The 60948-nt window shown below is 40.8% G+C and overlaps 6 protein-coding genes across 11 annotated transcripts; 2 read left to right on the top strand and 4 right to left on the bottom strand.

Moving 5' to 3' along the window:
* Positions 1–2162: 2162 nt before the first annotated feature.
* On the bottom strand, positions 2163–19782 carry maco1b (macoilin 1b). Its single transcript, XM_085342667.1, has 11 exons — positions 19509–19782; positions 17223–17364; positions 13889–14015; positions 12473–12596; positions 11445–11623; positions 7716–8259; positions 6617–6775; positions 5887–6069; positions 5671–5791; positions 4078–4252; positions 2163–3990 (listed from the first exon to the last, which is right to left on the bottom strand). Exons 1-11 carry the CDS (start codon positions 19586–19588, stop codon positions 3788–3790), a joined length of 2037 nt encoding a protein of 678 aa, XP_085198793.1. The 5' UTR covers positions 19589–19782; the 3' UTR covers positions 2163–3787.
* Positions 19783–20565: 783 nt separating this feature from the next.
* Positions 20566–25139, top strand: rhd (Rh blood group, D antigen). The gene is made up of 10 exons (XM_085342552.1): positions 20566–20731; positions 21399–21585; positions 21667–21817; positions 21908–22055; positions 22146–22318; positions 23655–23792; positions 23881–24008; positions 24106–24185; positions 24270–24343; positions 24480–25139. The coding sequence occupies exons 1-10, from the start codon at positions 20587–20589 to the stop codon at positions 24504–24506; spliced, it is 1251 nt and encodes a 416-aa protein (XP_085198678.1). The 5' UTR covers positions 20566–20586; the 3' UTR covers positions 24507–25139.
* Positions 25140–25299: 160 nt separating this feature from the next.
* tmem50a (transmembrane protein 50A) lies at positions 25300–31398 on the bottom strand. The gene is made up of 7 exons (XM_085342553.1): positions 31330–31398; positions 29806–29911; positions 29596–29708; positions 26439–26506; positions 26160–26252; positions 25500–25560; positions 25300–25419 (listed from the first exon to the last, which is right to left on the bottom strand). The coding sequence occupies exons 2-7, from the start codon at positions 29905–29907 to the stop codon at positions 25374–25376; spliced, it is 483 nt and encodes a 160-aa protein (XP_085198679.1). The 5' UTR covers positions 29908–29911; positions 31330–31398; the 3' UTR covers positions 25300–25373.
* A 2377-nt stretch (positions 31399–33775) lies between these two features.
* mgst3b (microsomal glutathione S-transferase 3b) lies at positions 33776–36928 on the bottom strand. Its single transcript, XM_085342592.1, has 4 exons — positions 36700–36928; positions 36496–36618; positions 34632–34704; positions 33776–34165 (listed from the first exon to the last, which is right to left on the bottom strand). Exons 1-4 carry the CDS (start codon positions 36823–36825, stop codon positions 34065–34067), a joined length of 423 nt encoding a protein of 140 aa, XP_085198718.1. The 5' UTR covers positions 36826–36928; the 3' UTR covers positions 33776–34064.
* A 5298-nt stretch (positions 36929–42226) lies between these two features.
* rsrp1 (arginine/serine-rich protein 1) lies at positions 42227–48510 on the top strand. Of its 5 annotated transcripts, none has more exons than XM_085342545.1 (5): positions 42227–42428; positions 44933–45524; positions 45614–45771; positions 46823–46897; positions 46992–48510. In XM_085342545.1, exons 2-5 carry the CDS (start codon positions 44954–44956, stop codon positions 47133–47135), a joined length of 948 nt encoding a protein of 315 aa, XP_085198671.1. In that variant the 5' UTR covers positions 42227–42428; positions 44933–44953; the 3' UTR covers positions 47136–48510. The 5 variants fall into 5 exon arrangements, 3 of the variants coding, with proteins under 3 accessions (XP_085198671.1, XP_085198672.1, XP_085198673.1); XM_085342546.1 differs by having other exon boundaries at positions 44913–45524; XR_014904926.1 differs by lacking the exon at positions 46992–48510 and having other exon boundaries at positions 45614–46175; positions 46396–46890.
* Positions 48511–49028: 518 nt separating this feature from the next.
* On the bottom strand, positions 49029–57510 carry syf2 (SYF2 pre-mRNA-splicing factor). 2 transcript variants are annotated; one of them, XM_085342550.1, is made up of 7 exons: positions 57479–57510; positions 57086–57184; positions 55768–55893; positions 55239–55356; positions 53209–53299; positions 51421–51519; positions 49029–49378 (listed from the first exon to the last, which is right to left on the bottom strand). In XM_085342550.1, exons 1-7 carry the CDS (start codon positions 57494–57496, stop codon positions 49213–49215), a joined length of 717 nt encoding a protein of 238 aa, XP_085198676.1. In that variant the 5' UTR covers positions 57497–57510; the 3' UTR covers positions 49029–49212. The 2 variants fall into 2 exon arrangements, with proteins under 2 accessions (XP_085198676.1, XP_085198675.1); XM_085342549.1 differs by having other exon boundaries at positions 57086–57187; positions 57479–57503.
* Between the last annotated feature and the right edge of the window lie 3438 nt (positions 57511–60948).

Here is a 60948-nt window from a genome sequence, read left to right as displayed (position 1 = left end):
GTAACTCAAGAGAAGCTTTATCTGCATTTTATCTTATTTATGCCTCCTTCCCTTCAAACGGGAGGATTAACTGTAGATTTCAGATGCTTAATGGCACTGTGGGCAATTTCTAATGATCATAATTTGCCAGTTCCACGTTTGACCCTGTTAAACAGGAAGTGGAAGAGCATGGAGCAGATGGGTTTAAAAACAGATTTATTACCAATCTAAGCACAGTTAGTCTCAATGCACGGGTTGATCAAACATATCTCAGGAAGCTTGGCACGTGACACTTCCTGAGAGGGCGTCTGTTTGAAATTAGGGGTGCTTGACATTGACAGCGGGAATCTTAACCCCCACAAACCTCAGGAAGTGTCATTCCTGATCTGAATGAACTTCCAGGGCCAAAGGTCAGGAAAGCAAAGGCATCCCTCACGTGTCCATATTTAGGTAGAGAAACGACTCATCCAGTCCTGCAAGAAATGATCATTTTAATGACCAGCTTTTCCCTCTTTTTGTGGCCAAAGAATGTCCATCTCAAATTATTACCATAAATAAGCATAAATAATAATAACCAACTCTTTTATCAGAATAAAATGTGATTTATGGTCTTAAAAAGAGGGGAATATAATGATTATTTGCAGAGTGAATGAGCAGAACTCGTGTGGAGAGAAGTGATCACTGATCAGACTGACACTGCCTTCTAGTGGTAAAAGGGAGATGGTGCATTTGGGCAAACTCCAAAATAACAAAGGGGCCACAGCAAGTTTTTACACTGTTTCTGATCTCTCAGCCTTCCGTTTTCTGTTTATTAAATCAAACGCTGCCGTGTTGGTTTGAGATCATGTAACTGAAGAATTTGCCGTTCCTTTCCTTTGAGAAACTCGGGTTGCTTTGGCTCATCACCCGTTCACACTGGCAGACATACATGTGCATGAGCAGCTTTTCTCCTTTTTCATATAACTCTGGTACAAGTTCATCTTTGTTTCATCCCTCCAAATGTTCTTGTTCTGAACTGTTTAGGATTTTCTTTTCCTGGCAAAGTTTAATCTGTTCTTCGTGTTTGTCAGTGTAACCAGTGGTTTGCACTTTTGTTTTTTCCCCCATTCATGAAGGTATCTTTTGACTGTCCACTTTGACAATGATGCAACTACAACATGTTTGTCTTTACCAAGGAAAGAATTCTGTGATCACGCACTTTAGTTTTCTTCTTCTTTCTTTCGTCTTCCCATATGGAAAAGAAAAAGTAAAAACTTACATGATTTACTCATGAAAGTGGCCACTTTCTCATTACTTTCATATATTCTTTTAGTAAGTATCCAAAACATACAAGTTTCATTATATAATTTTTCAAGGTATCTTATATCTGTTTTCACTCTTGTATGCTTTTCATACAAGTTTCGCACAAGACAGATACAAACTTTATAAGATTTATATATATATCTTTTCCATATGGGTTATCTGAGTTGGTCAGTGCATTCAGACTCTTAAATTGGTCCTTTCTGTAGTTCTTCCTCTCATGTTGGCCTCTCTCACTTGCGCTGATCTCTTTGGATGTCATAGTGAGAATTCAAGTGACCTGGAATCGACTCCCGATCATTTTATCTGCTTAATTTGTCATGAAATGACAAAACTGAACTCCCCTCTCTGTCAGACCCCCGTCAGTCTAATGCCTGATCCTCTGAAAAATGGGGGACTGTATATAATGTCTGTGATTCCTGAACAGTTTATGCAAAACTTTAATTAAACCCCTTAAAGCTGAAGTTTGCACTTAAATCACATCTTGATTGTTTGGTTTAAAATCCACTGTGGTGATGTAACAGAGGCAAAACTACAAAAAAAAAAAAAAAGCTCCAAATATTTTTTGTGCAGATTGCTGTGAGTTCGACTAAGAGGGTGAAAGTGTACACCTTTAAAAAGCTGCATGGACCCTCAGAGAGATTTTTTTTTTTTTTTTTTTAAACCAATACGCAAACTGATGAAACTGAGGCAAAGTGCGCCTGAAGAGCACACAGCAGCTTCGAGGTTTAATATTTTAAACATCGAGAGATCGAGCCGAGGGAAACTGACATCAAAGCTGTCAGGTTGGTTTTACCTCTGCAAACACGTTAAATTAACAACACCAAGAAGAGAGAAGTCAGTTTGCAAGAAAAAAAAAGTTTATTTCTTGTAAACCTCACAGAGCGAGAGCGCAGCCAAGGTCAGACCTGGAGGAGGGGTAGAGAGGGAGGGTGGGGGGTAACCGAACTGTGACTTTGGGCAAAGAAAACAAAAACAAAATCTATTCTTTCCACATTCAGCTGAACAAACAACCAACTAAAATGTAAATTTGTCACAACATTTTCCAAGAAGCCAATGACAGCAATCTGAGCGAGTGAGAAAAGAAAGAAAAAACAAGCGTCTCCATACACAGTAAGGTGAAAACCACACGCACAACAATGACGGTGAAACCACATCAGACTCGAGAACTTCCTTCTCTCCCTGCGGGAAAACTGCGAGAAGAGTAGAAACAGGAGGAAAAGAAAAAGCAGCCACTCGCCAGATGCTGCAAATACGGTGACATTCACGAACTTCTAGTCCCTTACTGTCAACTATACACCTTCCTCTACTACACCACAGGTCACCACTGCCCATAGACTCCTTAACAGAAACCGCTGTTAAAGTGTTAGCCAATGCATTCACAGTACATTCTTCAACACAGGAATTCCAGTCTTGGCACACAAACCAAAGTGGAAGTTAATTAAATTAACTCAACTCCTTTTTTTACTTTTTTTTTTTTTTTTTTTACATTGCACAGTCCATCTTTACAGTTTTCCCTTTCAAACAGCAACGTGTGCTTTCCACAGTGAGAAAAGAAAAGAGGGGGGCAGCAGCTAAACCAAAGCATTTGGGGGTTCGTCTGTCAGAGTGACTCGAATATGTTGCTGTGAAACATATCTGATTGATTTTATTACAAGGCTGCCGTCCAGAGAGCACAACGATCAACAAATCTGTGTTTTTAGTCCCACTAAACTGATCTCTTCCAGCTTAGCCAGATGCTTCAACGCATTCGGAAGGTTCGGGCAGCATCTCATTAAACTCATGTCCTCAAGGCACTGTGATCATGAATCGTGATGCAGGATTATGCAGAGCAGTGGAAAGCAGACTTGTTTCTGCAACCGGAATGAAGAGGGAAAACCAAACTGCTGTCACTTTTTACCCCCTTTCAAACAAAAAACAAATCCAGTTTAGACAGCTTAAAAACTGTTTACCGCCAGCACATCCCCAACGCAGCTTAGAGCAGGGTCAATTTGGTGTCCAAATTGTTTTTTCTTTTTAAATAAAAGAGGTCGAGTTGGTGTCATGAGTGCATTACATTCCTCTGATGCTATCTCGGGAGAACAGCTGTTAAAATTAATTTGGATTACAAGTCAGGCTGTAGAATCAAGGAGGGCTCCGTTTTCCAGTTTGTGGAGGGAATGATAAACCCAAAAAGAAAAGAAAAATACAGCAACTGCTCCCCGGAGGTGAGGAGTGAGAGCGATCCTCGATTCTGTGAGGTTTCACTAGACACTTAAAAGAAAAACTGGGGCTTCCTAGCTGATGTGGGATTTTCAAGTTTGTTTGTTTTTTAAGTTTTCTTTTGTTTTAACTACAACAAATACAGTCACACAATACAACATCCTTCTGACCTGGCAAGGAGAGAACCAAACCAAAAAAACCCCAAACAAAAACAAACAAAAAAACCCTCAGGTTCTCAGCCACGAGGTTGCGGGCCTGCAGGAGCAGTAAAAAGGACAGGAAGATGGATGGCGAGGTGGAGGGGGGTTCACTTTTTGAGAGGCTGGTAAACGGAGGCGTTGGGGTCCAGGCTGGAGGGATTGGTGTCCATAAACTTTGAGGAGTAGTGGGGGGCCACGGGGGTCATGCTGCTGGTGTCGGCTGTGTAGGAGATGCTGGGCATGACGGCCATCACTTCTGCTATCTTCTGCTTCAGGTCTTTGATCTCCTGGTCCTTCTGCAGGATCTGACCTGAAAACAGATTTTAACAAGTCAGCCTGAGACATTTAAAACAAAAACAAAAAAGAACAACTCTGAGGACTGTGAACTTTTGTGAACCTTGTGCGATCTCCAGCTGCCTCTTGGCGTCCCCGAGTGCAGAGAAGAGGTCCAGTTTGATCCTGGTCTCTGCACTCAGGCTGTTCTCCAGGTGCTGGGTCTTGTCCTGCATGGCTGACAGCGCTGACATCAGCACCTCTGTGTCTTTTTCGTTTTCTTTATATTTATGAAGCTCCTAAAAGATGGACAGGGAAACAGTGGGGGTCAGGAGGGGAGTGTGTTTGCAGAAAGGGTCAGCAGTTTGGAGGTTTTTCACACCTGATATTCCAGCAGCTTTTTTTGTGGGACAACTGAAAAGATCCAACAAGTCACTTTGTTATGTTAATTCCAACACAGCTCAATGGATGTTTGCGAGGAGGCACACTTAGGCTACGTCCACACTAGCCCGGGTAGATTTGAAAACTGTGTTTTCGTCTGAAAATGCTCCACGTTTTCACACAGTTGCGCGTCCACATTGAAACGGGTGAAAATGCTTACGTTCCAGTACTGCGCATGCGTGAAACACAAGAAGATTCGACCTGCCTCATTTCTGTCTGCCGTTTATTTACTTTCCGGCTCTTTGAAACGTCGTGGCAAAATGTTGAGGAAAAGCACAGAGTTTTTTTAAATGGACTAATAATGAGGTGGAGTTGTTGCTGCGAGTAACACAAAAGTACAAAGTTGCAAAAGCGAGACAGAGTTGAAGAATTTGAAGAAAAGCTATCTGAAGCATGTACAGACTGATATTAGTCTTTAATAGGGCTGTCAAAATTGAGAGCAAACAAAACAACTGCTGTATAATGCCCTCCGCTATCTTAGTTTCATTGGTCACATGGCTGCATCATATGACTAACATGCGTCATCGTTTTAGAAAGTCTGCGTTTTCACTGTCCACACTGCAATGTGAAAGCACCGTTTTCAAATGCATGCGTTTTCAGGAGCGCTTTGAAAACGCTGCGTTTTCCATCAGCGAAAACACAGTCTCAGTGTGGATGGGAGGCCAAAACGATAACGCATATATGTGGACTTTATTATAACTTTATTATAGATTTAACAGACCAGGCTAGTATTTCTGCTGCAGTCTTTTATCACCCTGACACTCAGAAACATCTAAAACTTTATAATTTCATCCTGCACAAAATGTCTTGATGCATTCTCAATCATCCAGTAAAGTAAATCTCCAAAAGTTGATTCTGTTCATCTGGACGTAGCGTTTTGTGGGAGAAACGTTTAGTCACTCATCTAAGTGACGTCTTCAGTCTAGGCTGACTGCAGTTTTCCCCAACCTTATAAACAGTACATTTGCATAATGACTGAAACCAGCCCACTGAAGGAACAATGAGATGAGTGACGAAACGTTTCTCCCACAAAACGCTACGTCCAGATGAACAGAATCAACTTTTGGAGATTCTGCACAAAGTGCTTCATCATGACAGACGTTACATTTTGCTTCCTCACTTCCACTTTCCTGTCGCACTTTTCAATGATGGCTGCTACCAGACCCAAAGCAGAAGTGGCCGTGCACACAAGACTGTAAAAAGAAGCATGTGAAAAGACCCAAGCCTCTGATGGACTCATACGTCAAACCAAACAGTGAATTTCTCAAACCTGTACCTGCACTTTTAACTCAAGCTCTCGGATCTGGTCCTCCTTTAGCTTGATGTCCATTGTTAATTTCTTGCACTCCGTTTCTAATTCGGTGATCCGCCGCCGTAGCGTGTCTGTGCACTCCCCTCTGAGAGCAATGGGAAACACAAAGAATGGTGAATGACCCTCGAGGCCCACAGCAAACCACAAGTAACAGAGCTGGTGAGCCAGATGTGTACACACCTGGATGCTGCTGCTAGTGCTACTGCTCTGGCTGCTGTGGCCTCCTCTAACTTCTTTCTCTTCTTCTCCTCTGAGAGCTGCTTCTCGGCGGCAGCTCGGGCCTCCTGCTCCACTTTGAGCCTCTTCTCCAGTTGGCCCACTGTCTGTTTGTCCTTCTGCTTTGCCTGCACAGCATTATGGAGCCTACAGGAGCACAAAAGCCACAGAGCAGCTTGTTAGCACAACAGGAAGTGAGACCCTAAGGTAAATGGTAAATGGACTGGTTCTTATATAGTGCTTTTCTACACTTCTGAGCACTCAAAGCGCTTTACACAACTTGTGCATTCACCCATTAATAAAAGCGCATTTTCTTAGTGCTTTCTAACTAACATTCACACACACATTCATACTCCGATGGATGCATCGGAGAGCAATTTGGGGTTCGTATCTTGCCCAAAGATATTTGGCATGCAGACTGGGGGAAGCCAGGAACCACCAGCCTTCCGATCAGTAGATGAGCTGCTCTACTGCCTGAGCTACAGCCACCCAGGACGTCTGGAAGGCAAACCTCAGAGGCAACCCTACCAAACATTTACTGTAGATTTTTAGGGGACTTTTATTTTTATTATTATTTTATTAGACAAAACCTAAAGTTCTCGATGCAAACCCCCACCGCGCTCCTTCACCCAGTTGTTTTCTTTATGTTTGTTTGTTTTTAACTCTCCTCCACGATGGCAGCAGCACCACTCACTTGTTCTGCAGCAGTTCGTTCTCCTGCCGCAGTTGGCCCAGCTCGGTGCGTATCGAGCGCTCGGCGCTGCCCAGTGAGCCGATCTGGCTGCGCAGGTCCTGCTCCACCTGCCGGCTGGCCTGTAGGTCCGCCTTCAGCTTCTTGACATCCTGCTCCAGTCTGTCCCGGGCAGGAGCATGACAAGAGGTGAGAAACACACAGAGGTCACGAGAAGGAAACACAACAAAAATCAAAGTTTGAGAAGCACAGCAACATTTAAATTCAGGTGCAGTTAAAGCCACAGCAATAATAAAATCAAGATGATTGAGGAAAAAAAAAACATTTGAGAAACCCTGCCCTCTATCTGTGGCTTTTATTTTTCTCATTCCTTTACACAAGGGAACTTCTCTCTAAAACCTCTGACTCTCCTCCTAAGTGAATGAAGAAGGCGGGTTTCTTTTAGTCAGTGGGAAGAATAAAACGAGGGTCAGATGTCTGATGAGGAGAAAAGAACAGGACAGTTCAACAAACGTGCAACGTTTTGAAAAGTGGCCTTAACTCGTAATCATCGTGAATAAAATTTTTGCCATTTTCAAACTATTTTACATGAAACCATGGATCACAGGGAGATGTGTTAATATCAGCAAACCAGTAAAAAATCATTTTAAAAATTATACAAAACAAGCAAAAAATAAATAAATAAATAAAATATAGTCAGGTCCGTGAATAACTGGTAAAATAAAGTTTTCTTCTGTACACCATCTCAGTGAATGCTAAATGAAAAAAGCAGGAAGTTACTGCATATGTACACAAATGTTAATAATCTGTAAACAGTTAATTTGATGCTTTTGTTAAATCCCTTAAATTAAAGTTCGAGCTCGGCACTTCGATCCCAGTTCTGCCTCTGGAGATAAAAATCAGTTAGTTGCTAAACTTTTTACGAGACAACCTTCCCTGATTAATGTTCTGGAGGCTAAAACTGAACTCGGCTGAAATAAACCTCATAAGCCGCTTTCCCTCAGTGTCGGGCGAAATCCTTAAAAGAAGCTTCACTCCTGATATCGCTGATGAGGTCAGAACGGTGCATTTATGAATATAAACCATGTCTGTGTCTTCTTACCGAACCAGTGCTTCCGGCTTGCTGAGCTGGTTGTTGGGGATGCAGTTGTCGGTGGGGTCCCTGTGGGAGCTGCCCGACGTTCCTTTCATCAGTAGCTTGTGCTTCTTCTCGTTCTTCCCCGCAAACGACGACGTGGGCGTGGGGACGCTGCCGTTGGTGGTGCTGTGGCCGCGGGGCGAGGAGTTAAGCGCCGCAGTGTTGCTGCTGGCATTTTTGCAATTTTTGGAGGACGACGATGAGGAAGAAGAAGAGGAGGAGGAATTGTTGTCCTCTTTAAGGAGCAGGTTCTCTGTACTGCCCAGCTCTGTGTTCAGTCTCTTGTTATTCATATGGTTCTCCATATACTCCATCTCCTGGAGTTTAGAGTCCACTGATGATGGCAGGATGCTGTTATGCTGTTTTTTAGCTTCCCCTCGTCCCTCTTTCCCTTTTTCTCTATATTCTAGCTCCGGCAGTTGTGCCAATGTCTTTTTATTGACTGGGGCGCCATTCTGTGACACTGGAGGTGTGTCCACTTCAGATATACCTTTAGCTGCCGTCGCCGCTGTGGGAGCACAGAAACACAGCAATGTTTATGTGAATATTCATGTGTATTAGAGGTGTGATGGTACGTAAATCACAACACGTTAACCCTCAGGGGTCAAGGGTAGAAATACTTTTGATTTTATCTTCATATTTAACCTATAAACCCATTTACCTTGCTGTGTGAGAGACTTTGGACTATTTCGACAGACTGTATTAACACAATGGACCGAAAATGGCACAAAAAACGAAATTTTTTTTTTTTTTTTTTACTGTGAAAACCACAAACATGTTTAGTGAACTAAACCTGACTTTAAATGCAAATATACAATGTAAACTTCAAATATATGTACAAACCTGGCTAACGGTTAGCTAAAGTTAACTACAACAATTTACATTCAAATTCAGTCAGTTCTTTCAACTACTTACAAAACAATCAGGTAAGGCTGTTCGACATAACGATATATATCGGATGACGATATGAAAACGTCTGTCATTTCCTAGTTTGCCTCGTGGTGTAGCAAAATAAACTGTTTACAGCATCGTTTTGATGGTCACTGTAGAATTTCTTAAACTTCTATCTTTGTCTTATATTTAAAATAACCACACTACGGACGGACAAGCGACTGTTTTTATGCGTTGTCGTTAGCAACAACGACGGTAAAACCATCGCTTGGCTCCGCCATCCGCTTGTTTATTTTCCACATAAATTTTTCAAAATAAAGCTGAAGATTCTGTTGAGATTTTTCAAAATAAACTGAATCACGTGAAATAGTATGTAGAGTATTTACGGGCGAGAAGCTAAAAAGAGCCGTCAGGTGCTAGAAAATAAACCCTAGAGCGGGCTTTTCCCCGCAGCAGCACGCCGTGTAAAAATGCTCACAAAGAAAGTTGCGGCAGTTTCAAATTATTTAACACTCAATTCCAGGTACACAACGCCCAGCTGAAAACACTTCACGTAAGTCGACTTGCCCGAGATTCACAGAATTTACAGAAAATATTTTATATAAAGTAAAATGTTTGTGATATATATCGTTGTCAGGACGATAAATGTCTTATATCGGGATATGAGATTTTGGTCATATCGCACAGCTCTAAAAATCAGGCGTCGCAATAAGATTCCACACATATTATTTGCACTACTCCCAAAATAATAGTTCCTGTCCACGACAAGATAGAGGGGGACATTGCAAGCCTGACACCTCCAGGGTGTATCTACTCCTGATGTCCACCTGGAGACAGCGTTTACATTTCAATCTGTCTCCAGTGGCTTTCTGGCCAGAGTCTGTGACATTCAGCAGCAGCCGCATTGTTTTGACACACAAAACAAATTTAAAAAAAAAAAAAAAAAAAGTCCACATTACACACCGACTACACACTGCAAACAATTAAATGTCACTAAACTCTCAAATCTCAAAACTCGTCTCCCTTTCACCACTATCATTCCCACAATTTTCCCCTCTTCCTCAGCAACCACATGGTGGTGTTGGCATGTAATTTTCTGATTGGTTGATGCATTTTTCACCAATAGTAAAGAGGCTATCCTTAGAAAACTGTTATACAGTTTCTTCCTGCACCAAATGAGACAGTTTTCAGGAAAAAGCTGAGTTTAAATTATTTATCGTAAGTCTGGTTTATTGGCCTATCAACAAAATGTAAAAACTGGTACATAGTTTGAAGTCTGCACTTTCAACACGTGTTTAAACAGAGTCTCAGTGAGGCTGGGTCTTGTTGATACATAATCTTAAATCTGTTACGTGATCTGGACACGCCGGCGCATCCGTCGACTCCAGAGGGTTAAAAGTCCATTTATGTCCAACAGATCGGTTTTGCTCGACCCTCGTATATTTTCACTGAGCTCTAGCTGAGTGACATGCAACGGCTACAAAAATTCAGGCAAAGTTAATAGCAGCAGTTCACCTGCATGCATGCAGATGAACATGTGTGCTCATTAAACTCTCTCAATGCTTTCATTGAAAGCCTTTATTGTTATCACAGAAGCGAGTGTTGCTGTGGTCGACCTCGTTCTTGGCACCGCCTCTTTGCTGCCTGCGTGTTTGAAACTGAACTTCTGGCCTTGACGGTTTGTACTGTAATTTGCATTAACTATGAACATACTGCACTTACTCTTTACCTGTTACATCATCATTATATAAAGTATATATGCAAGCCTCCATATGTTATATCTGAAACAGGACTTTCAGTTACACCTGTGAACACTGACAGCAGGCTCAGGTGTTTTATTTGTGAAAAAAGTGACTGTGGCTACGACCTCACATCGTTTTCACACCAGCTCCTCACACATCTGTCTAATCACACCCAATGTGGTGACTGAGTGGAAGGAGTGTTTATCTAAACTGTGAGGCAGGTGCACATGTGACCACACACTTTGGATAGAAAGGGAAGACGTACGATTTATTTGACTGAAATGATTCATGAGAAACAAATGAGAGCTTGACCAAAGCTGTGATTAGAAAGGATGTTCAAAATTATATGAAGAGGATCAAACCTCTAAAACTAAAATCGGCCTCCATGTTTCACAGCAAAAATAAAAAAAGAACTTTGTAGTCGTAGAGTGGAGCCACATTGAGCCATACAAGCTAAATCACCAGACAGACATTACATTCTTTGCTCAGAACTACCTGATAGTACCAGAGCGCCAAACACATGAACCATTAAAATGATAAAATGGAAAGTGCACTGCAAAATGGAAAAGTTGTTTTTATCTGAATGACTGAAGCACACTGTTTAAATCTAGACAAGACTTTACCTTTTCATCCATCTTTACTAATATTATAGCACTTACTATACATCTTCCAGGTGGCAGAATTCAAATAAGTAAAACTGGAACAACTACTCGGCTGCCCGTGTTCGCAATGAAGCGCAATCAAGGCGTCCACACGGGAAGTGATTAGCAGCCCAAAGACCCAACATGAAGGGACTTCAAACAACAGTGAGTGAAATAACCCCTGGGAATACAAATTTCAAGGTGAGAAACTACCAATGAAAAGGTCACCTCTGTCAGCTATCAAACAATAAACAACAAGGGAATCACGTCCTGTGTAGACCTGGAGACCTAACCACTTAAGCCATGAACAATCGAATCACTGCCTTAGGGCAGCGAGCTAACAACCACAGCATGGACGGAGTGAGAAGATAATCAAGGACATAACGAGATTTCTGCATGTGTGCAGGTTTGAATCTTACCTTCTTCGGCTTCGCGCTCTTGCCTCTGAAGCATCTGTTGCTCTGGAGGCAGAGCCTGCTGTAGAAGCTGCATGTAAAACTCATTCTCCTTCTGCACCTCCTTTTGCTTCCGGAGGCGCATTTTATAGCTTACATAGCTCTTGAAGCCGAAGCCCAACGTGACCACGGGGTAGCCGATGCTACGGAGACGAACACAAAACGCACATTCATGAGGTCACTGGGCACAGATGAAGGGTTACTACAATTTTTTACTCCAATTTTTTTTTCCTAATGAAAACAATTAAAACAGTCAAAATATGCTTATGCAGACACTAATGTACCTCCAAGTAAAATCTATGTGTGGGAAGCACTTTGTGACTTCAAAAATCTCTTTGCCAACTTCATAAAAAGGGGAAAAAAGTTCAAAAATAAATTCACACAGAAATACAAATGCAGGTATTTGGTATTCATCAGTGACAATAATAAATAAAAACAGGACCAGGATTAATTTATTTGGACCAGTCTCATATCAAAATTAGAGTCGTCAGGCTTTGTCATTTGCAGGCATTCTTTTCCTTTTTCATCTCACATACTCACACACGGAGACACACCTTACGTGACCGTAAGTTGAATAAAAGCTTCCCGAGAGTTAAACCTGACTGTCATCCTTCTACTTTCTCACTTAACTCTGACTGAACAGAACAAATTAAAAATAAGAGTCACAGGGAGCCTGCTGTCAAAGATCAGTGCAGTCCTGGAAACACCAGGAAAATGTGCAGACATCTGCATACAAAGACTCTTTAAGTGTAAGCAGATGAATCATGCTTACACGTGTAGACTTGGTCACGTGTCATGTTTAAAAGTACACAATAAGGCACATTTAGATGTATTGTGTACTTTTAAACATGATCTTAGTGGTTTTATGTACTGAATGAAGCAGTGTGAACATTATAGTTCATACGCTTATTTTTTTTCATCTTTACCTAAAAAAATATCTGTTAGCTGCGTTCAAGACAGTGAACTTAAGCTGTAACAGAACAGTGGCTCACCAGTGTGCAGCAAAAGGGCGACATAGGTCCACGTGGAAGTTCTTCAGGTCTTTGAATCTGATGGCTGCCTCGATGTACACAAAGAGTATCCATAGAGACACGGTGGGTAGACAGACCCCCCTCTCTGAAAAAGCAAAGCAGCACAAAGATGTGAGAGCATGACTCATTTACAAAGCAGTAAATATTTTTTTAAAAAAGTGCCTAAGGCGTCAACTTTTTGTATTTATTTGAGTTTAGGAGGTTTAGGAAATGCTGAAGTAGAGGCTCATGGTTCAACACAACCAGTGTTGGACGAGAAGATCAACAACCAAAGACACCATGCTGAACACTAAAGCGTCTTCCCCTCACAGCTTATTAATTTAACACTGATATCAGAACAGGACTCTGTATCTGTGGATACCTGAAGGTATCAGTATCGGATCGACCAACATCTCAGATTCTTCCACCCAAACTCTGAGACAATATCATAATTTAAGGATTCATTTACAATTTTAAACATTTTCAGAAGTGCAAAAAGCACGAACTTTTTCATAGAGAGGTGCACACGGAAAATGCATAACATGTTGGTCGGGCTTGTTGAAGAAGGAATTTCAACAACTAATCAATGTCATCAGCATGAAAATAGATGGGAATGTGTTTGTAGCATCACATTTTTATGGAAATGATGTCAGCCATTAAACCCCCCCACCCCAAGCATACAGTTTATATGTTTATGGACATGTTTGTGAATTGTTAACTGCACATAAAACAGTATAGTACAGTAAGATTTCCAACATGGGGTGGTCAGAATACAGACGGTAACCATTGTTTCAGGGGCTCTAAACACTGATTTCCCACTAGGCTGTGGAGAGCTGGGGGATATTAATACTCCTGTGATGTCCTCTCGGTCTGAATGTCACTGGTGAGTACGGCTGGAGAGCTCAGAAAGCAACTGGGAGCCAGTTTCAGTTCCCCCGCCCCAAATTGGCACTAACATTTCAATCTGACACCCGGCCTTCGGTCAGCTCAGGGGGACCCCGCTAAATCAGACTGACAACTAATCCTCAGAGGCCAGCTTGCTTACACATGGCGTGCAAAATTCTCAGAAACAACTATTTGTAAATACAACGACAGAGAGTAACCGAGAGTCGCACAACGCCTTCACACCTGCTTTTCCCCTGAAGGGACGGTTGTTTTTAAGTGGTGATAAGCGTGACTACAAAGGATGAGTTATTTTAGCAGTTCATGAGTGAATGATTTACAGCACACATTTACATCCCGAGGACAAAAAAAAAAAAAATCCCAAACAAAAGGAAAGATTGTGATAAAAATATGGTCAACCAGCATTTATTTAAAAATGGATTTAATTTTTTAAATATTACATTTAATTTTTAAACATACAAAATATCCCTAAAGGTCAACACTGCATAGCCTTACCTGTGTGCCAAACATACTGCACCCACACGTAGGTACTGGCAGCAAAGAACAGCCATTGCACTGGGATGAAGAGGAGGCAAATGATGTCCGAGGTAAACGCCACACACACAAAGAATACTGAAAAGGCCTGTTGGGCAGAGGAAAGGCGATTATTACCAACATCACAGGCAGAAGAAGAAGTGTACATTATCAGATGTTTCATTAGAGAGGCTGGTTACCAAAGTTTTCATAGTTCATTTTACTTTTTCCCATTTAATTGCTCTTTTTGTGTAATTTTATTTTTACCTTTTTGAGCCCTTTTGTCTCGCACCTTATTTATTAGGAATTCCCCAACTTGTTGGATAAGTAAAGCCTGTTACCTTAATTAAAAATGTGTCATCAGTGGTAAATGAATGACATTTTTGGTTCTTTCTTCTCTGTGAGAAGCAAACACTTCCTATCCGGCAGCACTGATAATGGCCCCGAGGCTAAACTAAAATTATGATTTCACGTTAGAATAAGGAGATTTGGGACAGAGAAGGGCCCGCAGGCCTGATGAGCTCTCTGCTGTTTGTATGTGAGAGGAGCGCTCTGATCCTAAGAGACAGCAAACAAGATTACTGATAAGAACAACATGTTGTCTTTGAGATTGTAGCAGGACTCGACTGCCTCACATCCAGGGAACTGACACTTTTATGCTGATAACCTGAAAGGCTGTTTTATTCCTCACTGCTCTCACCTGTACATCAACCCAGCTAACCACATTTTCCCATCAAGTGTCTGACACTTCTCCTGGAGTGTGGTTATGTCAGTGCTCATTTTACCATCTTTTTTTATATATATATATATATATATATATATATATATATATATATATATATATATATATATATATATATATATATATATATATATATATATATATATATATATATATATATATATATATATATATATATATATATACACACACACACACACACACATATATATCCTCTCATCATTTACTAGACAGTCACTTTTCCACCAGCCTATACGACTTCTCTGATTTATTTATCTTATCAGTCACATTATTCAGAGTTTGTTCAGGTTATAACTGTTTAGACTGTGTTTTAACCTAGAGAGGTTCAAATGGGCCACAATGAACATTCATCTCAAATTTTTTAAACGTCTTTAACCACTTCAGTCATGAAACTGTTGATCAGTATTTAGACTCCTTTCACTGTACTACACAGATACTTTGAGGATGCCCAGTTCATATTTCACCAGCAGAACTTTACCTTTTTGCTCAAAAGAACATTTAAACAAATAAAAGTCATTAACAACTAATGTTTAGGGCCTAAATTCAGCATCTCAGGCGGTAAATAAAAACAGCATGTGTATGTATATTCTTATTTTAGTTCCACATCTAAAAAGCTGAGTAGTGACAATAATAAAAAGGCTGTAATTATGTTTTTGTGGCTAAATAATAAAATAAATAAATAAGTGGCCATAACTCGGCTACGTGATTCTTATGCAGATCACACATCCTAAGAAGATTTTAATCTAAGGTTGTGCAATTCACACCAAAATCTACATTCAATAACAAGAATTCTCAACGCAACATTATTGTGCATTCACTTTTTTGCTATAAATCCATATAAACACTTTTCTTTAACAATCAGACTCACTCCTAAAAAAACATTTTGGCAGGTCAGCTTTAACCAAGATTGTCGGAGGAGCAAGTTTTGGTTAACAAGCTAAAGGAATGATCAGTTGTGATCTCAATACTCATCAAAATGAATGTGATTCTGATTTTTGTTTTAGCATCCCAGGTTTAATTTGCTCCAAAACATAGAGCCTGGTCATAGTTTGTGGTCTGCTGAACTTTAAAACCTGTACGAGCTCTCAGAGTTTATCACGAGTTTCTTTGGGGGATCAGAATGAATAAATATTCCTCCATAACTCACACATGGGACAAATATGACGTGCTGACCATCACAATCCGACCACCAACATCCAAATAGGAAAACTAAACACATCCCAAAAACCTGTGACAGACTCGAACTCCACCTCCTTGAACTGCAGTTTGTTGCAGCAGAACTTCAGAGAAGCATGCGAGTGGACTCAAATGTTCACATGTGGCAGGCAACATTATAAGAAGTGTGCAAAAATTCTTAAATTCGCAAAAAAAACTAGGGGTAACTTATTTTGTTTATGCTGAAACTTTTCCCTCACTCCATTCATTAGAGGTCCCCAGACACCATCACCAGGAGTCTTCCTCCAGCCAGTGGCTATGTTCAAAGGCAGTCATGTTTTCAGTGTGAAAAGCTTCTTCTCCATCAAGCACTGATCAGGTTTCTCAGAAAAATGTTTGGCATCACTGTCAGTGTTACAACACAGTAAAAATAAATAGAGTGCCCTTATGTTTTCTAATATCCCTCTACTACACACTGTCCATTATGTTGTAATGAATTCAAACACTCTTCCACAATTAAAACTCATTTAATTCACTAACAGATAAATCATGTGATTAAGAGCTGGTCTCAAGGGGAAATGCAAAAGTAAAAGTGAAGCCATTTCTGATCTGGATAGCTATGCGCTGCCAAATGAATCGGGCAATATGACCAACTGGATAGCACAGTGAGTCTCCTGCTGAGTCCAGCTGGATGAGCGGTTTCTTGTTTTCGTTTATCCTCCCACAATGAACGACTACTGTCCAATACGGTGGAGTTGGAGTCTGTCACAGGGTGAGAGTCCCTGCCGACCACTGCTAGCTTTCCAAAAAAAGAGCGTCGGTTTTGTCAACTAGTGAATCGATACTATGCCATCTAAGATGGTTGAAAATACACAAACAAAAACAGACAATTCACTGAGAGACTGAGACTATATCAGTGAGACCATGTGCAGGAAGCACTCACCTGTGTTTATAAATATGAAATATTACACTGAGCTATCTTTACACAGTGATGCAGGTCCGAGTTAGCGACACAGGCTAAATACTCCAATGACTTCAGTTCTATCATATCTATAGGTATGGCCCTGTATTCGCACACATCAGTGAACTGAACAAAGGATTCTGGTTCCCCAGAAGTTTGGATTAAAAAATATACGAAGTCAGGCCTTTGCAGTAGCTGTTCATTAACTACAGAGGAAATTGCCCCTACATATGAGGCCCCCTCCATCATAAGACCCTACTAAAACCTGACTGAACACCCATTTTTGAAAAATTCTGATTACTTTTTATCTATGTTACTTTTTTTTTTTTTAATGTGTGGTACTGTTTTATTCTTTTGGCTGCAAATCAGACTATGTAAATTCTGTGCATCTTTTCAGTTGTTCAGTGTGTAGTCCATACTTTAAGTCATCTACTCACCAGCCCCTGGTATCTAAAGGAGTCGTACACGCTCCGGATGAAGAGCCAGAATGGCCAGAGGTACTCAAACCTGAACTCAAGTACAAAATCTGCCAGTAGCACCAGTGCCCAGACCACCAGGAACTTCAGGTACAGGAAGGTACTAGAAATACATTTACAAACAAAAACAAAAAACCCTGAATGACAGAAAACTGTTTTCCAACACAAACACACAAGAAAATTTAAGAGTCTAGACTGGTAATGACATTTGTTGCAGCGTAGATTTTCTCAAGCAAGTATTTCCATAAATGCACAAAAAGCAATTATGAGTTTATAGTTATTAGTTCACATCAGATGCACTCAATAATAGTGAGAATAAAAACTGTGAGGAGGTACAACTGCTCACTTTCTTGTTTGAACAAAAACCACCAGAAGCACAAAAAAAAAGCCTGATTAAAGCTTCCTATCTCATGGCTTCAGCTGGACAACAGTGCCAAGCAATTTAAAAGAGGCACTTGGAAACCAAATCTCTCTTCTGCCTGCTGTGACAGAGCAAAGAACCTGAACCCCAGGCAGCAAGAACATGTGTTTGATTGTGGGAAAATATAGCCAAAAAAAAAAAAACCTTGATAGTGCCTACATGTGAAAATATAGTACTGAGCAAAAGTCTAGAGCCATCCCTTCCGGATTTATATTTTGCTAGGAAAATGGGAAAGAAGTGTAGCAATTTATTCTTCAACACAGCCTGGACGCTCTTCAAGAAATCCCTGCAATTTCTTAAAGCAGCCCTCAGAAATAGTTTTCCAGGCTTCCTGGAGGAAAATCAAAGCTCTTCTCTGGATGTTGGCTCCCTTGTGTTCTGTTGTCTCTCATAAGACAATCCCACCATGCTTCAATCATGTGGAGGTCCAGGTTCTGGCGAAGCCAATCCATGACTGCCCTGGTACACTTTTACTGGATGGGCAGTCTGTCAGGGATAACTGTCATCCTGAGAAATGAAGCTGTTGCCACTGATCTTAAGTACAGTTCTAGTGTAATTTGGCATATCTCAGCCTTTTTGCCCCATTTTTCTTCCTTAAGAATGGCTTCTTGGCAGCCACCCTTCCACTGACAGCATTTCTGACGAGGCTTCAGCCAACATTAAACGATCAACTGAAGGACCAGATGCAGCTCTCGGGACTGCATCTGGTCTGCATCTCATGCTTCTTTACAATTTAATTTTTCTTTTTGCCAGTTGTCTGTAGACACAACACTGGTTCAGTTAGGTAACTATTTTTTTCTTGAAGGATTCATAGGTCAAGATTGGAAGGCATTCCTCTGAACATGGTCAAGTAGAAGGACTGGACTGAAAACGTGGGGAAAAAAAACAAAAAAAATATAGCCAAAGTGCAAAATGTTTTTAAACTAACTTCAGAAAGCCTGGAGAACTATTACAAGTACATCTGGCTCCTTGGACGCAAAAAAAACATGAGGAGTGGCTCAAGACTTTTGTTTTGCCTTGGGCACAAGAAGTTGGAAGACGATTTCTCTGCTGACAAAGACTGTAGGAGAATGAAGTAAGATGTGTACCTGGAGCTGAAGATTTGGATATGACATCGGTGCCACACTGCAGCAGGGATATAAACACTGCTCTAACCTCTTGCTGCTTTTATCCTGCATTTGCTAGAGACCCAGAAAGTGGCCCACTGGGGGTGCTCTGATGTCGGGGGGAGGCACCTGTTCAATAATTCAAACATTGCCCCACATTTCCAGGTCCTCATGCCACGTGTGTAAACTAAATGGCCTTTAACGTTAATATGTATGAAGCCACACACAGCTGGAGACTGGAAGCACAGCCAAGCCACTGAGAGCTGTTAAAAGCGAGTGACAGCAGCCTTATCGACACGTTTGTGGTTAATGTTACACCACTGTCGTTGAGGCTCATGTGATGATGTTGGCAATAATAAGCTGGTGGACCTGCTAACAGCGAAGCAGCTAACTTTGGCACCTTCAGCCAGTGACAGCTGACTCTGGCGCACAGTTAACACCCGGGATTCTTTAGTTATCATGAAAAAGTCAGCTGCAGTGTAATTCAATTAGTAACTGTGCTATGGAGCCGGAGTCAAAGCTCAAAACAGGCTGTTTTGGGGCCTAGCGCTATAGTTAGCTTACATGCTAGTGTAGCATATAACGAAAACATACTAGAGCTAGCTGCCTGGCTAGGTTAACAGGCTGTCAAGAAGTGGCAGCAGCTGTGAGGTTAGGGAGGCGTATTAACGCAAACAACCCATTCATTTCCCTTCGTTGAGCAGGCTCCGTGTAAGTTACCTGCCGTATATCCCCTCGGTGATTCGGTTCCGTTTTAACGGCCGTCGGAGTTTGCTGCAGTCCGCATTGCGCCGCTTCATCCTCCTCCACTTGGCTTTGGCCTTCGAGTACCCGCCGTAATCTTATCCAGTTTTCTTGCGTGTGCGGACAGAGATAATAAATAAAGGTGCTTGTGATATATATCGCTGTTGTTATTATTTTTTTCCCCCACTTGAAACAAAGAAATAAATAAATGACTATTCGGGGAACCTCCTCTTTTCTGTTAGCGCAGGCTCAATAAGCCCAGAGCGCGTTGTGTTTTACCTAGTGTGGCTGTCAGACGGCCGGTGCGACCAATCACCGTTTCCGTCAAGGACTCCTTTTTTGACAGACACACAGAAGAGCCAATCACTGCCCTCAGTGGCTGCTCACTGAGCGCTCATCACCGTTTGTGGAGCGTCTTGGCGTTCAACCAATCAGATTGTTGTGAACAAATTGGGCATCCCCGATCGGCCAATTAACTGACAGCGGGGGCGGGTATTTCCCTTATATGTTTCTGCCTTTGGTTTATTATGAGGACTCAAATATGCTGTATTCGGGACAAAATTCCCTTTGTGCTTGATACAAAAACATCCAGTCCGACATGGGGGGCGGCGGGGTATTTATATCACGGCCTTTGTGTGTGTTTCGCTGACTGACTTGCCCCAAGGAGATGAATGCCATTTATGCTTTGTTACCAGGTTGAAATAGTGTGCATGCGTGTGCGGCAAAAAATGAGGGCCGCAGTTGTCTCTGCTTAAAAAGTGAATTATTTGTGCCTTTTAAAATTATTATTATCTATAGGGATATAATAAAGCTTCATCATGCTCACTTCCTTATGTTTCAAAATATTCTCTCAAATACCCCAAATATTTCACTTATCCCCACAAACAGTTAGAATTTTTTTTATTTGATTCAAATCTATTAGTACAGCTCACGCTGTCTTGCCAAGACGCTTTCATGCGCAGCAGCTGATAAAGAGGAGAAGCTGCGTGCTGTGGGGTTGCGCCCGTTTGTCTGAGCATCAGTGTGAAGAGAAGTTGTGCAACAAACATCTTCAATGCCTCCTCAGTACGCACCAAGCCTGCGCTCTCGTCTGGCACCCTTGCTGCTTTTCCTGCAGACTGGGTTTATCATCATATTTGCTTTTTACACTGAAATCGAAAGAAATGGAAACGCTGATGACTTCAGCAAACGTTACCCAGGTGAGTTTTATTTTTGTGAGCTTGGAAGGGGGGTGTTGAGGTCAGATGAGGTTAAAGATGTTCGTGTTTACTTTGATTAGCTAATTCATGAAGCAACTATCTTTTAACCCTTGTATGGTGTTCGGGTCTGTGAGACCCGTGTTCAGTTTTTTTCAAAAGAAAAATTAAACAATTAATTATTTTTTCACGTGTAAATGTGTTGTGTCTTTCCACTCACTCCACTTGATTATAACTGATTTATTTATAACATTTTATATAAAAGAAAAACGAGAAGCACATTAATTCATAAATGTGATCTAACAAAGGTAAAGGGAAAAAATTAACCATGTTTGCTGTTCATATGTCTTGTAATTGGGATGAAGTAAACATCTGTTGAGTAATTTAACATAAAATTGTTTGATAGTGTTAATTTGGAAAGCCAAAACTCTAGCGGGTCCACCAGACCCATGAACACTGGCTGAGTAACAAAAATACGAACACCACACAAGGGTTAAACTAACTTCATGTGCATGCTTTAGTGTGCGAAATAAACACACTTCAGTCCAAGAGTGTGGGGAGGAGCTGCCGTTTGTTGGTCATTGATAAGCCCGTGAGTAAATGTGTTGTGTCCTCAGCTAAAATTCAGCTGTAACTGTTTATTTTTGTGCCTTCTCTTCTTCTTTTTCAGAGTTCCAGGATGTGAATGTGATAGTGATTCTAGGCTTTGGCTTTTTGGGCACTTTTCTAGTGCGCCATGGTTTCAGTGGCTCCGGGTTCAACCTCCTTGTGGCTGCCATGGCCACCCAGTGGGCCCTCATACTGAACGGTGTGGAGTCCTTGTACTACAGGGGAAGGCTCAGGATAGATCTGAAAAGGTGGGAGGAGACGGTTGGTGCAGATAATTTCCTCTAAAGGAGCTTATATAAATCAATTTAACTGGAACTTGTTTGCTGTAGCTTGATAGTTGCTGAGATGTGCACTGCCTCAGCCCTCATTTCAATTGGAGCTGTGCTGGGGAAGACCAACCCAGTCCACCTCATCCTTATTGGACTGCTCGAGGTGTCAGGGTTCATCCTAAACAAATGGCTTCTGCAGTTTCTCCTGAACGTAAGCCCACGTTTCACCCTCATATCATATCTTTAGATAAAGTGTATTCACATCGATATGCTGCTGCTAATGTTTTTCTGGTCCTTCTAGACCCGTCCTCTGACCAGCATCATGATGCTTCACATCTTTGGGTCCTTGTTTGGACTCATGCTGACAGGGACACTTTACCGTAAAGGCTCAGAGCAGCGATTTGAAAAGGAGAAATTTGACACAAAGATGGGATTGTTTTCCATGTTAGGTAACAGCTTTCCCAGATATCTGCTGCATCATTTGGCTAATTTCCACTCTAGTGAATCTGTGTACAGCTGAATCTGTCTCTCCTCTCCAGGGACTGTTGTCCTCTGGATGTTTTGGCCCAGTTTTAACTCTGTCCTCGTGGATGATCGGACTCCTGGGAGGAAGCTGGAAGCCGTGTGCAGCACCTACCTGGCCCTGGCCGTTAGTGCTGTGACAGCAGCTGCGATGTCTGTGCTCTCCAACCCCAAGGGAAAACTACACCTGGTATGACCTGACACTTGATATGTTTGCACATTATTATGAGACTTTATGTGCAATGTCAACATAAGGTGTCCAGCATAAAACTTCCCCTCTGTGCCAGTAGACAGACTTTTACTGGCCCACAAAAAGTCAGTTTGAATACAGCTAACTGTTTTTGCTCATTTAGCTTTAAAACTAAAGCTAAAATAAATGCAGTGGACCAAATGCTGTGCTGCTCTTTAGACTAACCCCTGCTACCTGCAGGCATCTCTGTTAGAAAGAGAGACATATGGTAGCAGCTGCTGGCTTAAAGCAACATTAAAGTCAAGATCTATCAGTTTATCTGCTTTCATTTTTAGCTTTTTTCATTTCTACTCTCTCTGAACAGCTGAAAACACTGCTTTTCTTCCCATTTAAACCATCCCCACAGGAAGGGCTTTTATTAATATTTTAATGGGAAAATGCCCTCATCTGCCACTTTATTAGATACACCTTGCTAGTGTCAGGTTGGACCACATTTTCCTTTATAAGCTGTCTTAATTCTTTGTGGCACAGATTCATCAAGGTGCAGGAAACATTCTTCAGAGATATTTTTTGGAGACCATTTGAGTTCAGTGAACTCATCGCCATGCTCAAGAAACCAGTTTTAGATGTGCAAGTTGTGATCATAAAGGGATGGACATGGTCAGCAACAACACTCAGGCAGGCTGTGGCATTTAAATGATTCTTAGTTGGCACTGAGGGGCTCAGAGTGTGACACCGTTACACTCTGAACAGCTTGTGTGGACTGTAGTCTCAGTCTCCTGGCACCTGGTGTGATCTTCTGCTGCTGGTAAAACCATCTGCTTCAAGGTTCCACGTGTTATGCATTCAGAGACGCTCTTGTGCACACCTGTGTTGTAACGAGTGATATTTGAGTTACTGTACTGCCTTTCAAAGCATTTTCAGCCAGTGGGAATCCCCTTTCTTTTTGACCATGCCTGCATGTTTGAATGCACTAAACTACTGCCATGTGATTAGCTGATTATATATTTGCATTACTGAGCAGATGAACAGGCATACCTAATAAAGTGACTGATGTAGAACATTATTTTTGTCAGTATTTTATTTTAAAAATGAGGACTGCAATTATCAGCACCTAAATACGCTTTAAAGCCATAAGTGGTTTTTGATGTTCTGGCTGCGTTAACACAGAAACCTAATATATGACAAAAATGAAGTTTATGTTATTCACAAACTTTTGGTGGACTTATTAAAAAATTGGGGTTAATTTAAACACATTTTGGTGTTTATTAAAATTTGCAGTGCAAGCTCAGCTTCGTCACCATGTGAAGCACCTAAAAGTCTGATTTTCTTTCAGATCCACCTGCAGTCCTGCATCCTCGCTGGTGGCGTCGCTGTCGGCGTCTCCATGTCAGCAGTTCGTCATCCTTGGGAAGCCATGATAATCGGCTTTGCTGCTGCCATAATATCATCCATTGGATTCCAGTATCTTAAGGTTTTCCTCACCCCCTCCTAGATGTGGACATTTGCCTCAAGCTTGCACAGTCTGTATGATAAAACTCAGCTGTTAACTTATTTCACAGATCCACATGCTGCTGGCATTTCAGTGCCATGACACATGCGCTATCTTAAGCAGTCATGCACTTCCTGGTCTACTGGGATGGATAGCTCATCTTGTCCTGCAGATCAAAGACTCAGATGATCACACAGTGTAAGAATGAAACGGTCCCGTGATGTTGGACTGCAACACGTAAAAGAAGGAATACCCTGCTTAATTATTTGTTTTTCTTTCCTTCTTCTTCTGACAGAGCGATCCGGTTTGCTGTATTTCACATCTGTAGTCTCCTCATCACCATCGCTCTGAGTGTGACGCTGGGAATCCTTACAGGTACAGTATGCCTTAACCTCTATTCCAGCAGCAGGTACAGTCAGTGCGCCGTCTTCTTTATAAGTTTCATCTCCTTGTTTGAAGGGCTCCTTATCAGGTTGAAGTTTTGGAGACCACCCCAGTACAAGAATTGCTTTGATGATCAAGCCTTCTGGGAGGTATGCAGTCATCTTCTTTAATGCTTCCCTTTCAATAATTAAAGTCTGAAGATATTTCTGACATATTTTCCACCATGCTGAACTTTAAAACCTTCACAAAACCTTAAACAGACAAAATGTTTTCATGTTTTTGCAGTTTTCTCATCTGGCTGTGCGCAAATAAGAAGACGAAGACCCCTGTATATAATTTCACACTCTCTCCTGACTTTTATAAAATAATGTAGTGGGATATATTTTTTTGTGTGAGGGAGGAAAAAAAAAAAGGAGGATAAAAATCGGGAGTGAGGAGTGTCAGACTGATTTACTGCTCAGTATGTTTTTATTGCTGCCATGGCTGTGAAACACTGCCCTGATGCTCTGGGTGTTACACAAGCTGAATGGACAGATGTTGCATTCAAATACAAAGTCGCAGCACTGAGAGGACACCCTACAGATGTGAAACCTCTGTCTGCCAGAGGTCAGCACTGTGGCTAACTGAAACTCAACAATAAATCTGGATTGCTGCAAACTTTCAGAGCTGATATAGTGTTATTCCTGGAAAATTACAAACAACCCCCCATGGTTACATTCAATGAAACATGTATGTGTACACATCTACGAAAAATCCGTCAGTTAATATTTTGTACCATAACCACTTATGGAATGTGCGCTTGGCAGGCAGGCTAAATTAGGGGATGCCATAAAACAAAGGAGATGGAGACAGTTTAGTGTCTTGAAGCTCCCAAAATACACAATTTTGTTTATGCATAAGTAAACCATTTTAACAACATGGCTACAGAGTCCGATTGCAAATAGACATGCCACATTTGAAAATATTCAAACTTTAAAGAAATCTATGAAGATTTGTGCTTAATTATGATTTAGCTTTTATACAGCAAACCAGATAAATTAAACATGTTAATCTGAAGGCTAAAAAAAAAAAAAAGGAAATAGTTTATATATAAAGTGAATACCCACTGAAGCATACAGTCTCATACAGTATAGAAAGCAGAGTGTATAACTGTGGACATGAAGAGACACGCAGAGTTCATTACTGCCAGAGATCCTCTGTACGACCAAACTTGAACACCAAACCCCTGAAGAGGAAAACGATAAGATGAGTGAAATGTTTTCATTGTCCTGAAACGGACGAGAGAAAGAGGACTCAACAACTCACCCGAAGAAAATGAACGCATTTTGGAAGAAAACAGCAATTCCAGGGTACACAGTGGGCTTCTCTGCAAAAGACGCAACAGGTTTACGGCGTCAGTTACAGCATCACGCCGTCACAGCTTTGATCCAAGAGTTCCTTACTGCAGCAAACATCCCTCTAAACAGCCTCATTTTCACCCAGCAAACACTGACGCCTGAACGTTATCTGCCTATCCTAACACAGGTTGCACCGCAGACGACGCTGATTCACTCAGACCATCTCTTACCAAGCGACAAGTTATTCAAATTATCACATTAAAGAACGCATGCCTTTCTCTTTTTAAATACACACTTCATAGCTGGGTTATGAAACGGCTGCGTACAGACAACTAAACATCGATGAGTCCAGGTACGCGGACTGTATAACTGTGTAATATGACCACAGTTATGCTGTTTATAAATACAATTAGATCTTTTTAGACGGGGACACTTTTGTTTATAGCTTTGCCTCTGCACGTCACTACGTGGAAATATGGCTCCAACTGGAAATACAAATTATTTCCATTATATTCATTCATATTATAACCGAGGTGCCAAAGTTCCCAGTCCAAAGTTTCTACAGTTGAAAACACAGCTGAACACTTGGGCCAAGTAGAAAAGTGCTAAGCAGATAAAGTGGACTCACGGGGCACTACAAATCCTCCAAAGAGAATCCACATGGAGGCGATGAGGGAGCCAAAAGCCAGCATGAAGCCGATAAAGAGCCACACTCGAGCACCTGCAAGTAAAAGATAAGAAAGGGCGGGACACTGAGTGACGTGGTGTCGAGCTTCGTTTACCACGTTGGGTTTTACTGCATGCGCAGATACACGCCACAAGAACAGTAGAAAGCATATCTGAGACATTAAATAAATAATCGCTAAATGAAAATAGACAACCTGTCGTCATCACAGCAGACACACACCTGTCTGTCCCATGCAGCCTTCGCTGTAGCTGTCTCCTCTCACTTGGCCATTTGAAACAGCATTTATCCTAAAAGGGAAAAAAGCAGAATGCAGAATCTTCAGATGTTACAACCCGAAAAAAGTAACATTAACTAATAACTGTTGGAGCAGAAAAGTTATTTATAAACCCTATCCAGGCCAGTTAACTCTGTAAGTGTTGTATAAATGTGTTTATTACATGCAAACCAAAAATTCCTTCATCCACCAGCGCTAAAATCCTCCATGGTTCTCAGAGTGTCACACATGGGTACTGTCAAGTCCCGTCTTAAAGCCTTAAGATGAGGCTGCTTTCTGACTTGATTAGGGTCAAAGTCTGGCTTTTTACAAAACTGTATGCATCGGACTGAAGGTTACAGCACTGTGTGCACAGAGATTTCACTATGATTAACAAAGTGTTGAAAAAGAATCAACATAAACCCACTAAACGTTTGAAATCTTTCTGAGGACACGTTTCACAAGGAGGACTCACAGGACTCTAAAAACACCCCAAACTGATTAAACCTGTTCAGGTGCTCGTGGGTAAGAGTCCTTTTTAAACTCTTCCTTGACTTAATGCATCAGTAACATGGACATGTATGTTATGGAGTATATAAAGTTATGAAACTGCACAGAGGAGTGGTGGAAATACATCTTGCAGGGAAAAAAGGCGTTAAACCTTATTTTGGGACAAAATTACTCAATACTTGAAGCATTTATATTTGCTTAAACTTGAAACATATGTCCTTTTGTGTGTTTTGTGAAAGCGAGTTAGCAAAAACAGAGAAGCTGAAAAGAGAGTAAGGAATTATTGTGACGACAATCCAAGGTCAGAGAGAAAAAGAGTACAGAGCTGTGTTTCAACATGAAGTTCAGTCTTCTTTTGTAAGGTTTATAACAAAGAGAGACAGGATGCTGGAAAAAGCATGAAATAAATTGGATGATGTAACAAAGAAACTCTTTCACGGAATCAAAGAATAGGGAAGATTAGACCTCCAGGCAAGGGGTGACTCCAGAAGCGTATATACAAGAGAATACAGCACAGCTACCACCATATGCCAGAGAAAAGGATGGAAATGGTTTATAAATACATACAAATGTGGCTGTGCTGAAGAGAATTTAGCCTGAAAGCAGTGTTAAGACTAGCAGTCATAAAGAAATAAGCAAGAGTGATTATTTTGATGAGAGTACAACCTTGAGTTACAGAAAAAGTAATATTTAGGAACAGGATGCAAACACGGCACTACCAGCGGCATGTGTAGTTACACAGGTTACACACAGTAAAGCTCCAGGGGGGCAGGAGAGAAGTTTTGTCATTAATCCATTAGTGATGACCTCGGACATGAGGAGGAGGGAAAACAGCACGTCCGAGGAGCTTATAACAGGTTATGGAAGAAACTCCTGGGACATTAAGGAACCATGGCCGAAAACACAACAAGCACAGTCCGAAAAGGACCGTTCAGAGGGGGCAGCAGGTGCATGCAGTGTGGAACAGATGCTCATAGTGCAAAGTATCACTGAAGTGTCACTTCAGCCTTACAGTGCACATTGTGCCACAAAGATAAACTCCAACACCACAGTGCGTGGGGGATCTTCTTGCATATGGATTGCCAGTTTAGTCCAACAGTCCCAGTAGCCAACTTTTTTTGAGCTGGGCCAATATAGTGCGGAGATCTGCTGTATCTGGAATCTGCAGGGATATTGATGGAGTTTACTACCCTGATGGGCACCAAATCACCTCTACACATCTGCCTAATGGCGGTTTTATTTTTGCTGGACCAAACCTGCCACCATTCAAACATCCAGCTGGGAGTGCAAGTACGATTACTATGAGGGAAGTTGCTACAAAAACATCCAGGTCGATGAGGACATACAAGATCAGGAAAATTGAGTAGATGGAAGAGCAGAGCACGAGATGAGTGATGGTGACCGGCCACAGTCCTTGAACCAACTCAGGGCCCTGCTGGACCACAGAACTGGGGACCAGCTCATCGGCCTTGCAACATCTGTTCACTGCTGATGAAGTGGACTCCCCCGTCTTAACCACCATGACAGGCAGCCAGCGATCTCAAGGAGGGGGTGTCGAAGAGACTGAGATCCCTGGGCTTATCTTCATCCAAAAGTGGAATAAGAGGACTTAACATCCAGCCTTTTTATGGTTGCAGTGATACAGAGAACTAAATCATGCTTAATTCTAATCAGAATATAATCAAGAATAAATGTAATCAATACAGGAGTAAGAAAATGTAGTTTCAGTAATGTAATGACCCTCATGCTTGACTTTTTCACCCAGATTCCAGGAGCATTGTTATGACCACGGTGCACCCTTTGCTCTGTGTGTGTTAGAGTGAGAGCACCAAACAGGCACTGTGTAAAAAAGCAGAAACACTGTGGACTTACGATTTAGAATTAGAATTTGCGTCTGTTTCCCCTTCTTATTTTTTGCTGTGCCGGGGTATAATCACAGAGGAATTGGAGAACTTTTTTCTGCATTCCTACTGGATTATATCGGCACAGACTGGTGTAAGTGGTCAGGATGCGGATGTTTCCCTCTATCTCCCTCATCTCAAAACCAGCAGTAGAAATCAGCATGATCTCAGAGTACAGTTTGTTCATTGAATTATTATTATCTTACTTGGATTTTGCTTTGCTCATGTTAAATTGCTGAAATAAAATATGCTGCATTCAAAAAATGTAAATTCTGGGCATCCCCTTTTTAAATTTTTGTGAAACCATAAAGATAAAAAAGAACCAGTTCCAGACTTCCTGTTTTGGAGAGATCTCTAAATCCACACTATGAAGCTAAAGTTGTCTCTCTTCACATTCATTTAGCTATTGAGACTTTTCACATGAGTGACACGTATGAATTTAACTCACATGTTAACAAATGTCTCTGAATAAAAAGATCAAAACTGGTATCACTGTCACCTTAGACAGGGTCATCAATCACTCTTGAAAACAGAAAGGGGCAACAACCCCCGACTCCCAGTTATTACGTGACTAAATCGCTGTTGTTGGGTTTTTTTTAAGGTCATGTGACATCAGCTCTACTTCCTCTGTGATATTACGCATGTGATTTGGAAAACCTGCAAGTTGAGCTTTAAAGCTTCAGAAACACCAAACAGCTGCAGTCTGTCTTACATGAGAAAGGCCACGGTAGCGATGACTCCACAGGTGTGATATGCATGATGAAATTCATCCTGTGCCGGGTATTTCACTGCAGCATCAATGATGATCCACCAGCCGGTGAAAAACTGCAAAAACAACATCCCCGGTTATGTAAATATGTAAAATCTTCTATACAGATTTATATATATGTCTTTATTGTTTTGAAGAAATCAGTGGAAATACCAGGACTCCAGCAGCTATAGAGGCAATTGTGTTTCTTCGCTCTCCCCAGTCCACATTACACTCACAGTCTCCGCACCGGATCCCGTCCAGAAATCCCGACATGACTCTGGAAAAAAGTAAATGTAGGTGTAAATCAGGATTTGAATTAAGAGAAAGGCAGCTCAGTTTAAACAGTCTGAAAAAAACAAATAACATATCTTTTTATTAATGTAAAATGTAAAATATAAATATTACACATAAAAATCTGTTAAAATCAAATCAAGTCAAACCTTAAAAAGCTGAAGATAATACAATGAGAAGGTGAATAAGAAAAAAATCGAAATAAAATAATTCAATTCAATCATAAATACATATTTTCATAGAATATATACACTGACTATAAAAAATTTAAAAGTTCAGAAAAGAAAAACTATAAAACCCAACAGGCTAAAACTGTTTGTTAAATATCAAATAAATGTATTGAATTAAGGAGGTCAAGAGGGGAAAAGGGGCGAAACAGTAATATAATTTTTTTTTTTTAAATGTTCAGTATAATGAAATAAAATACAAATAGCAAAATAATGAAATTGGTAAAAAACAAAAACAAAAAAAATTATACAACTGAAAATAATACACAAATAACACCGGACAGAACAGTAGCTTGTCCAGGAGTAGATTTCAGCTCCCATTGACTTTTGATGGAGGTGTGGAGGACACACGTACTCTGGATTTGTCCTGAACCTCAGGACTCGTGGAAACCTACCTACTCAAATAATGATGCTAAGCCGTCTACTTTAGGTTCAATAACTGAACATCAACGCTCTGGCTGTTGCCACAGCTACTAGATTATTACAGCGTCCCTGGAGGCCACCGTCTGGAGAATGCATAACAACAATGACACAGATGACTCGTTATGTGACTCTTAAAACAGTAAAAATAGGTCACTGAATGCAGTAAGGAAAAGTGTCTCAGCAAAATTTCCACCCCATTGTGTACAGGAGGAACAGCTGATTTATTAAAGTTTAAATAAATGATGACATCACACTTTCCACAGCCAGCCAGGTGTATTCCTGACTCCACTAATGTAAGTGCGGGCAACATGAAAAACAGCTGTTCATTATGCTTATTTCCAATAATCAATAAGCGAAGTCAGAAAAGTGGACTGAAATCTGACACAAAAATCCATCAGTGCGCAGGCGCCGTACAGTAGGCTCGTGCTCGCGCACAAACACCAACAATACTGTAACTCCACATTTATCCCGTTTAATCGCCACATGCAATATCCATTAAGCCCCTAAAGGGATGATAATAGCAGGTATAAGTTTTAGAAACTCAAACAATGCTCGTGTGTTTGATTAAAACCCTGCGCTGTCGCTTTCTTTTGTTCATCGCTTTGGTACTAGCAAACATTTCCTTGAAGGTTTCTTCTCGCTACGAAGTTGCTGAAAAAATACCACGAGCCAAACGACAGCGGTGGGAACGGATAGAAACACACATCCCGACAGTGTTACCCGTTCCTCGTGCCATTTTCAAAGGAATTCCTACCTTTTATTCTCGCTTTTTGGTGTGTAAAACCTTTGGACAAACCCGACTTTGCTTCCGACAGAGGTTCGTCATGCACATGCGCAGTCAACCCACACCCTTTTCGATCAAAGACGCTGTTGATGTTGTTGCCTTCAGGAGCAACGGATAAAGTGTGAATTTGTAAACATCTCTCCTTTCTAATTCCAGTTACTCCTGACCAGTAAAATTATTGCATAGTAGGTTTCTAAATAAGTGCAATTAATATAAAAAGGATTCACAGTTTCCCATTTAATGACTCATTAATGACACTAGTGTTTCTGAAATAAGGTTGGCATCACATCTCTACAGTACCTGCGCATTTTAACACTGTTCATCACTCTTTGCACAGCTATTGAGCGGGCTGAACAGGATCCTCTGGAGGACCAGTTACTGTTACTGGGCCGCACATTTGGCACACTTATATGCTATTTATAATATAAGGGAATGATATGATATGATAATAATCTATATATATATATGTGACATATAAGTAGAATTGTGGCACTTTATTCTAATACAATAAAATACTTTACATTTCTGTCCACATTTCTTTATATGATTTAAACAATTAATTGCAAAAGAATTCAGATTCAGAGTTCATACAAAACAAATAAAGACAACAATATCCCGTTAGGCTTATTTTACCGGATTCCAATAAAACAGTTAATCCTACTTTTTTCCTTGTGTCACACAGCTCTCCCACTCTTTATTCCTCTGACTATCCTTTTTAAAATCACAGCGATGCTATATATGATTCCAATAAAACACTGGAATCATATATAGATGTACTTTATTTATTATTGGAATAAAGTACATCTTATTCATATAAACCATTGGAATCATATATAGCATGACCTTATATATTTTACTCATTAATCTCCTTGTTGTATGATATTTTGATTTGGGTTTATTGAACTCTTCACTTCTTTTATCTTTATTTAACTGAGCTCCTTATTTTGTTATTGTCAAGTCAAGTCAAGTCAAGTCAACTTTATTTGTCAATTCTGCCACATGTACAGGACATACACAGAATAGAAATTGCGTTACTCTCAAACCCTAGTGATTAGAAAAATGCAAATAAAATAATTAAAAAGTAAAAATTTAAATAAATACAATACAATTTTACGTATAACAAAAAAAAAGCTATGCAATATACAATATACAATATTCAAGTAAGAAGGCATAGTGGTGCAAAATAGGCAAATAGTGCAAATGGAGATTTAGTAGTGTACGGTAAGAGATAGTGTAACAGCAAAGTCTTATGAGGTAATGGCAGTCCAATGCTCCACAAAGTGACTGGAGCAGGCCAGTGAGTGCGTCAGAGAGTGAGTGTGTGTGTGTGTGTGACAGAGTTCAGTGAGACCGTGGTGGAGAAGAGGGGAGAGGGGGGCAGAATCGGGAGGGAGTTTAGCTTCCTGACAGCCTGATGGATGAAGCTGTCCTTCAGTCTGCTGGTCCTGGCCTGGAGACTCCGCAGTCTCCTCCCTGACGGCAGCAGCTTGAAGAAGCTTTGCATTGGGTGCGTGGGATCAGCCGCTATGCAAAGGGCTTTTTTAGTGAGACGGGTGCTGTAAATGTCCTGGAGGGAGGGGAGAGAGACACCAATGATCCTCTCTGCAGCTCTCACTATGCGTTGGAGGGTTCTATGGCAGGACGCATTGCAGGCTCCAAACCACACAGTGATGCAGCTCGACAGGATGCTCTCGATGGTGCCTCTGTAGAAAGTGTACATGATGGGGGCTGGTGCTCCTGCTCTTCTTGTTGTGTGTGTGTGGGGGCGGGCGGGGGCATAATCTTTCTGAGCTGGTTAAATTTGTGTTATTGAGAGACAATTATTTCGTGTTTTGGTGACTGTAACACACTAGTTTCTCAGTTTTTGGGATAAATGAAGTACATCTTATTTCTTTCATCCTTTGTCTTCTTTCATTCCCAAATTAACCTCCTGAAACCTCACGTCGTCATATGAGAATATAACATTTTGGTTTCTCTGCTCCTGTCTGTTGAACAAAGTATCTTACATTTTGTTAAACTATGGCAAAGAGATGAGATGTCTTAACTTCCAATAATACATCTCAGTTTTTATACATCAAAGGAACCCCTCTGTACAACTATATGGGCTGTAACATTTTAACATAGACAAAAAAAAAAAAAGAAGTTTTATTTAGCTTTTAGTGTGCAAAATGAAAGAAAACACCCCACCAGCTCATCACCTGGACTTATTCCCTGTCAATTAAAAAAAAACATTTTCTGTGGTAATTCTATTGTACAGTAGTTATAAAAAAAGGACTTTATTATCTTGGGCTGACCTTGGTGGACTTGTTTCTCAGGATGTAGATCATCTAGAAGCCACTGACTATGGGCTCGAACAGATGGGGGATTTGCGCCTGATACCTCATGTGTGAGTCACATGACACGCTCTTTAGCCCTGCTGCCTCTGACCCTCTCAGTGACCATAATCTGTACTACCTGAGTGCACGCAGAATCCATTTAAGGCTGCACCATCAGACAGCATTTACTTTATTGATGACTATTGTAGAATTTTGATTACATGGAGTATATAGTCACAGAAATATCAGAATATCAGGTTAGTGGTTCATAAAAAAGGTTTTAAGTCGTATATAGACAGTTTATAGCATAGTTTTGTTAAGATGCAATATTGTTCACTATACACGAGCAGATTCTTCAGTAAGATGGGCAAACACAAGATGACAGTCATCTTAGAGGAAGCCGAGCAGCTGCAGGGCAACAGATATGGAGAGAATGATGACTCCGAAATAGCCAATGTAGCCGTAAGCACCGTTCATCCTCTTGGCAGGATCTGCAATAAAAAGGACAAAGTAAACATTGATCAAATCAGGATTATACGAAGAAAACGAGGCTAAACTTTTCTGTCTTCTCTGAAGTTCTGAACACATGATCATTTAAATGTTTTGCTTCCATTAATAATGCAGATCATTGACTTCTTAGCTTAGTAACTTTTCACCCATATGTTATCAAATGTAAATGATTAAACAACGTAGATACTGAGCAATAAAACTGCTCAGACTATCACAGGGCTGTAACTCTTGCAGCACCTGGACTTCAGCTCTGAACATCTGTCTAACTGCCATATCATGCATATTATGACATGGCATAATTGTAGACACCAACCCAATGTAGACATTACTGATTGTGGTATTGATTAGGGGTTAATACTAACATAACTCTGTATTTATTAATAAAATATTAACGTGAGTGTATAAATTTTACGTATCATGACTCCATTCACTTAATTTCAGTCTTACCTCCTGTGTAGTAGCCCCAGGCATAGGAAAACCTGCTGGTCACCCAAATAACCCCCAAGACAGATGCTGACAGCTGGTTAGAAGCGCACACAAATAAGAGTTAGAAAGAATGGAGGAAGTCAGGAGAGTTTCCAGATGAGGGCACAGCTGCCCCTCACCAAAGCCGCTGATATAAAGTACACACAGAATCATTACATTACTCATGAATTCAACTTAAATATAGATTTAAACTACTTTTATTTTATTTAAATATTCCTGTTGTGCTACTTTCAGCACATTATAAAACAATATCCTAAAAATATAATGAATTATTAAAGATATGACCATCCAGCAGAATATAAAGTACAATTACTTCTACCTGGAATATTAAACACAAGTACACATTAACGAATCGATAATTATCCAGTTTTGGGTCCTACACACCACAGATTCACACATTGCATTCATATCATTTTATTTTTATATCCCATCCTTTCTCTTCTGTTTATCCTTATCAGGGTCACAGGGTGAGAGACAGGGTACACCGTGCCAGTCTATCACAGAGGGACAGACAACCATATGCACTCACATTCACATGGGCAATTTAGAATCACCTATTTACCGTACCCCACTAAGTACATGTCTTTGGACTGTGGGAGGAAGTCGGAGGCCCCGGGGAAACACGGGGAGACCACGCAAACTCCACACAAAAAGACCTTCTTGCTATAAGGCAACAGTGCTAACCACCATGCCACTGTGCTGCCCTTTTTTATATTATTAATTAAAAATGCCTTCATTGGGTTTGTTAAGGCATTAAAAACTACCGGGTCAAGGTCAGAAAAAGATTGCAATTTTGGTTAAAATAACAATCGCTACATGTGCTGAAGCCCTTTCATGAGGTATTTCAACATTTCACCGCTTCGTCTGGAAAACCATCATATAAATATATGGTGATTTGTGTCCATGAACATACATAAAGATCACGTCTATTTATTTATTTGAGATCATTTACCTCTATTCAAACACTCCCCCTACTGTCATAAGTGTCTAAATGCCTTCTTGTCTCTCTTTCTTTGTCATGCACTCTCACAGGTATCAGGGGCTCTAACAGGTTCAGTGAGGTCTTTGAGTAACCGCTGGTCTTTGGCCTGGATCATTACTAACAAACAGTTATCAAATAAAGTAACAAACCAAGCATATGCACAGATTTTTTTCTAAAAAGAAAAAAAAGAGACAGAGAGTGCTCCACCAGAGTCTCCACTCCACAGATGAGTCTGATATGTGCACTGAATTTTTTATATTTAGTAATCTGCTACAATAATCTGTTTTTCAAAAGCACTGAGCCTGCAAATACAATTCTTCTGACATCTTTAATTGTGCTCACTTCAGCAGCTACAAACATTTCACTTCCTCACTGACATCTCATTATCGACCACTTAAACTTTCTGTAAACTTACTTTCCTCTAAGGATCTTCCCGCTCTCTGCACATACATCAAAACTGCCTAACAGGATATTTGCATGCTATCTATATATCGTAAACCGTTCTTATGTGATCTGTAGTGAGATATCCCAGATTTTTAACCTAATTAACATTATTAGATTTATATTTTATAAACTGTTTATTTATGACCATAACTTCTGTTTTACTGTGCACCCCCAATCCACCACAGAGAAAAAAAGTCGTGGACACACCCCTGTGATCGAGGAAAATCTGCTTATTCACTCTGACACTAACGTTTGAACTAGACTGTTATCTGGAAAAATCATGCCAAAGTTCACGCGGGCGTGTTCCTGCTCGGCCCCTGACCCACTGCACTAACACAATAAATGCATAAAACAAAAAACTTAGTGAAGACTGATTTAAGTGTATATGATCAAATTTACCGGGTAAACAAGAGCTGCGATGGTCTGGAAAACCAGCCACTGAGGGTACACTTCCAGGGTGTTCTGATGCGCCCTCTGGATGCAGTTAAAGACTTGCTCCTTGTCGCTGTACATGGTGGGATACTGCAGAATAAACAGCGTGAAATAAGCCCGAGATGCAAATAAAAATCACTTCAGAGCGTGCAGTGTTCGTTTTTCACTTACTTTCACGTTGTACTTCTTTCTGGCTCCCCCAACCTTAACTGCCAAATACCCCAGCATGATCCAGCTGTACAGGTACGTGAGGATAACATATCCGAAGTTGGATGGCAGCACGGTGAGCGCGTCCATTTTCAGCCTGCGATCAAATCAGGTGAACAGCGAGGTGTGCGCACGCTCCGCTTTTATAACGCAGGAAAGAGGAGGAAGCGACAAAGTAAACAGTACTGCTAAGTAGACGTTACATAAAATGTCGCGAGATCGCCCGAGACTTCCTTTATTTGCATTTGAAATGCATTCACGACTTCAGTTTCTCCCAATGACGGTACAGTCGTTAGTTTCTCCCTTTTAAGCCCTAATCAAATACAAATTATAAGCCTGCAGGCTTACAAGATAGATAGATAGTTTGTAGGTATAGCGATATAAAATTTCAGATTTTATTAAAGGTTCTCAAAGTTTAGTCTGAAAAAGGTTTTGTTAGTATGTAAAAAATTTGAGACTTATGGGGTCATTTTTTTACAGGAGAAAAAAGTTTCTATACCACATCTATGCAAATACAACTGCTCCGATTTTGAACCAAAAATAAATTAATAAATAAATTGCAAAGCATAACACTTTCATAGCTATAACAATTAAATAAATGCTGTCTCACCTTTTATAAATTTAATGCGTTTAATGATGCTGTACAAAAGGTGATCTTCATACCACACATATTAATAGTATGTATCAAAGTACATCGGGATGGGACAACAGTTTAAATTACTTTTTAGTATTTGAGTAATTTAATAAGCATGGGAAATATCCAAATTAAGTGTTCAAAGCTGAAAAATAGCCTACATTTAATTTCCTTTTATACCATAGTCAGCTGGCAATTTTGAGAAGACAAGAGCAGGACGCAAAAGAGAGCAGTCAAGAGAGGCACGTATTTCATGCTGATAAGGACAAATCCAAAATTACACAAGTAGCAATGCCAAGGAATACACATATTCAGAAATCACATGGAGCTCAAGCTCAGGAAACCCAAGACACACAATTAAATGGATAACACAACAAAGGGTGCAGAAATGCTCAGGTGATATACACATACAAGAAGTAATGACTGAAATAGAACTAGGAGTGTAATTAAAGATAGCTGAAAACAATGAAGACAACAAGCCGAGGAAGTAAAACCAGACAAGTTACAGGAGACCAACAGCTACTGAAATAAAACAGGAATTAAGACACAACAAAACACAGGGGAAGACAGAATCACACAGAAGCAAAGTGAAAGACAAACAGAGCAGAGACTGATGTAGGGATGGTAACTAAAAGTAATGTGTGTATACCAAAACCGCAACGCTAGAAAATGAACCATAAAGACAGAAAGCATCACAAAATAAACAAGACTTGTAAACAATAACCCCATGAATAGAACTCTAAATACTAATTTGAACGTAGACACACAGAAAATCCAAACAAAAAGATAACATAAAATATAAGACATAAATGACAGACTGTAGAGATTCCCTCAGGGAGGAATAATTAAACAACAGTATTGTTAAGGTTCGGTTCACAGTTCTGTAAAAAACACAAACATGAGTCCTCCTCAGAAAGGAACCATAAATAAAACGGTGTCCACCACTCAGGGATCATAACATATTGGAATAAAAAACGCTTTGAGTGCTCAAGTTGAGTAGAAAGGCATAGTATAAGTACCAGTCAATTTACCAAATTCATTTTACTCTGCATCACAGTCCAAGCAATGATTCCAACACTCAGCATCAACATCAGGGAATATATCACAGTTTGAATAGAAAACCTCCACCAGTTAAATGTCTGTGACACAGAGGAACAGGAACAAATCTTGGTACTCTGGGTGTTTGAGCTGTTTTCTGATAATACAATGGAGAGAACTTTAAAAAGTGCATTTTGGGTAAACTTTCATCCTTATGTATTCCAAAAAAGGCAGCATATGAAAGGCATCGTTTTAACCTACAATTGTTACCAGACTCATCTTCTAGTCCTCCATCTCATGATAGAGGAAAATCCTGTATTTATAACATAAATAAACATCACATTTCACTTGGGCTTTTATGAGAGAGCAGGGAGGTTGACTGGGTCGTTAATGAAGCTGTAAGGTTGTGAAATTATTTGCATAGGAAACAGACAGTAGAGGTGTCAAGCATACGGTAAATGATTCCTGCCAGTGATAACAACCTCCTGACCTCTAGAACAGGGGTCACATGCAGCTCCTTGGGAAAATAAGTTATCAGAATTTATTTGAAGTGTATTTTATTTGTGTCAGTTCTTTTTTTTAAAACGTTTTTTTAAATTGTAGTTCTAATTTTTTTATTTATTTATTTTTTTGTCTGTGAAGGTTCTCATTCATCCAGGTCATCGTAGTCAAAGGAGCTTGCAAAGAAAAGCGTGTGGACTTCTTTAAGTTGCTTGAAGATGTTTCACCTCTCATCCGAGATGCTTCTTCAGTTCTGAAGCTCCTTTGACTATTTATTTTTTTGTTGCTCAAAATAAGCATATCAAGACTTTCAACCCCAGGGAGGCCAAGTATGGAGAAATGTCAGGAAAGAAAAATATCTGAAGAAAATGAAACATTTAATGATGCTCGGGCAGATTCATTTCAGAATCATCAATCCCTAGGGGAAATTATTTTGGTTACAGTGCTCCAGTATAAACAGTAACAAAGAAAGACAATACACTAAGTAAGAAATAGACACAATATATACAATATATACATGACTTATATAGATATAAGTCACTTATTGATAAATAGCTGAATAAGAAGAAGAGCGTGTGCAAAAAGGGTGTAGCTATTGCAGTATACAGTGTCTTAAGTGGATGAGTTGTACAGGGAAATGGCCACAGGCAGGAATGATTTCCTGTGGCGTTCAGTGGTGCTTTTTGATACTCAAGTCTCTCACTGAACGTGCTCCTGTGACTGACCAGCATGTCATGGAGTGGGTGGGAGGTATTATCCAACATTGTCTTTATTTTTGGACAACATCTGCCTCTCCGACACCACCTTAAGGGAGTCCAGCTCCATCCCCACAACATTACTGGCCTTACAGATCAATTTATTGAGTCTGTCAGCATCAGCGACCCTCAGCCTGCTCCCCCAGCATGCAATAGTGTAGAGGATTGCACTGGCCACAGACTCGTAGAAAATCCTGAGCATTTGCATTTACTTCTGATCAGAGTGGCCCACCAGTATGCCTAATTTGTGTAGAGAGATTGGCTAACAATAAAATGTCAAATGTCGCAAGACATTTCCAAAATAAAAACACAGCCTTTGCAGAACAATACCCGGAGGGAGAGAAATAAAGCTGAAGAACTGAAGCGGAAGGCTGATCTGAGGAAAAATCAGTTGAAGAAGTGGATGAAGTCTGCAAATTCAACTATGCAAGTTTTATGGCCATTTAGCAAATAGTCAAGCATGGGAAGCCGTTCACGGAAGGAGAATATATGAAAGAATCATTCATTAAGATTTCAGAATGGGTCTTCAACACCTTCTAGAGTCTAGAAGGTGTTGAAGACCCATTCTGGTTGAAGACGCAATGATAACTCCCATTCAGCTGACTGATAATATCTTAAATTCAATTACGCTGGATGGCCTTAGAGAATGTAAGCAGATTTTTAATTGTCTTTTGTCACTTTAACAGCCTTCCTGCTGAGAAAGACCTCAGTCATGGCCTGACAAGCAACGGCAAAGTACAAAAAGCCAAAAATAAACCATTAAAATACAATTTAAAAAGCCAACAAAAACAAACAATTATTATTCCACTAAAAACCATAAAACTTATTGGGTTTATACTATTAAATGTGGAAATAGTGAAATTTGTCATTTTTTATTTAAAATAAAATTTCTCTTTTATGTAGGACAAAGTTTGGATAATTAGTTTCAAGGCCTTTTTTGAAATTTTGTTTTATTTGATTTACTCTTAAGTTTGAAGATGTGTGCTGACTGGTTTCTTTGAGTTTCTGCAACATTCCTTTACAATGTAGAAAAACGAATATAATACTGAAATTGCACCTTTTTACCCAGATATTTGAGTTCTTTAGACTGATAGAAAGGGGAAAAGACTTGATGGCCAATGCCCCCCCCCCCCAAAAAAAAGCGAAAAAAAAAGAAACAAACCAAAACAACGAACAATAGGAGGACAAGCCAATGTGGGTGGGGTAGACGTTACAAAGAGGCAAAGCTAAATGAATAACAGAAGAGAGATTAGCAAAATAAAACACGGGCAATAGTGAGGAGGGAAGATAATGACGCTGATAGGGAGACATCAGAAACATGGGAAAGTATCAGTTACTCAACTCAACAAATACTCAACAAGAACAAAGACACATTTGATTGAGTTATAGCAGCTGAAGCTTGGCCCCCCAACATGTTTAAAGGATTTCCCATCCCTTATCCTAAAAGAAACCTCGACTGAAACAAGCAGCTATCAAAGTAAACCAATACCAAAAGACCTATAGCAATATATAACATTATTTGAAAGGATAGGTTAATGCAAATCATTGCAACTCTTTTTTAGTCCAACAAAATGGATGATGCTAAGTAAGAACTGGGTTAGAACAAGTCGTAAATTTGTAATATCAAAATAATTCCTCTGCACTTCACGGATTCCGTTTTCTTCCCGTATAATAAATGCAGTTAAATTTGAAGTATTATGTAATCCATCTGGCCATTTACTGGCTGTTTATGTTGAGTATCAATGAAATGATATGGAGAATCACACTGATGTCTAGTCTATGTTTACTCACCACTCAGACTTGTAATACAGCAATAACCTGCTGATGCTGTGATGCATCTTTTATCCCTTTATCAATGATAATGCTGCAGATATAATGTAATCTTTCAGGTCTATGTGAATTTTCTAGAAACTCCAAACTGCCCCCCTCCCTTCACCTACCGCATCATGCTCTGCTATTTGCTGCAGCAAGCTTTTGTTTAAATGCAATATAATGAAATCATAATCATTGCCGAATTCATTTGTAAACTCTATCCTGCACATAATACACTGAATACATCCATCCTAATCTTTGCTCGGTATCAGGATTAAACTCCTCTATAAATAATACTTAAATAATAGCTTTTACTGCATCTCAGAACTGCGTGTGCAGCTTTTTCTGCAGCACTGAGGCCTTCAAAACACAAAACCCTCAATGCGCCTTTTTCTCAGTGGGTTTATCGGTCGCCCTGAACGATTTGATTATTTTCACCAACCGTATCAGTTACCCGCTGAATCGGTTTCTTTTACCTTGTTTTTAACCTATACTGATTGTAGAAACACAAATATGGCACGATTCATAAACAACGATTAAAGGAAGAATGAATATTTAAAAAATAGATTTAAAAAAGCAGAAGCCGCTAAAGGGAAGATAACTCGACTTATTTTGTTCCTAAAAAGAGTCGTTAAGCCCGCGAGTCATTCAAAAGAATCCAATCGTCGCGAACATCACGTGAATGGAAATTTCCAGAAGCAGGTTTAAAGCCCGCTGCGGTCTCTCCCCGCCTACATTAGAGTGACGACGGTGGAAGAGTGAACTTCGAGGAAGACGCTACGGTCGCTTTTTTTCTGAGCTAATTGGCTACAAACCAACAAATTCGAGCATTTTGAGTTTCTCTGACAGCTTTTCGTCTTTTGATATACTTCTGGGGGGCAACAATTTGCCACAGCGTTTGCCCTTTGAATCGACTTCAACAGAAAGAAGACCTTCTAGTTACAGTCGAACTGGTAAGACAAACATCGCCGTTGGCTTTATTTTATTTCTAAGTTAGAGTTACACGAAACGGTTTCAGATTAAAAACAAACAAACAAAAAAGGTTGTGACTAATGCAAATTGAGTGATGTGGATAAGTTATTATTTGCGAATGTTGCTCAACGATGGAGACGCGTTAGCTCAGGGTTACGTCAACCTGGAACTTTCCAGTTCAAGCCGGTTTAGCCGGTGAGGTTACACAACACTGCTTTGCTCACTAGGGGCAGCAGAGTGGTTATGCAACGGTTATGCTGTCTTTTAATAGACTTTAACCGCTGACACACGTTTCTAACACAGAATGTAACTTAAAGTATTCCTTTTATAAGCTGTTTAATGTTCAGGGAGCAGTTTTTAGTTTTAGCTTGCCTTGAAATGTGATTTACCAGTAGTCTGCAGTCGCGTTTTGCTCTAGGGATCTTTCTCTCTAGGTCATTGAGAAAGTGGTGGTAATGCCACATTAAAAAGACTTCGTTCCAGTAAAGTATTTAAAATTACTGAGGCGTGTTGATCACTTAACACTAGATGTACTAAACCTGCACAAATTTGCGTAACTTCCCTCAATCCAACACCTACTAGAATTACTGGCTTTTTTATTTTCTGGTGCAAGTTCTGAGGTGTAAATCACCCCTGCTGAGATTTTCACAGGTCGTCAGCTCGTTTCTCCTCCAGCTTTTGTTGTGCCAACCACCCATTATCCTTGAGGTCTGCAATGTGCCAGGCCTCAAGGATAATGGATAATGCATTTGTTTACTCAGAGTAGCTCAGATCCAAGACAGGCCAAACCTCTGTGTTACAACCGTCACAAATGTCTATAAAATATCCCACACATTGACTGATCTGCAATTATGAAAGGCACACATTCACACCTTCCCTGACTCTCAGCACAGATCTTCCATTATTCCATTGTGACTGTGTATGTGTATGACTGGCATTGCATTACTACAGCACAGCGCTGTGCATAAATGCAGACCGACCAGGCGGGAGAATCACACACACATCAGGATGGCCTCCATATCACTGCCAGCAGGAAGAACCTCTCCACGCAACAGGCTTTGCCTTGCTTCAGGAAATGGACGAAGCAGACTGATGGAGGAGAGGTTTCATTTGTCCAGCAGGCCACTGATATCTCCTCAGAAGAATCTGAAAAGGAGACGGAACAAGAAACCAACATGCCTCCACGGAAGAGGAATATGTCCACAGTGCATCTCCTTACTTGGGAAAGGACCCCAGTGATCAGAAGGGAGAGAGGCTGGCAGAGAACGTGGTCATGAAACTGTTTTTGTTTGATGGGAGAAATGTCACAATGGACAATTTCTTTACTTCACTGTCACTGTCGCACAGACTGCTGCAACGCAAAACGACGTTAAGGGGCACAGTGAATAAAGTCTGGCGTGAACTTCCTCAACTTGCGCGGATGTATTCCGTAAGAGCAGCAACACGCAGGTGGCCAGTAGCGGTTTTCTGCAATATACTGGACCTGGCGGTGGTGAATGCCTACATTTTGTACAAGGCATGTACAGGGTGGTCAGGCAAAAGAAGATTGTTTCTGAGTCTTCTAGCTCAGGAACTTCGTTGCCGATTCATACAGCACAAGGAAATATTAGCACAGAGGCAAGCTGCTGCAGCTGCTGTGCCAGGGACTGTAAAGACAACGCAGTGCCAGGTGCAAGAGAGCCGCAACGGGAATCGCAGCAGGTTTACCTGTGCAACATGTCAGAAATTCACCTGTGCCAAATGCAGGGATGATGGACACTGGGTCTGCAAACGCTGTAAAGTTTGAAACACTGAAATAAAACAGACTTGTGTACCCATATATTGTGAATGTCTGTCTTTTGTATCGATTTGGTAGGAATTTCTGAAGGTTGTAACAGAGGTTTGGCCTTGGATCGGAGTAAACAAATGGCAATGTTGCCCACGCGCGCACGCAGCAAATCGACATTAGTCCCACAAGTGGAAAATCTGCATTGTTATTGCAGAAAAGTGGACAGTGCAAGACAAAAGCAGCAAAAATAAAAACTGTACACAGAGCACAGTATAGAAAGTGCACTATACAAACATCTGGAAACATAAATATGGACGTGTGTGTGTGTGTAACTAGACTTTATGCATGTTATGTAAGTTGTGGCTATATAAATATATGTACTCTGTGTGTGTATGTATGTTTATGGACAGGCATGCATGAGAAATATTGCACATAAAAACTACCATAGTGTATTGTAGGTTGCAGGTAAGGAAAGACCAGAATCTCTCCTGGTTGGGGGGCAGGGGGTGTTTGCACAAAAAAAGCAGGAGAACAATGGAGCTGAAGGCCTGTGAAAGCAGGGTGTTGGGTTCAGGGGAATTTATGCAAATTTGCGCAGGGCTAGTAAATCTAGTAGTAGGGACTTGCACCAGGGGAGGAGAGAGGGGGAGGGGGAAAAAAAGCTTAGTAATTTTAGTGTTCTTGTCGTTTTATGCAGGTTTTCTTTTCTCTTTCCAGCCTTTGACAGAAGACCAGATAATGGCCAAGGGAACAGGCTCTCATTCCGAAATGGCCCGTGCTCGCCAGAGCGATGGCCTCAATGTGATCTTTGACCAGAAAAGCCCCAGGTCATCCCGATCCTATTCCATATCCCGCTCTGTGTCCAGGAGCAGCTATGACAGCAGCCACTCCTCAGGCTCTTACAGAGGGCGCGACAGACGCAGACGCTATTACAGATCATCATCTTCATCGTCCTCATCTTCTTCCAGGAGCAGGTCTTCTCGCTCCAGGTCACGCTCCTACCCCCGCTGCCACAGACGCTCCTCTCGCTGTCGATGTGACGACCACAGCAGACGCAGCAGAGGTCGTTCTAGTCATTCCCCACCCCGCTGTTACAGGGCCCACACTCGCTCATTCAGCCGCTCGCCAGCCAGATGCTCGCATCGCAGACGGTACAGGTCTCCCTCCAGGTCCCGCTCAATTTCCCGATCCAGGTCATCCTTCCGCAGGTCCAGGGGCCGCGTGAGCCAGTATCGATGCAGATTTTCACAATCCTCATCCAGGAGCCGATCCCGATCTGTTGGACGTTCTGTCAGCCTCAGTCTGTGTGGTAAGCTCTGTAGTTGATGTCAGTAGAAATTGGCAGCAAGCAGTAATAATGCTCGTATTAAATGTCTTCATTTGGTTTGTGTCGAGCAGATAAAAGGGAACTCCTCGAAGCTGCAAAGGCAAACGCCATGAAGATTCTGGGAGTGGAGAAACTGGAACTTCCTGAGAGTGTGAAACCAATCCTGTCAGAACCCGAGCATGAGCCAGAGAAAAGGGTGAGACACGGCTCCGAAAAGACCGCAGCACAGGTGAGTGTGGGAGGAAACGTTACCTGTATGTGGAACCTGCCATTCACTGAAGGCGGAGCTTTTAATACTCTAAAGACTTTGATGTGCATTTTCTTTCCATATAAAGACGAGGGATATGAAGAAGCTTAGAAATATCTCCTGTGCACAGCAGTGCTCTCTAACTTTTAATCACAAGGTAGAGGTTAATGCATTGTTTTTAAATGATTCAGCACTCAGACTTTATAGCTGTGACTATATTGTGGTCGGTGTTGTTGACTTTCCTGTCTTGTTTAACCTTTTGGACCTTGAGGGGAACACATGCTCTTTATTTATTCCTGTCTTCATAGATGACATGACAGTGGTCTCCTTCACTCATCGGCACCTGGGATTAAAGGGCTGTCATGTGACTTGGGTGATAACAAAATGTACTCCTTGTAATCTTCACAATCTGCATTTTCTCCACTAGAGGCCAAATAAATGCAAATGTAGATGTCACATCTCACATTTTAGATACTTGCTAATTGCACACATAGATGCAGCCAACTCAGATGTGTTATTACTGATTCACCTTGTAGAAAGGAAGTAAAAGTTTGATATTACAAATGTATTTATGCTTGCAGTTGAAGTGGGTTGTTTATTTAGCAGAGCCCTCCACTCGCTGATGGAGCGCACGTGTGTGGACTGCATTATAGAGCTAAAAACAGATGAAGAACTCCTCTCCATATACCAAAGATAAGTTGGTACACATGGTGTGTGCTAAGGGGCTGGGAAAGCTGCGTGACCACCATTCTGAAACTGTATATTTTTCTTTTTATTATTATTTTTTTATTTTTTATTTTTTAATAATTTGTTTTGAGATTCTGTTTCAAGGTCTTACCTTGAAGCTTGGATTAAGTGTTTGGGGGTTGCATGAGAGCTGTAGTTTGTTGAAGTTATACCTACCTACGCAGTAGAAAAGCTTAACTGTGTTAGAAGCAGTTAATCTAATATGACCTTCACAAACTGTCAAAGCTCACTCTGCCTCCAGTTTGGGGCTTGTGAGTAACTACTTGTTGTCCTTGTTTTTCAACAGGGCACACAGGAGGAGCCTGATGACGTCTCCAGCCCAAGGTCGTCCCAGAAAGGAAAAATTGCTTTCAGCATTAACGTAAGTGACCTAAACTAAAGTGAGTCTTCCTTTGTTTCACACTGCTCTGAATCACTCGTGATAATAAAATAAAATAAAAATTGTTTGTTTTCAGAACTCTGTTGCTAAGCCAACAGCTGCAGCTCCTCCTACAGCAAAGGTAACTCCCCGAGTGGACAGCGTAGAGCGTAGGAAGCCCTACGGCCAGTGGATCCCAGTCAGATCAGGCCAATCCTCGAGTGCACGCAAACATACCTAAACCTGCACTTGCGGGGCAGAGCACATGGACACTGTACATGCTGTATATACTGTACATATGAGATGTTCACACATCGGTGTTTTCTTGCAGATGTTAAAGATTTGTGGGAAGAAGTGAAGAATCGTTCAGGTGGGATTATTTTTATTTTTTTTGTTTCCTTGTGTTTTTTGTGATGTTTATAAACTCAATAAAGTTATTTCACATAATACTTGTTTCTGGACGTCCTTTCATACGTGAAGATGCAGCAGTGCCAAAGAGACTTGTGTAATTTCTTTTTTTCCCCACTTAAACCCCCAAGGGTTTAGTAGTTGGAAATCAGCTGGAAAGTGACCTGCAGTATCTGAAATAGCCACATGGTGTCAGCATTTCCACTGCCTGCAAGGTTGGTTATATAAAGGCCTGCTTCCAGAAGGTTCCTGACCTCAATTGTCAGATCTGATTTGTTCAGCTGATTCAAGCAGTGGTAACGCAGATCAAAAAGTGCATCTCCAAAACCTTGAACATTAAAATTAAATCTTTTAGAACAGTTATTGGTAAATCTGTACCTGTTGTAACATAGCATGACATGACACTTCCACTTGTTCTGTTTTAGCCCAGGTTAACACCTCTAGTTATAATGCTGTACATTTACTTGACTGGGCCTGACTTCACTAGATTTGGCTTCCAATGGGTAAGACATTTTTGTAGTGTAGTTTTTCTTTTACACTGCAAAGGGTGATGGAGTATTATCACCCTGCAGGGTAGGCACCATGGGCAGCCAACTTTGAATGCAAAAACTTTCTTAAGGGGATGTTCTTGGAGCTACATTTTAAATAGTGTTGGAGAACAGTTCAGGATGTGCCTAATGTATTTCAAAGTATGTTTGCACATGTATTTAATATTTTGCCTGGAAAATATTAAATACAATATAAATAGCAGTGCGATACTGGTAAATCTGAGCTTGATACTAAGATATTCAAAGGTGGATTCACCGCTTTGAGCGCCTTACTGCCAGACTAAACGTCTCTGGCTGTAAGCTGACTTGTAATTGTGATTAATGACTGATGGGAGATACTGCTGATTACTTAGTACTGACACACAAAGCAAGCGTTGAGCTTGTTTTAACAGGAAAAGGTGAGAAGACAGGTTTATCCTGACATTTCTGCGTGACTCAATGATCCCCCACCTTTATGAGCAGACACTGGCATCAGTTGTGCCTTAGTTTTAAATCAGTATTGCTTTATAGGACACACCAACTGTCGGTTGGCCGTGAATGAATCAAAAGTGTCAGACAACTGAATTTATGCAACGTTTCTACAGCCAGTGTCCTCAGGCTAATCAGATAAGACTTCTTAAACCTGAACACCAACAGCAAGTCAGATATCAAAAGGAAAATCTGAAGACTTCCCCTGCTTTTCATCAGCAAAACATAAACATGCATTGTGTTTAAGATCTCATAAATTTACTTTAAGGGTCTGACTCATCCAAATAAAATAAATTTCAAGTAAGGACACATTTCATGTCATTTAACCCTTCTGGCTCTGTCCTGTCGCTGCTTATCCAGTAGAGGGCACAGTGACCCTACGTTCAGGCATGGAAAGCTGTTTGCATGTCTGCTCTGAAGTCACAAGGCTTTGTGTTCACATATCTGCTCTGGGGAAGTTAGTGGCAAGATGCAGATGATAAAAGCGATAAATTGAATTACCCAACTGTTGCGCCGTGTCCCGTTCTCTTCGTGCACCTACGCTGAAACCCTGTTGGCTGACATTCTGTGCTAAACATGCCCCCAAAGAGATTCAATGGTGAGCTAACAGTTCATTCTCACGCTCAAAATCGCTCTCATCATGAGACCACACACAGAAGCAGCCACAGGAAAAAAAAAAAGCACAACAAGTGTGCAAGATAATGAGATAATTGGAAGTGGTTTATTAAAAAATAAGAGTTCAGAGACAGACTTTTCATACTGTACAAGTAAAACAAAATTTTTTTACATATGTCAGCTCAAAAACCTGGCAACACTGCATTTTCGCTCATAAACACAGAGACTTTAAGCAAGAAGGAAAAAATAAAAAGCGAAGCTCTAAAGTGACCTGACGCTCTACACCGCTGTGCCCCTCTCCAGGTTTTGCTTGATCTCTGCTGTGTATTTGCCATAGAAACGCTCCGCCTTCTTGTTGAACTTGGCGTTCCTCTCGTTGATGTAGTCGATGTCGGCGTCGTCGTTGTAGGCCCTGCGTCGGCTGTACTTGGACCGCTTCTCAATCCTGACACAAAGCAAAAATAAAAGCAGCTTAGAGACATTTTCATAAACTGGCGTGGCCTCCAACTGTGGCAGATCCAATAACAATAACTGGCTGCAGGCAATAATTTGGAAGCATGCATTTTTAAATTTGGCAAGCCGAGTGGCGATGGAAAACCTAGCGCACATACTCGGAGGAAAATACTGTCAATTTGTGAGCTCCTACTCCTCATCCACCGTGTCTTCAAAGCATTGTTGTGCGTCATACCCTGGCAACCGAATCCTTGTCTAATGCCCTGCAGTTGCATCTCCAACACAGTCCTTCGACTGTCTTAAATATAGAAGAGCTTGGGGGAAGACCGGGGTAAGAAAAAGGTCAAAGATTTCTGGAGGAAAGAGAAAACCTTCAGCTGAGTGACATTAAAAGTGAGTGAGGCAGAAGGTACTGTTAGACCTCTTTGTCTCGCCACCTTAAAGTAGCCTCCAGTGTGGTTATCATAAAGCTTTGCAAAAGCATCACACCATCTGTCTGACATTTAGCCGTGCACACAGGCTGTTCAGGTTTGACAGTTCCCCGACTATGACCCGGTTCCACCATCACGTGACCTAGTCGGTCACTTACAGACTGGCCAACACTCATTTAATCTGTGAGATCTCCGAACTTTATTCAACACAGTTCTGTCAGAAAGTTCTGAACTGAAAACATCTGCAAGGCTCTGCAGGTCTGCTGGAGAATTTCAAGGGAGGAGACATCCAGTCACTGGCTGCAAACAATTTTCAAAACACCCCCAAAAACCAATGTCATATTTGAACATTTGAAATACATAAAAGCATCATAGCTCATGGATGTCACATGTGATGTTATGATTATCATATCAAGAACCAACGGTCACTTATGAGACGAGCAATGGCTCGGTCACATTAACACAGGGTGGCAACTTTGTTGCTATTATGAAACACTGGTGGTTTTGTTGTCACCGCACTGATTTTTTTCACATTCGGAGACTGACTACAAGCAGCTGCAGCAAGAAACAGGTCACCCAGAGGCTGAAGACGTTGCATGCTCGTCAGTGTGAGGCAACCCATCTACAAACAATCGCAGTTGGACTTTGTACAGTCATGGAGTTTGTACAGTCATTTCACCAACGGGTGCATCTTGTTTTTGATGGATCTCAAGTGATTGAAACTACATCACGATTTCTTGAGGCATTTTCGAAGTTCTGTTTCAAATCTCTGAGGTTCTGGAAGTTTGATGTGACTTTCTGTGTCTGAAGACAAGCAACAAATTTCACATTTTTTAAAGTCAATTTCTGTATTATCACAAACAGACTGCATGTAATTGACCCTTTACTCGTGGGCTGTAAACAAACAAACTTTGTCTTATTACCATAAAAGTTGCTTTGAACACGACACCTGGTCCCAGTCTTCTGAAGCAACTATTTTGCAGTATCTTGATTGTGCTCCGGTCTCCAACCACTGTTTTCCTCGGTGTGACTGCAGCACAACGGAGCTTTCATAGGCAGTTAGCAGCCCGCTGCTTGTCACCAACTTATTGCTCAAACTTTCTTGTCAAATTGCACAACCAATCACCTCCTCTTCCTGGCATAACAAGACGTGACCCTGCCAGCTTGGTTACGGTTATGTTCAGTTTAGCAGGTTGAACTTCCCAGTATTTGAAAACTCAGTTTAAACCTTGGTCAGAAGGTGGCAGATAATGAACTGCCTCCTATCCTCATTTGGACCAGAATTTATGGTCCGGGGTTGAATTCTTCCACTCAGAGATTGCCTCCCATTGCCTTTGCTTATCTTCACACTGCGTTTGTGGTGTGCCAGCATTGGGAAGCAGGGATTTAACTGACATGAACCCACGGTCATCCTGAGACAAAACAAACATTTTGTGCAGCTTTGATGGTGCAAACCAATCATAATAACCAAGCTTTAACCAAATCAGTGCTTGGCTTTTCTTCCACACTGCCACAGGTGGATAAAATTCTGTTTTACGTCACATGCTTGATTTTGTGTAACCACAGAGCATCAGTGGGTACAGAGGTTTATCTTGTGACTTACTGTTTCTCAACATCCTCCACCATGCGGTCAATGCCATCCTTTGTGGGAACATGGGTGCCGTAGATCAGGCTATTGGACGTGGGGTGGAAGTCCTCACCGCTGTGGAGCACCAGCAAAACAATTAGAAATGCATAACCACAGATAATCGGCACTTTAACATTCCTAAATCCACTTTTCTATCCCATCATTGTGATTATGCACATCCCAATGAGGGAAGATGATGTCGCTTTGGGGCCAGTCGTGATGGTGCATCCTTCATGGTTCTGCATGTGGCGGCTTTTACAGTCTGGAAAACACCTCCAGGGCAGTGAATTCCTCTCTGACCTTGGTGCGCATTCTCCACATTAAAAAAAATAAATCTTTAAATTATTTCTGGAGTGTGCAGCTAAGTTAACATATCGCCCAGGGAAAATTGGGGATATGCGAATTAATATACAGAAAATGCTTTGCACACACATGATGGCGGGCGTTATAGATCAATATCACCAAGCTTCATTTTCTCAATTAATTTTACTTGACTGGAAATTTCACAGTTCGGGTCACAGAAAGACCTCCTCATGCATCATTTTTATTACACTGTTAGAGGAAATTCGTAAAACTAACTCCCAAGGACATTTCTTCATAATTTGAGTAGTCTGTGTAACCGGATTAATAAAGACTCCAGAAGTGCTAGTCAGTTAAATGTAATATTTATTTTAATCAACGTACAAAATCTAACTTGCAACATACGTTAGTTAATAATAATTGGATAAACTCATTAAGAAGGCCAGCTCTGTTCTGGGATGCACCTTGGACCCAGTGCAGGTGGTGGGAGACAGAAGGACTCTGGCCAAAATAACACCTCTGATGGACAGAGTCTCCCACCCCATGCATGTAAATGCTGCTGAACTGCAGAGCTCCTTCAGTGACAGACTGCTGCATCCTTGATGCATGAAGGAGCGTTTCTGCAGGTCCTTCCTCCCTGCAGCTGTCAGACTGTACAATCAGAACTGCTCCCAACAAACACAGATGTTTACATCAGCGCTGTAACTTGCACTATTTTATCAACCGATTCACACTATAACCAGATTTTGCCTCTTAACTTCATTTAATTTAATTTAATAATGGTACAGTACTCTGTTTTTGGTAACCATTGTCCTTGATGTAAATATGTAAAAATTGTTTATGTTTCTGTTCTGTGTCTTGTATACTGTTTGTTTGTATATGTGTCTTTCTTGCTGCTGTTATACCCAAATTTCCCCATCTGGGACAATTAAAGGATTCTTTTTCTTCTTCTTCTTCTAGTTTTGGTTCCAAGATGCAGTGATGCCCTTAATGGGGGTTTTACTACAAAGATGAGCCAGTAGTAAATCTGTAAAACAATGGGCCTCGTTTTTGTCGCTCCAATTCCCTGTTTGCTCCCTGTCACATGGTGATGTGCAAAAAAAAAAAAAAAATCAATGTCAGCTGCCATTTTGGCGTTGCTTCGGCCAGTTTGCACAATTTTTGGTAGGAGATTGATGTGGTGGTATTGTCCAAGCGACAGCAACTATTGCTATACTGCAGCGACTTCCTGTGTGACGACGATGAATGCCAGTGGAGGGTGTACTGGGAACGCAAACGTCCCCAGTTCTGTGATTTTGAGTCTTTGCAAACAAGTTGGTGCCTTCCAGGCAAACTAAAGAAGCTTTCAAGTAAGGTGCTGTGTGCCTCTATATCTATACGTTCATATTTCCCCTGCCAGCAGCCACTCACCACCTGGCTGGAGAATACAGAGGTTGCTTGGGGTCTGACGGAGGCCCAACTCACCTTTCCTCCTTTTGCTTCTCGTAATTTTCCATGTCTGGCCTGATCTGCTTGGTAAGCCTCTGGTACTGCCGGAACTGGGCTTCTGCATATCCTGTAGTCCATCATGTGTGCGTTTGTGTGTGAGAGGAGGAAAGGAAAAAAGAAAAAGAGTTATAATTAGTGGAACAAACAGCAAGCAGGCACGAGGCTCAGCAATCACAATCTGCGGCTTGTTAAGGAGGGCTGAAGAGGCATCTCTCCACCTCAGCCCCCCCCTCCCTTTTTTTTGAAGCCCCTCTGCTGATTATTTTCTCCCCAGAGGTTTTAATTCAGGGGAGGTTTTGATGCCACACATGGCAGCCATATTTAGGAGACACAGCAAATGTTTTTTTCCCAGCAGATTAAAGCAGGAGCAGTCTGACACGGTAAGGCCAGGATCTGTGTTCACAAAGCTTCCTGATGCTAAAGGTTGTTCCTAGTCACAAAGATCCTGGTAAAGATAAAAGCTATCCACAAAGGCATTCACCTTCTATTCCAACTCTTCCAATAGGAACTACACTAAACCTTGCCATCACTGAAAAAGTACAGATGGTGTGATGAAAAGTAACGGCTACCAAACAGTCAGAAAAATCCAACCAGCACCAAAATGGACAGAAAGAATGGTACAAATAGCAAAAACAAGCATTTCCATAAGAAGCTGGCTCCCTACATTTTGCTGTAATGTCGGCTCAAAGCATCTTTCATTCATCTATGTCACTCGAATTTTTTGTGATAAAGAAATTGGAAACTAAACAGAAGACGAGAATCACGGTGCACCACTTTCTCAAGAGTAAATTAAGTTAAGTAAGTATCTAGTAAATGATTGGACTGAGGCTCTTTGGCGTGACAAGAGGGTTGCCCACGGCTAAAATAAAGCTGTTTGATCTGATCACCTTATAACATCTGCAAAAGGATTCCTCAGCCAATACAATCATTAGACGTGGTCTATTTTTACACCGTATTAAACATTGTTCAGCAATCATGCTGGACGTTAAAGAGGATGAGAATCATGCAATCAGATTAGAATTCTTTTAGGATTCAAGCTAAATAAGGTGGTGCTGTTAGCCTGAGCTTCAAACTTGATTCAAACAGACATTTTTTGGTAGGCTGGTGACAGTCTGGCTCTTCCAAAGAATACAGGTCAGCTGCAGAGTTTCTGTGTATGCTGACAAAAAGTAAATAGAAGGGTGTGCTCCTAGTCTCCTTAGAAAGACCTAAGAGAGGTCTTACATTAGCCTAGAAAGTACCAACAAGAGGAATTTCAGCTTATAAGTGATTTAGGAATTTTTTTATAGCAACTCTGAGCAAAGAACGGACTAAAAATGTTACATCCATTAGGAGGTGAAGCTAACATTGTTGCTAAATATGACATATTTAACTAAATAAATAGTGGAAAAAAATATCTTAGTCTTGGACATAATGAAGAATCACTCGCTGATATTTGCTTCTATACATTAACTCAAATTTCCAGGAGAAAATCATTCAGCTTTTACCAGCACACTGAAGTTCACTGCCTGTAAAAGCTTTTTTAAGTCTAAGATGTGAAAATTAAATGCATCGTGAGTGCTGTGCAACAGTCTATGATCACTCTGCTGGTTAAATCTGGGCAGACCTGTTACATTTTTCCTGCTGCCAAATATTTTACTGACACCTTAACATTACCGTGTAGGCGAATATGAGCAAATCTTTAATGGGATCGACCACAGATTTTTGTCGCTGTTCACTATTTCCTCTTTGTTTTTTTTAAGTGCCAGCGATGACACTAATACAAACGCAGGGTCATGTTGTGGCTAGTTTCTACAGCTTTGCAACCACTGCTATTATGATGGCATGTTTAACCAATTAGTCTAATAACCACACTATAAAATGTTAGACTGCACAAGTAGATGATAAAGTCATCTGTCACTCATCCTTCTCCGACTCAACTTTCTAACACATTTTTTGCCATTAATAAATAGAAGAATAGAGTCATTAGAAAATAATCTGCATCTGTCTTTAGTGGAACAACCGACCTGCAAATCCTGTGTCGGGATTCTTTTTCTTCTTTTTCCTCTCCCACCTCTCTGCATCGTCAGCAGTGATGTCCAGCAGTTTCACTCTGTTATAGTCCTCCCCACGAGCAGCACACTCCTGAATCAGTAATCGATACTTAATAATCAGCTCAAACTGGGAAAAATTCAGCTGCACCACCGCAAAACTTTTAGATATTTTGATTCTAGTAAATCCAGCATAAAACTGCCACAGTATTTTTGGGTGATGCGATAACACGTTATGTTGTGCTACATAGAAGAGAAACAGAATTTTCTGACAATGCCTGGAGGTGATTCACTTTAGACTTTGGGGCAACTGCACTAGTGATGATATGAGATTGACAAGGATGCAGTTAATACAGCTGTCGTGGATACCTAAAAATCACTTTAAGAGTCCTGGTGGGGATTTTGCATGTTCTTCGGTATGATGGTATTTAATTAGCCTGAAATTAGGACCAGTATATCAGTACATCCAGTGTACCAACCCAGGACTACAGAAAAACTGAAATACCTTTTTCTTGTCATCTTCAGCAAGCTCCCACTCCAGTCGGGCTTTCTTAGCCTCCCAGTTTGAGGGCAGCTTCAACCTCTTGTCTTCCTCCACGACCTCCTGGTGATTGAGCTTACGTGCTTCATTCTGCAGTGACAAATAACACAAATGACAGGTTTGAGGAGAAGCTGCATGAAAGAAAAAAAGGGAAAAAACTAAAATACAATACACCTGTAAACCTCTATACCTCATTTCATGGGTCACACCTGGCCCAATTTGATCAAAATGGGTAAGAAAAGTAAGAGTAACACACAGTACTTATCTTTAGAAGATGTTTACAGAGACATCTTCTGTTATAGTACATTAACATATCTACTGTTGGAAACCTACAATTCAATAACAATGTGTTTTTAACTTGTCGTTCAGTCCTACAATTCCCCAAAACACGCCTTTAGAAGTTAAACTTTCAGCAAATAAGCTTTTAAAAAAAACGGGGGGTTTTTGTGGGTTTTTTTTAAAGCTTATTTTGTGGCAAAATTTCAAAGCAATATTTAGACTTGGCAGGTGATTCTTTATGCCCTGATTACTCTCCAAATGCACTGGGGGGTGTTATAATGGCTGCATGGTCCTGATGGTCCATTGCTAGTGATACCAGCAGCCCAAGTTTAAAAACATTATTTCCTTACTAGAAGAAAAGTTCTTCTCTTGTAAACAAGAACTGATGAACAGCCTTAGATTTTCTTTTAAAAAACAAATATTCAACAGCAGATCTCACTTTATCCACATTAATCACACCATCACGACACTAGGAGCAGCAGTGCGTTTCATTGAAAAACTGGGTTAGTTAATGACCTTACTGCAACTGCCATCCATTGGGCCGGTGTCACACCAAAAAGTGATTGCTGAAGTCTCTATCTGTGATATATTTGCTTATATTAACAAATATACTGCAGTGAGCAGGATGTGTTAGTGAGTTTTATATAAAATAAAGAAATTACCTGCTTTGCAAACATCTTTATGACTGCGTTATTGTCACTACCCTGTATGATTAATCAAGTCCTTTTTTGCCCAATCTTTATAGAGCTGTTGTGCTTGTGAGCTTCTGCTTTGTGACAGGAATGTTTTTTCGGGCTCAAGATGATTCGATATCATTCGTGAGAGATATGTTTGAGATATACTGGTCATATTCAAGCTTTGTTTTTCACATGCCACTGGTTTGCACACTACAGTGGATCGATTCCGGCCTTTGGGACCCCAATTTGCTGACCATGCGGTTAAACATGAGGTTTCTGTGATTTTACGATACATTTGACTGAAGCTTTGAAGTTAAACAGCTCACCCGTTTGAAATGCAGCTCTCGAAATTTTCGCAGTCTCGCTTCTCTCTTCTGGGACGTGACGGTTTCAGTCGGCTCCTCTTCGGCAGTTGCAGCAGACTCCTGCTAACAAAGACAGTTATCAATACAAGTAAAACGTTTTAATTCAAACTGTTCAATGAAGAAGAGACGCCTGAGAACAACTGACAGTCAGAAAGCTAACGCTTATTAGCCGCTAAATTCCCGTTAGCCTCGTACACAAAACACGACATTTTAACCAACAAACACGACGAAGAAACACAACTTCTGTCAGCAAAACGACACATCGCAATCTAACGAGTTACATCCATCTACCGTATCCACTATCCATAAAAAAAAACCTCAATAAAATACAAATAACAAGGAAAAAGCGCTAACCTCGCTACAAGACGCCATTATTGTGGTATTGATGCGGAAGAAAACAGGAAGTTCAGCACTAGCGCCGGATATTACGTACAAGAAGAAAGCAACGCAATTACAACAACAAAACGTAAATAAAGCAAAGATAATCGATTAATTGCTGAACAACATCGGTTCATATAACGGCAGAAATCAAATATGATATAATCTCAGCTCCACTTTCAGATCACCAACTTATTTTTATTGAAATAAACAACTTAACAACTAAATTTTAATGGACGAGTCACTAAACTTAATAAAAATAATATAATAATATAATAAAAAGTAATACAAATAAATAAATAAATAAAATACAGAATTTATAGAATACAGTTATTATACAAAATTCACGTAGGAAGAATTGATGAAGATTACGAACTTAGAAAATAGTTTATAAAAGCTCCAACAACATAAAAAAAGAAAATCTATCATTAGAAGAACAGACAAATCTAAAAGATTTACAACTTAGGTATAAAAACATTTATATTTCAAGGGCTGAAGGAGCTTTTATTCATTACTGAAAAAATGGCTAGAAAAGGAAGAAGAATGTATCTTTCTTAAACTTGAAATAAAAAGGAAAAAAATATTTTTAAATTAAACGTCAAGAGTAATATAACTGAAGACCATATTCAAAATTCTTCTTTAAAAACAAAATCAGTGAAAAACTTTAAGTTACTCCTTTTATGGACTCACTTAACAATATTAAATAATCATGCAAAGATTTAAGGGGAAAAATTAAAATTCTCCTGGCACAGATGGATTAACTGTAGAGCTTTGTAAAGATCTTTAAGAAGCTATCTTTATTTCTTTATAAAGTAAGCACAGAAACTGGGAAGCATGGGTCACTTACCTCTATAGTGACTCAGGGACCAGTGTTGGTGTTATGGATGGGCCTCAGGGGTCCAAGCCCATCCAGTAAAGTCAGTGTGTCGTTTCAGCTGAATGGTACTCAAACACTTCAACTATAAGTTATAGTGACTCATACAATTTGGGTGATGAAAAACATGAACACCCATATCACTGATAAGTGCCGTGAAATCTCAGTTTAATCATTTAGCTCACAGTAATTCAATACTTTTGCACCGGTCATGGAAACCAGCATGACTGAGTGGATTGGTCGATGCAGGTCGCACTTTGGGAAGTACGACTTCTGTCTCTTTGAAATCAAAAAGAGGTGATTTTAGGTTGTGCAGCTAGTTTGAAAGCATGACCCTACTGAAAGCTGCAAAGCAAATTGAAATGTGTTGAAGATATTATGAGCTCACAGTCAGCTGTCCTAGTGTGAGTGAGTTCATAGATCCACTTCTGGTCCCATTATCACCAGTAAGCTGGCAGATGATACCACCCTATTTCTAAAGGATGAATATGAGACTAAAGATGCGCTTTATTAGACCTTCTTTTTTATATGATATGTAAATATCTTAGAATGTCTTTAGAAACAAGTTCAACAACCCTCTGATGAAATCAGTTGAACACAGTTTTAGTTTGTGACTCCACAGACACCCATCTGTTTTAGGGAGAGCTTTAATTGCAAAAGCAGGAGAGTTTTTGCAGACTGTTGCATACAACACCAGTTTTTTATTTATTTGGAAAAACCATAGTATTAGGAAAGCTGTCTTAATGAATAAGCCTGATAAAGGTGGAATCGTTGCCTTTGATTTTGCAAGTCTTTATCACTTCACTTTTAAAATCCAATGGTTTCAAAATCTCATTAAAATCGGACCTTAAAATCTTGAGAGTTTCCCATGAATGGATCCAAAATGTTAATATGATGATCTCTGAGTCATTTAGTCATCCCTTTCGCCTTGTGACATGGAGTGGCAACATGCTGGAAAGTGCACAGCCTGTAACCAAATTGCTCCTGAAGAAACTGATGCTTGTGGATGATTTTAGTGGTCAGACCTTAAAAAGCCGAAACCCACAAACTGAACAACATGGCCCTTCGATAAGAGATGAATGGCTCGATCATGCAGCATGCCACAGAGGTCAACTTGGTAAGTACAGCCTCTTTGCATACACTTGATTTATTTAATGAAACTAATTGTTCTTCACTCTATCACAGAAATATGTAAAAAATAATCTAAACGTAAACTGATATTAACTGTATGAAACAAAATTTCAAGCTCGATCTTTTCTCAAACATTGTCGTGATAGCAAACATCTCACTTCATTTTATGATAAAAGATTTAAAGTAATTTGAAGAATGTTTTGTTCTCTTCCTGTGTTTGCGGATTTTCTTTGTTATCTACACTCAACAAAAATATAAACGCAACACCTTTGTTACTGCTCCCATTCCCCATGGGATGGACGTAGAGACCTAAAATTCATTCCAGATACACAATATAACCATCCTTCCCAAACAGTGGTCACAAATCAGTCCAAATGTGTGGTAGTGGGCACATCTGCTATATTGAGATAATCCATCCCACCTCACAGGTGTGCCACATCAGGATGCTGATCTGACATCATGAGTAGTGCACAGGTGTACCTCAGACTGCCCACAACAAAAGGCCACCCTGGAATGTGCAGTTTTGTCTCACAGCAAAATGCCACAGATGCCACAAGCAATGAGGGAGCGTGCAATTGGCATGCTGACAGCAGGAATGTCAACCAGATCTGTTGCCCGTGCATTGAATGTTCATTTCTCAACCATAAGCCGTCTCCACAGGCGTTTCAGAGAATATGGCAGCACATCCAACCGGCCTCACAACCGCAGACCTCGTGTAACCACACCAGCCCAGGACCTCCACATCCAGCAGGTTCACCTCCAAGATCGTCTGAGACCAGCCACCCAGACAGCTGCTGGAACAATTGGTTTGCACAACCAAACAATTTCTGCACAAACTGTCAGAAACCATCTCAGGGACGCTTGACTGCATGCCCGTCGTCCTCATCGGGGTCTTGACCTGACTCCAGCTCGTCGCCGTAACAGACTTGTGTGGGCAAATGCTCACATTCGATGGCGTCTGGCACGTTGGAGAGGTGTGCGCTTCACGGATGAATCATGGTTCACATTGTTCAGGGCAGATGGCAGCTGAGAATGTCCCAGTTCTTGCATGGCCAGCATACTCACCGGACATGTCACCCATTGAGCATGTTCGGGATGTGCTTGACCGGCGTATACGACAGCGTGTATCAGTTCCCACGAATATCCAACAACCTCGCACAGCCATTGAAGTGGAGTGGACCAACATTCCACAGGCCACAATTGACAATCTGATAGACTCCATGCGACGATGTGTTGCATGAGGCAAATGGTGGTCACACCAGATACTGACCGGTTCTGGGTCCCCAGACCCCCAATAGCGCAAAAAACTGCACATTCCAGGGTGGCCTTTTGTTGTGGACAGTCTGAGGTACACCTGTGCACTACTCATGATGTCAGATCAGCATCCTGATGTGGCACACCTGTGAGGTGGGATGGATTATCTCAATATGGCAGATGTGCC

This window comes from Diplotaxodon limnothrissa, linkage group LG19, assembly GCF_057381915.1.
Source record: "Diplotaxodon limnothrissa isolate DT_005_m linkage group LG19, D_limnothrissa_male_GT1.1, whole genome shotgun sequence".
In the NCBI taxonomy this organism is placed as follows: Eukaryota; Metazoa; Chordata; class Actinopteri; order Cichliformes; family Cichlidae; genus Diplotaxodon; species Diplotaxodon limnothrissa.
Note: the sequence above shows the minus strand (reverse complement) of the source record. Positions and strands in the feature narration are given on the sequence as shown.

Bases quoted from the DNA above. Each gene is read 5' to 3' on its own strand.
- maco1b (XM_085342667.1), bottom strand. From the start codon at position 19,588: ATGAAGCGGCGCAATGCGGACTGCAGCAAACTCCGACGGCCGTTAAAA. The intron at 12,597-13,888 runs GTAAGGCTATGC...TTGCTTTTTCAG, and splicing joins GCAGTATGTTTGGCACACAG to AGAGGGGGGTCTGTCTACCC. The intron at 11,624-12,472 runs GTGAGCCACTGT...TCGTCTCCGTAG, and splicing joins CGCCCTTTTGCTGCACACTG to CATCGGCTACCCCGTGGTCA.
- rhd (XM_085342552.1), top strand. From the start codon at position 20,587: ATGCCTCCTCAGTACGCACCAAGCCTGCGCTCTCGTCTGGCACCCTTG. The intron at 22,056-22,145 runs GTAACAGCTTTC...TCTCCTCTCCAG, and splicing joins GGGATTGTTTTCCATGTTAG to GGACTGTTGTCCTCTGGATG. The intron at 22,319-23,654 runs GTATGACCTGAC...ATTTTCTTTCAG, and splicing joins CCAAGGGAAAACTACACCTG to ATCCACCTGCAGTCCTGCAT.
- tmem50a (XM_085342553.1), bottom strand. From the start codon at position 29,907: ATGTCGGGATTTCTGGACGGGATCCGGTGCGGAGACTGTGAGTGTAAT. The intron at 26,507-29,595 runs GTAAGACAGACT...TTTCCCTTTTAG, and splicing joins GCTACCGTGGCCTTTCTCAT to GATAAATGCTGTTTCAAATG. The intron at 26,253-26,438 runs GTGTGTGTCTGC...TTTTACTTGCAG, and splicing joins AGGCTGCATGGGACAGACAG to GTGCTCGAGTGTGGCTCTTT.
- mgst3b (XM_085342592.1), bottom strand. From the start codon at position 36,825: ATGGACGCGCTCACCGTGCTGCCATCCAACTTCGGATATGTTATCCTC. The intron at 36,619-36,699 runs GTAAGTGAAAAA...TTTATTCTGCAG, and splicing joins GAAAGAAGTACAACGTGAAA to TATCCCACCATGTACAGCGA. The intron at 34,166-34,631 runs GTAAGACTGAAA...TTTTTATTGCAG, and splicing joins CTGGGGCTACTACACAGGAG to ATCCTGCCAAGAGGATGAAC.
- rsrp1 (XM_085342545.1), top strand. From the start codon at position 44,954: ATGGCCAAGGGAACAGGCTCTCATTCCGAAATGGCCCGTGCTCGCCAG. The intron at 45,525-45,613 runs GTAAGCTCTGTA...TGTGTCGAGCAG, and splicing joins TGTCAGCCTCAGTCTGTGTG to ATAAAAGGGAACTCCTCGAA. The intron at 46,898-46,991 runs GTAAGTGACCTA...GTTTGTTTTCAG, and splicing joins AAATTGCTTTCAGCATTAAC to AACTCTGTTGCTAAGCCAAC.
- syf2 (XM_085342549.1), bottom strand. The intron at 55,357-55,767 runs GTATTTCAGTTT...TTACTGATTCAG, and splicing joins CTGAAGATGACAAGAAAAAG to GAGTGTGCTGCTCGTGGGGA. The intron at 51,520-53,208 runs GTGAGTTGGGCC...GGTGCTCCACAG, and splicing joins GAGAAGCAAAAGGAGGAAAG to CGGTGAGGACTTCCACCCCA.